Here is a 71,837-nt window from a genome sequence, read left to right as displayed (position 1 = left end):
GAGAGTCAGCTCAGGCCTGAGGTAGAGCTCTGTGACTCTGTGACCTCACCTCCCTCCAGAACTGCAATTTTCATTTCATCTGCAGTAGCAATGACAGTGTTGACTTTGGGGGACAAAATAATTCATGAAACTTTTTCCAGTTTCTAATTGACAAAGATAATTAAGAGTTTCCTGTGAATATCTCCAAAGAGACAGGGTGTTTTGAAGATGCATTAAGTGTTTGTGATTCCTAAAGCCTGACCAGGGTCCCACAGAAGGTGATAAAAACTCTGAGGTGAAATTTGTGTGAACATTAGAGAAGTCTCTATGTCCCACTGGATTCAGGCTTTTCTAACTTCTTCCAACAGAAATCAAATTATTTTTCTTTATTTAGCTTATAACATTTAATGTTTAAGTGTTTGAGTATTTTATTCATGCTAATGTGGTTATGTCAAAACTACCCACTATTATCTCCTTTCCAATTCCTTTCTTATCTCACATCAGTAATCTCTCCAAATCCCATGTGCTTCATTAAGAAAAGAGGAAACAAAGAAGAAAAGAAAGGAAGGAAAGGAGAAAGGAAGGAAAGGAGAAAGGAAGGAAAGCAGAGTCTATACTTAGTGATGCCTATGTGCTAGAGCAGGGGCATATATGAAAGCAACATTAGCCTCTCTCTCTGAAAGACTTAAGTTATCTGGCACTTCCTCTTTCTGAAGCCAGAAATTGCCATCAGTTCTCGAGCTAGGAGTTGGACTTCCTAACACATCCACTCTGCTAGGACTTTGTCTTCTAAATCTTGTGTAGGTTTGTGTGTACTGTTCTAGAGAGTAAATTCACATGTGTAAGTGCCCTGGTTTAGTCTAGACAAGATCTATTTCCTTGAAATCATCTACCACCTCTTACTCATATATTCTTTCTGCCTCAACTTCAATTATGATCTCCAAACCTTGGGAGGAAGAGCTGTCATATAGATGTCCCATTTTTAGATGGACCCTCCAGAGACTCTTATTCTCAGCACCTTGAATGATGGTGGTTTTCTTTGTTAATCACCATAGAGTGCAAAACAAAGCTTCTCTGATGAAAGTTAAGGGATAGACCTACCCCCCAGAATAAAATTAGATGTAAAATGAATCTGAAAGTTCTTATAATAAAAACCCCAGAGCCAGATATTGAGGTGAAAGCTGAAAGATCAGAGAAGCAGAGGAACCAGCCATTAGATTACCTCTATGAAATCCTCAGCCTCAAGAGAGTGAGTTCCTATTTCCTCATGCCTTATAGACCTTTTCTGCCCAGATATCACTTCCTGGGATTAAGGGCTTGTGTGCTTCCCAGTACTGGGATTAAAGGTGTGTGCTAGCACTGCTTGACTCTGTTTCCAGTGTGGTTTTGAACTCACAGAGATCCAGAAGCATCTCTGCCTCCCAAGTTGTAGGATGAGGTGTATGTACCACCACTGGCTGACCTCTAAATCTAATCTAGTGGCTGGCTCTGTCCTTTGATCCCCAGGTAAGCTTTATTGGGGTATACAATATATCACCACAAATAAGAGTTTAGAGAGCATTTTATTGCTCTGTCAACTTAGCTGAATATTAGTATTGTGTTCTTCCCCAGGATCTCTATACTCTCTAGACTCACATTCTTGTGCATAATGATGGTGACAGGCAAGTGTGCCATCTTGTGAAGTGGGCCTTCAATTCAGTCATGAATCAGTTTATTACACAATGATGTTAATGACATTATTACACCGGACTTGTTGGTATTGCTCTCATGGTTCATATTTACATAATTATTTTATTACCTCTAGAAGTGTGAAAACCATCCAGTATAGGTGTAGTTTCCACCCTTATTTCTCCATGTACTATGACTCAAGTATATTGCATCATTATTGACAGGATCTATCCATCTAGAGACAATATACCCCTACATATTACAGGCTAATGACATTGTTCTTGGTTATCCTCAATATACTTCTGATTTTCAACACCTGACCTGTACAATTTTAGAGTACTTGGAAGAGTTACATAGTGACTCAAATCTGAGGAAAATACCTAAAGATGTGGGAGCACAAGGGAAAACATGATGTCACAATTAGCATTGGAGATCATTAAAAAACTTAGTAAAATATAGTACAAATTAATTTTAACATTAATAGCATGAAAATATTCTTAGAAAATGAAAAATGTTGACCTTGTGAAACAACTATTTTTTAATTCTATGAAATTTTCTTTACTTTTGAAATTTAAACATAATTACATCATTTCCACTTCTTATTCCTAAGTCTAACACTTCCCTATAAACCCCATTCAAATTTATGGATTCTGTTCTTTAAATATTATCATTTACCCCAATCATACTCAAGCACACATACATAAATGTCCTCCTTATGTAAATACAACCTGCTTAGTCCATAGTGTTACACATATATATATATATATATATATATATATATATATATATATATATACAATTTTAGTGCTAATGATTTGGTATTTGATGACCAATTGGGAGGCTTTTCCCTGGGTAAGACTATTTCTCCAAATCTCAGCATTCCTTAGTTGTCTATAGTTCTCTGTCTATGGGTAAGGCCTCATGAGATTCAGCCCTTCCATGTTAGTATGTCTCTCAATATCTTGTTATTTTTCAGGTATTGTTTAGGAAGCCACATTGATGAGACTTCATGGGTTTAACCTCTCTGACATTTGTAGGACATGAATACTCACAGTTAACTTCCTATTCCTCTGGCTCTTGCAATCTGTTCAACCTCTCTTTCACTGTGATACCTGAGCCTTTAGTGCATTTGTGTTTAGATATATCAGATGAGGCTGAGCACCTCAAGGTCATTTGTTCTCAGCAATTTGGTCTGCTGTAGCTCGCTGTAATGGTTGCCATCTGTTGCAAGCCACATTTCTTTGGCAGGGGATGAGACCAGTACTTATCTCTGGTTTAAGGATAAATATTTGCAATGTGATTAGGTATCCTGCTGGTTTAGCAAAGTGAAAGTAGGGGATTCTTCTCTAAAATTCAAAGTTCACTAGTTCTGTGTAGTTGGCTTGGTTTTCTAGCCCTAGTCATTTTTCCTTTCCTTAAGGAGAAACATTTCCAATGTTTTTATGTAGTCATTATAGGAATATATAAATATAAATATATGTATGTACAGACACATATACATATGCAATAATTTTTTTCTATCAATTACTTCGAGAAAGTTGTCTTGCTTTTAAGAAAATGTAAACAAAGAGATAATTATATTAAGGGTATGAAGCTAGTCATAAAAAAATGAGAGAATTATATTAAGTGAATAGAGTCATACAAAAAAAGTTTTAGGCCTGTTATTGTGTCTCATGCTTTTTCCAAGCACTAAAGAGACAAGACAGGTAGATCTCTAAGTTGTGGATCATTTTGGTCTACGTAGTGAGTCCCAGGACAGGCAGCACTATGAATAGAGACTCTGTTCCCCCCAAAGTAAACAATCAATCCAACAAATAAATAAATAGAAAGGAAAGAAATAATACACACAAGAAAAAAAAAGAACAAGAAGGAAAAGCAGTTACACAAATTCTCTTGTTTATGGTTCTTAGATCTTATATAATTACATAAAATTACAGATGGATATACACTGAATAAAGACATGAGAAAATCTGTCAAGGGGAGAAAGGGGGATAAACAGAATGAACAAGAAAATGGAAGCTGAAGAGCATGAGGAAAATATGCTCACTGTGATATATTGTATGAAAATCTCCATTGTGTCACTGTTTCGTGGCCAATGAACATTCACAGTGAAAATCAATGCAAGATGAAATCATAGTTGATCCTTCATCTCAGCAATCCTGTCATGAGGGCTGTTCTTGCCTTGACTAATTTTCTTGCTGTGACAACAACTTGTGTCTTTTATCCTCCATCACTTTTCTCTATGTTTAAAATGTCACCGCTGAGTCTGGAGATGTGGCTCAGTTGGGGGACTGCTACCCTAGCATACAGGAAGCCCTGCATTTGCATTCTCACACCTCATAAACAGGTGTGTAGTGGCACATTCTTGTAGTCCTATAGCAGTCAGAAGATAGAGGCAAGATATCCAGGGTCATCCTCTGCTACATAGCAAGCTTCAGCTCCAAGGTTGTGTGGCTTGTTTGGTGTCCCATTCCCTCCACTGGAAGCCTTACATGGTTACAGAAGTTGGATGGTCCATGCTCCATTATCCCCTATTACTAGGGGTCTTCTAGCATCTTCCTGGTAGATTGCAGGGAGTTACAATTGTACTAGGTTTCCACTTTGCCCCTGAAATGCCCACCAATCCAAATGTTTCTCCCAATATTCCTGTGATTATTTTTTTATCTCCAAGTTCTTTATAATGAAGGTTTTTTTTAAGACAAGGAATAAAAAAATTGAGTGTTAAAATCATTCTTTTGTCACTCTGTCTCTCTCCCTCCACTCCCACGAGGTGTGCACCCCTCGACCTCTCTTTCTTTCTCTTTTTCTCCCTTTGTCGAATCTTCTCTTCATCTCTCTATCATAAAAAACCATTTGTGTAAAAAAAATCATTCTTTTGTCAGCTTTAAAATATGAAACATACTTGTATTACATATGATTATGCTGCTCTTTCAGAACATCTGATCTTAATCAGGTTTCAATGGACATGTGTGAGGCCTGTTATTCTCTTTGAAAAATCGCATTATGGGTAATTTTCTATGAGGGCTATGGACTCAGAGTGTGAAGAACAATGGTCTTTACTTCATAATAAGATCACTAGAGTCTTAAGGTACAAATGCTAGATTGTTTAAGTGTTGATTTGCAAGGCCCAGTTTATGTCTGTAATGGTAGGCATGCTGATTGAGTGCTGATAATAAATTATAAACCCCAACATATGACCCTTCCTCCCTTCTGAGTAACAAGGATGATACAGTCGTCTTACAAGTTTCTAGCTCTTATCTTTCCATGAGTCATTCAGAGTTATCATTTTTACAACAAATACCATGCCCAGAATATTTAATAAGTACTATTGGTTGGAGGACCTGGGGACATAGCTTAATGGCTAAGAGCAGACACTACTCTTGGAGAGGAACAATCTTAAATTCCTAGCACCTGCTCTAGGCACAACTGCCTGTATTTCCAGGTGCTCTGCTAGCCATCTGACCTCCTGGATACACACACACACACACACACACACAGAGAGAGAGAGAGAGAGAGAGAGAGAGAGAGAGAGAGAGAGAGAGAGAGAGAGAGAGAGAGAGAGAGAGAGAGAGAAGCACACACAAAGTATTAATTAAAATAAAAAGAAAATTATTTTTGACAAAAGTGGAATTATCTCTCCATTTCATATGTAGTGGATCTTGCTTGCAAGTTTAGATGTTAGGAGTTTTCTACTCTAAACTTCTAGCTTGGGTAGAGGGTTAACTTGCTGAGTTTGAGTACAGGTAGAAAAAACAAGACTAGTGTGAGCTATCTAGCATAGCAGGGTCTAGAGTTTTTATTTTTATCTGGACCTAAACTAGCTCAGGGAACCTTGGAAAGTGAGTCATCAGATTGTATTTCTTACGAACCTATAAGAATACCTTCGTTTTAGAGTCTGGTGTTGTAAAACTGGTATTGATTGGTACCAAAAATATTTACCTCCGTTTATATGTATAGTCACAATAATCACAAGAAAATAGTAGTTCTCACCCTGCAAGAATAACAGGTTCTGTTGTGTTTGGTTTAGAAAGTTTTAGGTGTAGACCTTCTTAAATCCTTGCTTCACAGAATCTACATTTGTGTGATAGGATGTTAGATTACAAACCATGTTTTTTGTCTGGAATGGATGCACTTGAAGTAACTCTACAGAAGGATGGATTCATTTTACCACTAATATGCAGCTGCTGAAAGAATTTCAGTAGCTTCTGTTACATGCTGGGCAACGCAAAGTTTAAAACGAACCTTTCTAGTCATCTTGAAGATCATTGCCCACTGCATTTGGAAAGTAATTGATGGCACTCAAGGTGGACCAGGTTACATCCATACTGCACAAATGTCATTTCCAGACCTCTTATATAGTTTGTATTCGGGAAGATTTGATGGCCACACTGGGGAGCAGCAGATACTTCATATCCTAAAATATTCTAAGCCAGACTGATGCATGATCCAGCTATTTATGTCCCAGAAAAAGAGATGTTTTAGTTACATTTCTATTTCCCAAGGCAACTTAAAGAAGGAAGAGTTTATTTGGGGCTTAGGGTTCCAGAAAGTTATGGTCTATGATGGAGGAGTGAAGGCCACAAACAGCAGAGGGCTGGAGCAACAGCTGGTAGTTCACAAATTGATTTGCAAGCAGGAGGCAGAGAGCATAATTTGAATGGCCCAAGTGTTTTGAAATCTCAATGCCAAGCTTGTTCTCAGTGACACCTTTCCAATAAAGCCACACCTCTGAATCTTTCCCAAACAGGTCTAGGAGCTGTGGACCAAGTGCTCACATATGTGAGCTATTCTCATTCACTTTATCACAGAGACTTTTTCCTCCATATCCTCATGTCATCTGTGCAAGACTTCAGGAATCCTTCTCAGAGTGTTACCTAGTTTTTTTCTGGTTAAATTTATCCAGTAATAGGCTCTGGAACACCAGAGTGGGGTCATATTTCCCTGTGAAGATTCTGAAAGCAAAGAGATCTCCACTCACACAGAGGTGGGTATAAAGCCTGGTGGAAGCCAGAACTTATCTCTACATGGTATTAAATAATTGGATGCTGATCTCATCCCTGTGACAGCACAGGTCAGTGGCCCAGGCTGTTCCATAGCATTAGGATTCTTACTGCTTAGGTCCAATTTTCACCATTCTAAAAACCCACATGAAAGAAAAAGGAACAAACAAGCAAAACTTTCATTGCTGATGGTTGTTTATAATCATTTCATAGTATTAGAAAAACTATGAAGTTGGGAATCATTTTCAAACAAATATAAAAACTCATGTTTTAGGAATGTGTGACCAACTAAACGAAAGATTTGAAAATGGCAGAAGAAGCCATGATTTTGTACTCAGAGTCTGCAGTTACATGTTGCTACATCAAGTGTTTGCCTTTGATATGTGGCTTTTACATGGTTGTTGGGGATCTCAGCTACATTTATATTGCTTACACAACAAGCATTTCACTCACCAAATCTCCACCATTGACAGATGAATATTGTAAATTAGATACAAGGAGTTGTCAGTTAAAATTGAGGGAAACAAATGACAGGATATAAGAGTCCACTCGGTTACACTCTTTGTTATCAGTCTTTGGTTCCCAGAATCCAACTCCTGTCTATTCCTCCTTCCTGGACACCCTCTCTTGACACCCTGGAAGAGAATGATCTCATACTACCAGCCTGTACCCATAGGATGCCAACTATTCAGTTAAGTCTTTCCTACTCCTTGATGTGAAATATGTTTTCGAGTGGTGATGTCAACTCCCTCAGCAAATGCTGTCACTGTTGTCTTCTCTAATACAACCCCATAAGTCTTTGGGTGGAAAATCTTGGAGTGTATACAACATACATCTTAGGTGTTGTTGCCAACCTGCTGCCTGTAGGTAGTCTCTCTGTACCTTTGCTCACTTAGTCTCCATCCAGAAGCAAGCATCACAGATATATTATACCTACACAGATGAGTACTTTCTTTCAAATCTCCAGTCTGCAGAGGACCGGACATTGTAGATGTAACCAACTGTCTTATTAAATAAGAAACACAGAGCCGATTCAGAGAAGAAAGCCAAGAGGTCAGAGCTAAGAGCCTCACCCTTCCTGATTCAGGGATCCTCTTCAGTCAAGAGAGCTCTCTGAAAGGGACCTACTTCCTGTGTGTATGTCTTTATATAGTCTAACTGTTCTGCCTTCTCATTGGTTGTAAACCCAAACATGTGACTGCCTCGTCACTGCCTGTATGTACCGCCCTCCAGGTCCTTAAAGGCGTGAGCCACCGCCACCACACACTTGCTATGGCTCTAATAGCTCTGACCCCCAGGCAACTTTATTTATTAACATACAATTAAAATCACATTTCAGTACAAGGAAAATACCACCACAGGACATTCTCAGGGAGAACATATAATTGCTGTTCCCTGAATTGACATCTTTCTTTCATGGGATTCCTCCTGAACAGATTGAATCCACACAATGGAAAGACAACATGGGTAGAAAGAAGGCTGTAGATGAAAAGCACTCTGAGGCCTGGCTATCCCTTCTTGCAGCTCTTTTCAAGGCAGTAAAAATAGGTCTGCTCCCATTGAGGTCTCTTGGATTAAATGTTTTCTGAATATATTTATTTTCCTTATAAAAATCTTATACTCAAACATTAAAGCTCATGAACTACAGAAGCATTTATCATTCAAGTCACCACAGATATTTAAATGTGAAAGACTCAAGGAACAACATGGACCTTGTGATTGCCTTTCTACCTCCCAAGGTGATGGTAAAATTAAAGGCAACCATCATGCACACCCAGCCTTTTTATGGGTTTCTGGAGATTTGAACAGCCAAGCCATTTACAGACCCCATAATTCATTTTAAATCTGCAGCAACTTATTGGTTTCTATATAGAAATGATGATAATATGAACTTGGTGAATCTATGGTCTGCAATGTTCTAAGGAAAGAGGTATATTTATTGACTTGATGCCCTAATATATTATAGACCCAGCCTCTCACCCTCCTTACCAACCACTGTGTCTCATTCTCAATAACAAACACTATAGAGTGTTTGAGATCCTACTAATCTGTGTGTTTATTCTCATGCAGACTTCTTCCAAGATAACTTTTCTTTATATGAATCCACTGAATTCAAATTTATTTAAAATTCATATATTTTTTTGGTATTACATGAAAAACAAGTAAATAATGGCATAGTATTTTCTCTGATTTTAATGGTTTGATTCACTACATTTATTCAAGACTTTCTCAGTCCTGAACATTATGTAATGTATAAAATTATATTAAATTAATCATGCATTACTGAGTATGCTGATCCTTGCCTGCTGTCCTTGCCTTCAGCAGGTGAAGCTAGAATGATCATGAGTTCAATGCTAGCCTTGGATACACAGTGAACTCAAGGCCACCCTTGACTACATATGACTACCTCAGAAAAAAGAAGTACAGGAGATATATTTCAGTGGTTAAGAGCATGTGATGCTCCTCTAGAGGGCCCAAGTTCAGTCCCTAACACCTATGTAACAGGAGGCTCACAAGCACCTGAAACTCCAACTCTGGGCATGTGACAATAACTTCTTGGCTTTGTTGGCACTGCCACACAATGTCCCAACACATATGCACATAAATAAAAACAAAAATAAATCTTTTATTGAAAATAAGTAAAAATAACAAACATGAAATCTTGTATGATTGTCCTTAAATGTTCATGTCTTGGCTCAGGATGGTGAATGTAGCTCTCTCCTCAGGGGCAGTCCTCAGGGAGAGGCTGTGGCTGTGAGGGTGTTGAACTTGCTGCTTGTGTCTGTTTAGGACAAAGACCAAAGAATCACTGTCCCAAACCATGAAGACCAAACGTATAACAGCAATGGCAAAGAACAAGACGAAATTTTAAAAAAATATGCATTTTTTCAGTATGTGTAAGGACCAGCTTCTTTAATCCATGTTAGTAGTTATATTTTATCTGCCCCTTAGTTCAGTTAATCCAACAGAAATATAGATATTTACCAAGAATTGCAGGATCCGATAACAGAAGCCAAAGATACCCCCACACCTTGGGCATCTCTTTCTGAACTGCTTACACCAACAGAACCTGTGACAAAGCTACATGGCCTTGAAGCCACTCGGGAGGCACAAGGTGTTAATAGAAACCCTCTGGCTAATCATGAAGATATAAAACAACTTGACATTCAGCATCACCCAGGAAATCCTCGCATCCAAAAGCTGACATTGTCTGAGGGATCCCTCTGATGAACAGAACTAAGTTTTTGGCAAAGGCCAGTTGATTGAGGACCAGGTCTGTGAGTCTCACCTTTTGGCTAGTGAGAAAAGTGAAGCTATAAAGACAGGGAAGTAGGAAGTTCCCATGATGCCTGCAGCAGTATAGATAAAGAAGATAATCCCCACTTCTAAGCTGAAGTCACTGATCACTTCCATATCAGGGAGATACAGTTTTTAAGTTGAGACAGAAGAAAATTTTTTTTAAGTTACTTTCTTCAACCCTGTAATTTATACTGCTCAATCTTAGATATATTTCTCCTGTTTCTGTAACATATATTTTCTATTCTTATTTTTTTAATATTTATTTTATGTCTATGGGTATTTGCCTGCATGCATATCTGTTTGCTATTTACTGTTAGTTCCTGCAAAGCGCAGAAGTCATCAGATCCCCTTGGACAGTTATGAGCTACTATGTAGGTTCTGACAACCAAATCCATGTTCTTCGCAAGAACTAGACACTTAGGCATCTCTCCAACCTCTTCTTTTCTTGTTTTGAATGATTTTTAAATTAAATACATGTGTGTAAAGTGGATATTAAATAAGATCTGAGAGTGGAATCTATTTAAGTAATAACTTTAGGTTCTCTTTGACAATATAAGTCACTATAGATACAAAATTAAATGAAAATGTTCATCTCTCCCAATAAACAAATTTACCCTGAAGATAAACCTTAAATGAAAAAGGTTTCAGAAAAACAAGAAACATAGTATGGTATGATTTTTATGATGATAAAGAGATAAAAACATAAATAAATATGAAGGGATGGCCCAAAACACAACAAGCTGCAAATGAGGATTTGTGAGTTCATAGTTTTGATAAAAATATTCAGAACTACAAACTTAATAGCATAGAGGAATATAGACCAATGTAGACAGAAAGCAGCAAACATTTTTGCATTTCTTTTATAGTTTTGATGTTCAGATTATCATACATTACATTTATAGACATATTTTACATAGCACTTTCATATTTGAGTCACTTTATAAAATATAACATATACATAATTATCAATAGTTCAGCAGAATCCAAATTCAGGTACAAAATTAAAAAATAGTACATAAGATTTACTGAATAATAATATTTTACTCAAGTCATTAAAGTAACTTTATGTTAAATTTAATTGTATTTATAATATGGAGAATGTGTCTTCTGTGCTTTACAGAATATTCTTGAATATTTGGGCTTAAATGAAACTCTTTCCTCAATGTACCAATATGCTCTAACTTCAGTTATGTACTGTTATGGGGTTACTTTAAAGTTGAGGCACATATTTCCACTAAACATATGTATGTGGGGTGTGTGTGTGTGTGTGTACATATTATATTTGTATTACTATAATAATTTTTATAGTGTATTTATAGATAAAATACCCATAAAAAGCTATTATTGTTAATATTTCATATTGAGAAGCAAATTCATTATATAACTGGATACTTGGGATTAATCAATAAAAACAATCAAATTTAATTAAGATTGCCTAATTTCAAATTTATTCATAAGAATCAGCAGTTCTGAGCATGGTGTGTTTCACTAAAATCATCTGTGTATAGCAACCGTATCTTGACTAATTATCATCTCAGTCACCCAAGTTGTGCTCTTAACATGCAATTTCTCACTTCCATGCCTGACTAAGGACCTATGAATTGTTATTTGACAGCTTCTGAAGGACAGCCAGTTTTCCTCAAGGTTGTGGCCCCTGAGAAGTTGACCATACTCTATTGGATGGCAAACACCCAGGTGTATATGTGCTGCACAAATTGGATCTGATGGTTTTTGTTTTTTTAACAGGACACACAGTTGGGATAAGGAAGTAGGAGTGGATCTGTGAGGAGTTAGAGATGGAGCAATGGAGGATTGTTCCCCTGGCTCCACATCCTTGCCAGCATGAGCTGTGATAGTTGTTATTGATCTTAGCCATTCTGACAGAAGTAAGATGGAATCTCAAAGTAGTTTTGTTTTGCATTTCACTGATGACTAATGATGTTGAACATGTTTTTAGTGTTCCTTGGCCTCTGAGATTCCTCTCTTGCAAACTCTGTATTTATACACACACACACACACACACACACACACACACACACACACACACACACACACACAAATATATATATATATATTTATATACCATTTTAATTGGATTCTTTGGTTTGTTGATGTCTAGTTGCTTGAGTTCTTTATATATTTTGGATATTAGCCCTCTATCTGATGTGGAGTTGATGAAAATTGTTTTCCATTCTGGAGGCTGCTGTTTTGTCCTATTGACCATGTCCTTTGCCTTATAGTTAGTTTTTGAGTTAATGAGATCCCATTGGTTAATTGTCAGTCTTAGTGCTTGTGAAATCTGTGTTCTGTTTCAGGAAATGGTCTCCACTGCTGATGCATTTAAGGCTATTCCATATATAGCAGGTGCAGTGTCTGGTTTGATGTTGAGCTGTTTGATCCACTTGGCTTGACTTTTGAGCAAGGTAATGAACATGGATCAATGTGTATGCTTCTGGATGCGGACATCCAGTTAAGCCAGAACCATTCAATGAAAATGTTTTTCTTTATTTCAAGTGTGTAGTTCTGGGTTATTTATCAAAAACAATATTTTAAAAATTCTTCTTTCATACATTACATCTTGAGGGCAATTTTCCTCCTCTCTACTCCTCCATGTTTTCTTCCCCCACCATTCATATATATATGTATATTCTTACATTTCATGGGCTGTCCAGATCAGTATGTACTGGATGCTCTGAGTATCTGTCTGATCTGAAAAATTACTGTCATCAAGGTATTTGCTGTTTTCTTCTTTCACTGCTGCTGACTGTACACTTAATGATCTCACTTTGCAAAACTGAAGCTATGGCAGTTGTGGATCATTTCCCATACAAGACCCGGACATCTATGAAGTCAAATATAAATTTAAATTAAAAATGGGTTGTGCCAACCCACATCTGACAGAGGACTGATATCCAGAATATATAAGGAACTCAAGAAATTAGACATCAAAATGCCCAACAGTCCAATTAAGAAATGGGCTATAGAACTAAACAGAGAATTCTCAACAGAGGAAACTCAAATGGCCGAAAGACATTTAAGGAATTGCTCATCATCCCTAATCATCAGGGAAATGCAAATCAAAACAACTCTGAGATACCACCTTACGCCTGTCAGAATGGCTAAGATCAAAAACACTGAAGACACCTTATGCTGGAGAGGATGTGGAGCTAGGGGAACTCTCCTCCACTGCTGGTGGGAATGCAAGCTTGTACAACCACTTTGGAAATCAATATGGCGCTTTCTTAGAAAATTGGGAATCAATCTCCCCCAAGATCCAGCTATACCACTCTTGGGCATATACCCAAGAAATGCTCAACCACACCATAAGAGCACTTGTTCAGCTATGTTCATATCAGCATTGTTTGTAATAGCCAGAACATGGAAACAACCCAGATGCCCTTCAACTGAAGAATGGATAAACAAAATGTGGTACATATACACAATGGAATACTACTCAGCAGAAAAAAACAATGGCATCATGAGGTTTGCAGACAAATGGATGGATCTAGAAAAAATCATCCTGAGTGAGGTAACCCAGACTCAGAAAGACAAACATGGTATGTACTCACTCATAGCAGGATACTAGACATGAAACAAGGATGAATTGTCTGCTACTCACATCACCAGGGAGGCTACCCGGAAAACAGGACCCCAAGAAAGACACAGGGATCGCCCAATGACAGAGAAATGGAATGAGATCTACATGAACAGCCTGGACATGAGTGGGGGTAATGAAAGGCGAGGGTCGAGGGAAAGAGAGCTTGGGGGAGCGGGAGATCCCAGCTGGATCAACAACAGAGAGGGAGAACAAGGAATAGGAGACCATGGTAAATGAAGACCACATGAGAACAGGAAGAAGCAAAGTGCTAGAGAGGCCCACAGAAATCCACAAAGATACCCACACAACAGAGTGCTGGCAATGGTCGAGAGACAGTCCGAACTGACCTACTCTGGTGATGGGATGGCCAAACACCCTAATTGTTGTGCTAGAAACCTCATCCAACTACTGAGGGATCTGGATGCAGAGATCCATGACTAGGCCCTGGGTGGATCTCTGGGAGTCCAATCAACGAGAATGAGGAGGGTTTATATGAGTGAGAATTGTTGAGACCAAGGTTGGATAAAGCACAGGGACAAATAGCCAAATGAATGGAAACACATGAACTATGAACCAATGGCTGAGGGGTCCACACTGGATCAGGCCCTCCGAATGGGTGAGACAGTTGATTGGCTTGATCTGTTTGGGAGGCATCCAGGCAGTGGGACCAGATCTTGTGCTCATTGCATGAGTTGGCTGTTTGAAACCTGGGGCCTATGCAGGATTGTTTGGCTCGGCCTGGGAGGAGGGGACTAGACCTACCTGGACTGAGTCTACCAGGTTGACCTCAGTCTGTGGGGAAGGCTTTGCCCTGGAGGAGATGGGAATGGGGGGGGGGGGCGTTGGGGGGAAGGTGAGGGGGACGGGAGGGGGGGAGAACAAGGGAATCCGTGGCTGATATGTAGAACTGAATTGTATTGCAAAATAAATTAAAATAAATTTAAAAAAAAAACTGAAAAAAAAAAAAATTTGTCCAGTAAATGTTATGTACTGCTCTAAATCATCGTCAGTGAAGGGAGAGCTCAATTGAGGAAATGAACCACATGAATGAGGGTGGAAGTACAATTTCTGTGGAATGTGCTCATAGCCTGGAGAACATGGAAGCACCAATGCTGTGTCCTTGGCCATCATGGGAAGTACAGGCAGAATTCCCTTCTCTTCAGAGCAGATTAGTGTTTTATATCAGTTAGCTTTTGAAGTTAATGATCCATGCTAACAACAATTTTAAAGTAGAACAGGTGAAGTTACTCTTCCAGAGAGACTTTATTTTTTTCATTTTTCTTTATTAAGAAATTTTCTACTCACTCTACATACCACCCACAGATCCCACCTCCTCCCTCCACCCACCCCCAACCCTCCCTCCCAAGCCACCACACATCCCCACATCCCCCAAATCAAGGTCTCCCATGGGAAGTCAGCAGAGCCTGGCACACTGAGCCTAAGCAGGTCCAAGCCCTTCCCCACTGCACCAACGCTATACAAGAGGCCACAACACAGGCACTGGGCTCCCAAAAGCCTGCTCATGCACCAGGGATGGATCCCGATCTCCCTGCCTGGATGCTCCCCAAACAGTTCGAGCCAAACAACCGTCTTCCGTATCCAGAGGGCCCGGTCCAGTCCCATGGGGCTCCACAGCCACCAGTCCACAGTTCATAGACTTCCACTAGTGTGGCCCATGATCTCTGCACATCCTCCCATCATGATATCCATGTCCCCCACATGCAGAATCCCTCCTCTCTCTCACCGATTGGATTTCTGGAGCTCAGCCTGGTGCCTGGCCGTGGATCTCTGTATCTGCCTCCATCAGTCACTGGACAAAGGCTCTATGATTACTGCTAGGTTATTTGCTAGGCTGGTCACCAGAGTAGACCGGTCCAGGCACCCTCTTGACCACTGCCAGCAGATCATGATGGGGTCATCCTTGTGGATTCTTGAGAGCCTCCCCGGCACCCTGCCTCTTCCTATTCCCATGATGTCCTCATATATCATGGTATCTCCCTCCCTGCCCTCCCACCCTGTCCCTGTTCCAGCTGGACCCTCCCATTTACCTATGTTCCCCAGATTGACTTTATAGCACCATAGTTTGCTTAAATGGTCTCTTTAAATTATATAGCCTAGATTTACCTCTGATCATACTGCAGAACGTTCCAACTTTACAAATTTGTCTTTTCTTGTATTTTTGGTTTTTGTGACAGAGTTCCACTATGCCACCTAGGCTGAACTCACATACACAATCTTCCCACTTCTTCCTCCCCAAAACAGGGACAACAAATTCTGTGCTACCTGCTAATCCACTTGTAGTCTCCCATCTGTCATTTGTCTTAAACTATCAACCTAATGCTTACATATGTAAATGTCTCCAGTTATTATTATTGTGTATGCAATTACTACAGTTCAACACTAAACATTTTTATTGGAAAGTTTATCTAATCCTGACTTTTAAAAATGTATTTCTAAACATTTTTTCCAGCACTGTGAGTTATACTTTAGATTTAAGAAACACATTGTCTATTAAGTATACATTCCCTTCAGCAGCCAACACTAGCATGTTTCATTACCATCCCTGAGCCATTATGACCTTTTTCAGCCTCATCACTTGTTCTTACATTCTGACAGCCACCAACACTTGATTTGATGGTCCAGGTGCAATCTGCAATGGTTAACTTTTGTACTGTTACAATGTTGATTTAAAAAGTCTCATCCTCAGAGAAGCTCACCCGAAGGACTATACTCCACATAAACCCCACAGTTTAATTCTCTCTGTTAATGTGATATTCTCCATTAAAACAGTGAGTGGTGATTGTCTCAACACTCCCATCATACAGCTTGGTTTACCTGTGTCCCAGACTATGTGACAACCTGCATTGGGAAGAAACTTTGTAGACAATCAGTGTCTTCTGCAAAGGCTGGTATTGACAGTGTGTTCACAGAATAGAAACTGAGTAGAAGACATGGATAGAGGGATGCAGACAGCACAGTTTTTAGAGTTCTCTGACTACACAAGCACGGCGTGTTGTCTGGTAAAAACTAGTGCAACAGAGCCTGAAGAAGGAAGCATAGTGTCTGATGAGCAGAAAGGGGCAGAATGTGGGAAAGCATGCAGACATGGCTACACCAATGTTAGACAGCCACCTAGTGGTTCCTTCAAGGGCAGACAGATAAACTGTAAAGACAATAGATGTTACATAGAAGAGCACAAAGCTGCTTACTAGGGTGAGAATGCTTTGGGTGGCTCTGGTCTCAGGGGATAACCTAGGAGACAGGGATCTGTGGATGTGTTGGACCCTCTGCTTGTGTTTGAGCAGGATAAACACCATGTAGTCACTGGACCACATCATCAGTCCCAAAAAGATGATATCGTTGGATGCTATTAGGATTACAATAAGAGTGCTGGTTAGTCTCTCAGAATTTATAATAACACAATATCCAAAATCTTGTATCCCAGTAATATTTCTTCCACCCCTTATGTCAGTTGTATATACAGGAATGAAAATATATAACAACAGCTGGAGGGCCCAGCACAGGCCCAGGAATGGACCAATAATCCCAGGGGCTCTGAGCTTGAACTGTGCACACCTGGAATTACTAGGGCTGATGGTGATGGCCTGAAAGACACTCAGCAGGGATGTGGAGCTAAGGGATACTCCTCTGGCAACTCTGTGAAAATATAAGGCAAGTTTACAGGGAACATAATTTAGATAGTAAGTCTGACTAAAAGCAGCAATGGTCTGTGGGATTCCTCTGCAGAGAACAATGACGTTGGCCCAGGTTAGGTGTTTGACAATCAGGTCTGTGGGCTTCTCCCTGATTCCAGAGAAGACGGCAATGATAAAACAACAAAGCAAGGCTGAGTTCCCCAGCATTCCCAGTGCAGTCTGAGACAGGAAGATGATCCCTACAACCATGTCTCTGGAGTTCATTCTGTCATGGTCCTGGGTCAGTGCAAAACATGTCCAGAGCACACCTGTTAAATGTCTTCATTTTTCTTACCATGCCAAACAATGTACTGCATACACAATATTACCTTACATTCATAACTAATGTTAAAATGTGTCTTTCTAGTAAGTAGTTTGCTAGGTCTCAGTGAATTGCTATTGTTTGAATTGCAGATAATTGATTGGGACATTGTAGTAAAAATTAAATTTTATTATGCCATTAATAGGTCTTAGCATTTTCCACGAACTTTACAGTTAATTGCTGGTTTAATATCCACAGTGCACTGGTGAGATGATCTAATGATCAAACTACATTCAGATGAATGTCCTGGTTTCAGAAACATTCCAGGTTACCATGCTCCCAGCAACTAGTAAAAGGCTGAAGAAAGGAGACTGTCTGACTCCAGAGAAAATAGTAACCCCTAACTAAGATGCTATTGACAACTGATAGCTACTAGGAAAGGTGGAGTCAGCTTCCTTTAAAAATGTGGCCCCTAGTAGGTTGACAATGACATAGTAGATGATCACACACCCACTACCACATGGGCACCACAAGCTATGCTTTATGTGTTAAGAAATTTAAAAAGCAAAAAGATGGGTGGGTAAAGAAACATGGTGTAACTGTGAGGACTGAGGGAAGTGTGAAAATGATCAAAATGCATATAAATTTCTCCCAGATAAAAAATAAGAATGAATAATAGAGAATAATAAAAACAATACAATTTGAGAATAAAAAATAGAGAGTAATAAAATTAAAAGAAAATAGTGACCATCAGCTGTCAGGAATGATAACACTTGAGTTCTCCTTTTTCAAACACACACGTAATTGCATTTACATTTGTGTGCATGTACATATATGTGCTTAAGTTGGCTTGCTTTTAAGTGTTTTCAACATTACTTTTTAACCTTTTAATTTGAAATATATTATTTAGAATATAACTGTATTGCACTTAAACATGCAATGTTTAAAAAGTTTAAACATAAAAAAACTTATCAATATATTTACAACAGAATGCAATGAAGTGGTTTATTCAATAGGAGGATCACTAATGAGATTCTTCACCTTTTTTGCATTGAAATTAAAGCACAATCAAGACTGTATGGAACTGTTGAACAATAGGAGCAGGCCTTCTGAATTGTGGGGCATTAAATTTAACTAATATAATTGTAAGTGTTACAGAAATTGACAGATCCTAATGTACTGTCAGCTGGTGATGCAATGAATACCTAACACATAGCACAGTAATAATTCACATATCTATTTGATTCAAAAGCAATATCTGGACTGAGAATAGCGACACATGTCTTTAATCCCAGTCCCTAGTAAGCTGAGGCCAGAGGATCTCTATGAGTTTGAGGCTAACCTGCTCTATAGAACAAGTTTCAGGACATCAACGACTACATAAATAGACTCTGTCTCAAAAATCAAACAAACAGAAAGTAAATTCAGGAGGACATGAACATCCATTTCGGGGGGGAAGTGGACATATCAGAGGCGTCGGACCTGAGTGACATGAGGTTGCAATTATTCACTTAGTCAAATGCCCATGGACTTGAAATTTGGATATTGAGACATTAATTTATGACTTGCTCATTTTTTCACATTCCAGATAACAAAGCCCTCTAAGAAGGATATTAAATTCTCACTATGCCACTGTACACAGGCATTTCCAATAAAGAAAAATATCTGCATGCATACAAAGCTCAGTGGAAAGCAGAATCTGAGGTGTAAATATGCAGAGGATATCAAACAACTCTCAAATTGCTCTTGTGACTCTCTAAATTCTGGCCGAGTTTTACCAACCCACTGCACTAGCCTAAGATTACAAAATTAAAAGTAGAACAGATAAATCTGAGAAAAAGTACTAAACTGTTTTAGTCACCAGGAACCCTCCTTACTGGGAGCAGACACGAGGCCACTGTCTTGGAAAAGAGCAACAAATGGGAATCCAGGATAGTCTCTCACCTGCAGCCTCCATCAAATCATGTTGGGTTCAGTTCAGATCTCTGGCTGATTCTTCCTACTATGAAAATTCAACCTTTATAGGAGCCTTTTCCTGAAAGAGAAAGATCATTTTGGAAGTCTGAACTCACTCACCTTCCAGAGACTGCCCTGTCCTTTGAAGACTGGGTGCCTGAAGAAAATCAACTCACCTGTGCTGATAGGATGCATCTGTGAAGCTGGCTGCTGGATGGCGACTCAATCGCCAATGGGACCTACAATCCTCATATAACTACAAAGTTGACAGCAACCCCCAAGATAAAGGCTGAATATTTGCAGCGCTCATACCCAAGAGGATGACAGGATGATGTCACAGTAAGGAACCATGACAGTTCTACTGAGGGACTTTACATCACCTTTGAAAAAAAATAAGCAAGAGAAACTTTTAACTGAATAATGAGCACCACAGAAGTGCAGGGTAGAAGTATAAAGTCTATTTTCTCTCTTGCGGTGTCAAATGCTAAGAGTCCCAGTAGCAGAAACAGGCAGTGATTATAATCTTGGGAGCAGGGAACAAAGGCAAAGTGTGAAGTTACTAGTACACTGTACTTTGAGGATGCATCATTATGAAAATGTCTCTTACATTTGAAGAGGCTGGAAGTTTTCCTGGACCTCACAGGCAGAGTTAATGTACATTGAGGTCATTTAAGACTTAATACTGCTGTTAAACTATATGCTTATCCTGTGTGATTAACTTGCATTTAAGAGAATAACGCAACAACCAACCTTAATTGCTTTGAATTTCCCATGTAATCGGTTTTTACAACCTAAGCTAATGCATAGCTTTACTCCTAAAATGTATAATCTTCTATGCCCTGACACAAGAGTAATGCTGGTGCGTATGTATGTTGTAGTAATAAATGATTAAAACAGCTAGTTTGAACTCAACCTCATGAAATAAATGTACACAATAAATGTGGGAAGTGATACAAATATAGGTTGATATATCTATGTCCAGTGATGTTATAGCACTGTTTCTTATCTGAGTTGGTTGAGAGCAGTTTGTATCAGTGTCTTAATCCCTTGTAAAAATTCTTTTAAACATTTCTGTAAAGTATCCCTCATTACTTACTCCACGTGAAGCTTCCATTCTGTTCAATAAATACAGAGCCAAAGTGAGGCACACACAGAGACAGAAAGTGTCAAGGCAGATAGATCCACAAGTCATCATTCAGTTAGGCACTGATTCAGGCTGATAAAACAGAGAATGATGGAAGGCAACAGGAGGGAGAAGTAAATAATTTATAACTGGGCTTGTTCTTGGTTAAATCCCAAGGGAAAGAGCTTCTTGATGTTTTTCCACAATGTGACAGAGTCACATTGTGAGTACTTTGGGGCTGCCAGTAATGCATTAAAACCAGTGCACTCTACATATTTATAGTCTGTCTGCATGAAATCTACCTTCCTCCTCAGCACCCCACCTCAAGTGGAACACAGAGTCTTCCCCTCCTAACTTTCCTACCTCTACTCATTGTTTAAATCCAGCCTCCAAGTTCAGAACAAGATGGTTTTACAGCATAGTATTCTACTGGGTTTTCAAAGAAGAGTTAATCCCAGTACTCCTCAAATTACACCACAAAACAGAAACAGAAGGGACATTGCCAATTCATTTCATAAGTCCACCGTTATCCTGATACAAGGACCATGGAGAGACCCAACAAAGACAGAGAATTACAGTCCAATTTCCCTTGTGAGCATAGATGCAAAAATTCTCAATCTAATACTTGTAAACAGAATCTAAGAACACATCAAACAATCATTCATCATGTTCTAGCAGGCTGCATTCTGGGGGTACAGCGACAGTTCAGCATATATAAATCAATAAATGTAATCTGCCATTGAAACAAACTGAAATAAAAAGACAACACGATCATTTCTTAGATGTAGAAAAGGCTTTTGACAAGCATCAAATCTCCCTGCATGACATAGGACATAGGTCCTAAAAAATTTATGGATATTAGGGACATATATCAACATAATAAAGACAATTTAAATCAAACCCATAGCCAACATTAACTTAAATGGAGAGAAACTCAAAGCAGTTCCACTAAAATCAAGAACAATACAAGGTTGTCCACTTCCTCCATACCTATTCAATATAGCACTTGAAGTCTTAGCTGGATCTAGGGGATACAAATTGGAATGGAAGAAGGCACAGTATGTTTATTTGCATATAGTATTGTAGTATACATAAGGGATCCTAAAAATTCCACTAGAAAACATCTACATGTAATAAACACTTTCAGCAAAGTCTCTGATACAAAATTAACCAAGAAAATTAATAGCCATTTTATATATAAATAACAAATGGAGTGAGAGAGAAATCAGTGGAACATTACCCATGACAATAGCCTGAAATAATATAAAATATCTGGGTTATATCTAAACAAGCAAGTGAAAAACTTGTATGATTAAAACCTTCAACTGATTGAAGAAGATATCAGAAGACTGAAAGATCACTCATGTTCATGGATCTGTGGGAATAATGTAGTATCCTACCTAAAGCAGTCTACAGATTCAATGCAATCTGTCTCAAAATTCCAAAGCATGCCTTCACAGATCTTGAATGGACAATTCATAGTTTCATATGGAAAAAAAAAACTGAGCATAGCAAAAACAGTCCTAACAAATAAAAGAACTACTAGAAGTATCACCATTCCTGATTTTAAGTTGTACCACAGAGCTATAGTAATAAAAATGGGATGGTATAGGTACTAGGAGAGACACACTGATCAATAGGTGTTGCTGGCTCTGCAGCTGGGGTCCCACTGTCCTGATCCCAGGGGCAAGGGGTGTGCAGACGCAGAACCAATGACAGGCTCTGGGAGATATGCAAGCAATCTCCTCTATTAAACAAAGAGCTGAAGTATTTATGTGTGTGTTGTTTGGTGGGCTTTGCTTCCAGCTGCCGTGGCATTTCTTGGTTTGGCCCTGGGTCTTATGTTGGCAGTTGTCATCTTGGGGGTCCAGTTTCAGGCTCCTCTGGGTCAGGATGCTACTGCACATGTCACAGTTCTTTTTTTGCTTAAGGCATGGCCCAGTGCTTTCAGCCTTATCTGCCTTAAATAGAATCAAATTCAAGTCCTAGATGTAAATCCACACTCCCATAGTTACAAGATGTTTGATAAAGAAGTCAGAAATACACATTGCAAAAGCTAGCACCTTCAACAAATGTACTGGTCAATCTGTATATCTGCATGTAGAAGAATCCAAATAGATGCATTCTCATTACCTTGCAAAAAGGCAACTCTAAATAGATCAAAGACCTCAATATAATCCAGATCCATTGAACCTGATAGAAAAGAAAGTGGGTGTAGCCTTGAACTAATTGGCACAGGAAAAAACCTTCTGGGAAAAAAAAAAGCAGTGTTAACAAAGGCACTAAAGATCAACAATTAATAAATGGGATTCCATGAAACTGGGAAGCTTCTGCATGGAAAAAGACACTGTCATTTGTATATAGTGACAGGCTACAGAATGGGAAAATAATTTTACTAACTACACATATGACAAAGGATGATCTATGAGAAGTGTTTCTCTTTAGACAGTCAGGAATTTTTCTTAATAAAGACTCTGAATTTGGATTTTGATCATGTTTACTATCCTGAAGTTGACTTAGATAAGAAAAATTTATTAAAAACACAAAATGTTTCTGAATGTTCATGTGGCAACCTGCATCAAATTATGAGCTAGCTCTTATGAAACTCCACAACAAATAGACACCCATGCATGTGTGCACAGTCAGGACTACAAAAGATGTGGAGATAACAAGTATGATGAACTCTCACAGAAGAAAAAAAACACAATAAAAATACACAAAATATGCCAGGAGACATATGAAGAAGAACAATATCTAATGAATGATAGTTACTTGGAAAGTGTTCAGTGTCCCTATTGAAATTGTGTCTAGGATGATCACGAAACACTCAAGTCTACAGTGGAAATGTTAAGAATGAAGGCCGTGGGTCAAATAACTCATCAGTGCAGTGCAATGAGAGGAAACTCTCAGGACACCATGTTTCCAAAGCAGTCTTAAATTGTGTAATATACCCTTGCAGATGCAGAGAGCAGTAGCTGTGAATCAGCAACAGGCTGTACTGTGAATCCCCGGGAGGACTTTGTTGCTCTGCACATTCATCGGACATGCAGGACAGCTAGGTGGACAATCAAGAACAGGAGCAATATTGGCAGTTAACCCTAGGAACTAAATAAGTTTAAACAGAGTGGGGAGACGAGATGGGACCTTAGGAACTACCAGATACTTACAGTCTCCCCTTCCCAATACTCTGACGCTGTAGAATACCCTAGGGAATGGCTGCAGAAGAGAGTAGAAACTATTCTATGAAGTGGTGCATTGAAAGTTCAAAAAGTCTAATAGAACTGTTCCAAATGCGATTTTTATACCTTCTTTTAGAAGTGTGTATTTATGTGAAAGTGATCATGTGTGGAGTCCAGGAAACTAGGAAGGTGAATTAGAAGGTCTGGGGAAATGGTAGGGAGAGTAAAACAATACATGTGTTTTGAAAGGAAAAGAAGGAATAATGGAAATTGGACAGTGTGAGATGGGAGGAGGATATAGAAAAGGGGAAAGAGGAGGGGCTGGGCCAATCAAAAGAGTAAGTATGAAATAGTCTTAAGGAAACTTCATATTTTGTAAACTAATTAATCATAGTGAAAAATCAAAATAAAATCAATAAAAAGTGAAAGAAAAAAGGCTGAAAATACAAAATTGGGGCATGCTTGTGAATGAATGAGAGATCTCATGCACTGACAATGTCTGTGAATGTCATTACAAATGTTGGAAAATGGTTTACATCTGCTTAATTGTAGAAAATATAACCTTACAGGCTAGCAATCACACTTTTATTTTTCCAACATTCTAAACAATATTTATTCTGAGAGAATATACATTGTATAATTACAATTAAATTTTTGTTATGGAATTTGTATATATAAGCGCAGACATATAATTATACACACACACACACACACACACACACACACACACACACACACACAAAACCTCTCAGAAAAAAAAAACTTCTTTGCAAAAGAAGTTCAAATCATTACAAAAACACACCACTGATCAAAGTTCAGAAAAACACATAATTATGTGGTGCCAAGCCTCAGTTGATCCATCGACAATACAATTACACTCAAGGCTCCGAGGATATGGTTGTAGAGGAGGCAGAAATACCCTAAGAGCCAGAGAAACAGATAGCTTATGTGAGATTATGTCTCCTAGATACATCAGGGAAGCTATACCACTGAAGTCTCAACTTGGCTACCTAAACAAACCAAAGCAAGTAGACCAACAGACATGCTAGCATGTTAGAACTGTCACTAAGCACCAATAACCTCACTTTTTTAAAATTTTATAATTTGATTTAATTTTATATATCAGCCACGGATTCCCCTGTCATCCCTCCTCCCACCCCACTGCCCGGCCTCCCCCCAGCCCACCCTTCAATCCCATCTCCTCCAGGGCAAGGACTCCCCTCCTTGAATCACTGAGGGATTCAGCTCAGCCTGGTAGATTCAGTTGAGGCAGGTCCAGTCCCCTCCTCCCTTCACCCAGGCTGAGCAAAGTGTCCCTGCATAGGCCCCAGGTTCCAAACAGCCAGCTCATGCACTAAGGACAGGTCCCAGTCCCACTGCCTGGGTGCTTCCCAAACAGTTCAAGATAATCAACTGTCTCACTTATCCAGAGGGCCTGATCCAGTTAGGGGTTCCTCAGCTATTGGTTCATAGTTCATGTGTTTCCACTAGTTAGGCTACTTGTCCCTGTGCTTTTTCCAGTCTTGGTCTCAACAATTCTTGCTCATACAATCCCTCCTCTTTCTCACCAGTTGGATTCCTGGAGCTCCACCTGGGGCCTGGCAGTGGATCTCTGCATCTGCTTCCATCAGTCATTAGATGAGATTTCTAGCACGACAGTTAGGGTGTTTGGCCATCCTATCACCAGAGTAGGTCAGTAGGGGAAGAGGGAGGACAGGGGAATCCATGGCTGATATGTAAAATTAAATCAAATTATAAAAGAGAAAAAAAGAATAACTAAATAAATAAATTCACTTTTTACATCATCCAGTAACAATTATGGAAACTTTAACATGCAAACCTGAAACACATGAGCAGTGACATACCATGAGCAATGAATTGACTCACATAAAATAGACTTCTAAATACCAATTATAGGCTTGAGAGACTCCCCATAATCCCTGCCTGAGGCAAATGATGGCTGCTGCTGGCCCAAGGAAAGGCATGCAAGGTTGCCATGAACCAGAGTCCAAGCAGCAACCTTGACCAAACTTGCATTGATGGGTCCACAGGATCAAGGAAGTTTGTGGTGATTTTGCTGTGCTGCAGGACCAAACATTGATTTATAGCCTGAAAGACAAAGAGGGCAAGCATCATTTGGCATTATATATTCAACAGAACCATGTGGTCCAGCATCATCTTGAGGTAGTTAAACAACTCTAAGAGGAAGTTCTAAAAACCCAAATTCAGAGCCAAATATGCTACAAAGATCTTGAACAAAAACATCAAGAAAGTGCTCAGGAAATCAAGAGGAGCTATCATTGAGGTTGGAAGACCATGGATTTGATAGAAGACCAATGAGGTTATGTTGTGTACTTTGAAAAATTATGGGGGATGGGCAGGGGGAGAAAAGGGATGAAGACCATTACAGAGTTCTCTGGAGGCAGCAGTTACTATGGAGAGGATGGAGGAATGTAACCAAGAGTGATGAAAGAAACTGTCTCTACTCCAGCATGAGTGACCCATAGGAATCAGAAGCAGTATGATGATGAAACTGCCCAGAAATTGCAAGAAAAACCTTTAGAAATTGCTTGATTTCTGAGTGTAACAGAAACTCACAAGAAAGCCAAAGAGTGAGAAAGTCATCTTTGGACAAAGGAAAATATGGTCTGAATTCAAGCAAAAGCAGCTAAATCAGCACACTCAACGTCAAAAGATAGTGATGAAAACAATGTTCTAAGAATGACAGGCCATCCCAAATAGTACCATCTCCAACAACGGTCCATTATGATGTGGATCACAGACATTTTACAAACCAGCACAGTGCCACTTGTCATTTCTCGAAATCAGAGTCATCTCATAAAGAATTCCATAACAAGTAGTAATTTAAAAATCTTTCTTCAACTTGGTCTTACTGTAACAAATATTGTAGAGTACAGGTTTCTGAAGTATGGCCTGATGATTCTCTGGATTTTCTTGTTGTTTGTTCTTATGCCTACCTTCTCATTTCTGACTTGTTAATTTGGATGTTCTCTCTCTCTGCCTTTTGGTTAGTTTGGATAAGAGTTTGTCTATCTTGTTTATTTTCTCAAAGAACCAACTCTTTATTTCATTGATTCTTTGTACTGTTTTCTTTCTATTTTATTGATTTCAACCTTCAATTTGATTGTCATCCACTCCTCCTGGCTGAATTTGTTTCTTTTTGTTCTGGAGCTTTCAGTTGTGCTGTTAAGTCACCAGTGTAAGATTTCTCCATCTTCTTTATGTAGCCATTTTAGCCATTTAGAGCTATGAAATTTCATCTTAGCACTGCTTTCATAGTGTCCCATAAGTTTGGGTATGTTGTACATTCATTTTCATTGAATTCTAGGAAGTCTTTAATTTCTTTCTTTATTTCTTCCTTGACCCAGTGGTGATTCAGTTGAGTGTTGTTCAGTTTCCATGAGTTTGTAGGCTTTCTGTAGTTTGTGTTGTTGTTGAATTATAACTTTAAGCCATGGTGGTCTGAGGTTATTCCAATTTTTTGTATCTTTTGAGGTTTGCTTTGTGACAGAATATATGGTCAATTTCAGAGATGGTGCCATGGGGTGATTTCAGTTATACTGCCTTCATATATGTATATATTTTAGGACGCTTCTACTGTATTAGGTTTCCATAGTGCCCCTTAAATGGCCCTTAGTTTCACCTGTCTCTTCCTGTTCCTTCCATTGCCCACCTCATTCTTCTCCTTCCCCACTTGACCCTTTTATTCCTGCTCCTCACTTCCATCCATAACTATTCTATTTCCCTTCCCTAATGAGATCTATCTGTACCCCTTAGTCCCTTACTCTATAGCTAACATCTGTGGTTCTACAGATTGTAGCTTGTTATCATTGTCTTAAAAGCTAATATCCACACATAAGTAAATATACACTATATTTTCTTTATTATTCTGGGTTACCTGATTCAAGGTGACTTTTTCTAGTTCCTTCCACTTACCTGCAAACTTCAGGATTTTATTTATTTTTTTAATGGCTAAGTAATACTCTACTGGGTAAGTGTACCAGTTTCTTTACCCATTCTTCTGTTGAGGGACAACTAGCTTTTTTCCAAATCCTGATTATTATTAGTAGAGCAGCAATGAACATGGTTGAACAAGTGTCTTTGTGTTAGGATGAAGGACACTTTGAGTATATGCCCCAAAGTTGTGAGGTAGTTTGAAAGACAATGGCCCATACAGGGAGTGGAACTACTAGGTGTGGCTTTGTAGGAGGAAGTGTGTCACTGTGGGGTCTCTTTTATTCAAAATACTGTCCAGTGTTTTAGACCACTTCCTGTTGCTTGTAAGATGTAGGACTCTCAGCTACTTCTCCAGCACCATGTCTGTCTGCACACCACCATATCCCACCATAATAACAGACTGAACCTCTGAACTCTAAGCAAGCCAACTCAGTTGTTTTCCTTTAGAAAAGTTGCCATGGTCATGGTGTATGGGAGCCCATTTTCAGGTCTGCATAGAGGTTGATTGGATCACAGGCCTGAGCACAGGTTTCTGAGATGGTCTGCACTTGGCTGTGCTGGAGGGATGTCTTTTGCTCCACCCCTTGGCATTTCTATAAATACCCTAGGGCAAAGACAGTCAGGGCCCATTGGAATAGGCTCCAGGCCCTCTCAAGGCTATCCTGTATTTTCTATCTATTTATCTCCACATTTTAAATCCTTCTATCGAATATTTCCTACTACTCTCACTCAAGAGCACTCTGAGGAAATGTGGGGGGGGGAGCCCCCCCCACAATGGTGTCTCTTCATAGCAATAAAAACTCGACAAGTGGTATACCTGTATCTTGGGGCAGATGGATTCACGTTTTCCTGAAGAACTGCCACACTGATTTCCACAGAGGCTGCATAAGTTTGCACTTCCATGAGCAATTGATGAGTGTTCTCTTTACTCTACATTCTCATCAGCATGAGCTAAGAATGCACATCAGAGTCATCAATAAACAGCCAGATTATGCTGCTTTATGTGTACTCACATCTTTCTTCCTTTAAATGGGAAAGGCTCTAGAGTTCTAAGAACCTTAGTAGAATAAGCCCCTTGGGTCACCTGTCTCATTGCAGTATCAATCACATCTGCAAACACAAATTGGTCATGTAAGGTACTTTATTTGCAGAACCTAGGGATTAGCAAATAGTACATTTCAAAGAAGCTAACTTGCTTACCAGTTTGCTCTCTAGACCTCCCAGTTTAAAATAAAATGATTCCATCTCAAGGTCCCAAATGTCTCAATCTATTACTTTATAACCTAAAATTCATATCTCATCACACTCTCAGTTCTACAGTCATGAACTTCACCTTCTAAAGCTCTGGTGCAACTTATTCCAAAGCAGTTTATCTTCACCTGTGACCCTTTAAAACTAGCACACTAATCATGTGTTCCCAAATAAAAATATGGCGATATTTTATTTGTGCTGAAATGTGATTTATTTGTATGTTAATAAATAAAGTTGCCTGGGGGTCAGAGCTAATAGCAAGCAAGCCATTTAGCAGAAGTCTGGCAGTGTAGCACAAGCCTTTAATCCCATCACATGGCAGGCAGAGTCTGTGTGTTCAAGGACATAGGCAGCTTGGTGACATATGCCTTTAATCCAAGTACCAACCGTAGATACCTGGAGGTCTGTATAGACGGGCAGTAATGAAGAAGTCATGTGGTTGGGTTTAGAACCAATGAGAAGGCAGAACAGAAAGTCAATAAAAAAATACAGACACACAGGAAGTAGGTCTCTTTTCTCAGGGGAAGGAGGGCAGCAGCTGGTAAGCTAAAGGCTGTTCACTAGTGCTCTGACCTCTTGGGCTTTTAACTCTTTATTTGGCTCTGTGTTTCTTATTTAATAAGACTGTTTAGAGTTACATCTACAAGGGGAGAAAAATGGAAGGGGCTAAAACAAATTTCCAATCCCCAAAAATTTGAAATCCAGTTTAGCAAACTCAACTAGGTATCAGTGTCTAGGAATATCTGTGGCTAGACCTCTGCAAACTGGCTTATCCTCTGTTCAATCACATTATCACCATCAAAGTTAACAAAGTCTGTAGCTCAGAGCTGTCAGCCTGTTTCTTATGTGCAAAATGTTAAGAGCTCATAAAATCTTTGTCTTGGACAGTTTTTGTCAACTTGACACAAACTAGAGTCACCTGGGAACAGGGAACCTCATATGAGGAATTGGCTCCATCAAATTGTCCTGTGGGCATGTTTATGGTGCATGCATGCTCTTGATTAATGATTGATGTGGGAGGCCACGGTCCACTGTGGGTAGAGCCAACCCTGGACAAGTGGTCCTGGATTGTATAAGAAAGGAGGCTAATTAAGCCACAAGGAGCAAGCCAGTAAGCAGCCTTCCCCCACGGCTTCTGCTTCAGTTCCTGCCTCCAGGTTGCTGCGTGACTTTCTTCTTTGGCTTCCCCTGATGATAGTCTGTAACCTATAGGCCAAATAAACCTTTTCCTCCCTCAAGGTGTTTTTGGTTGTGGTACTGATCACAGCAATGAAAAGCAAGCTAGGACACCCTTCAATCTTATCTGCATTGTCCTTTTAGATAGAAGTTGTTTCTTTATCGGTATAAAACTTTGTAGACTCTTCATTCTCCAGTACATCACAAGAGCTTTACCCAGAGTTTAGGTCCTTAATGGTCCCACACATTTTTGCTGAGATGTCTGAGGAAGCCCTTTAAAGATCCTAAGTGCTCTCTGGTTGTATTAACTGAAGCCTGTGTGACAGACTGTTCTGATTTTTTGATCTTGCTATTAGTAAATGCCGTGCGGCCACATCCTCAGTTACTTCTTCAGAAGATGCTTTCTGACAATGAACCTCTTCATTTCAGTTACTTTTGTGATTAAGATGGGTTGGCAATTTCCCAAATCACATCTTCAGTCTTTTCTCTTCACACTTTATTATATTCCTTTTACTACAATACTTCTGTTTAAAAATGTTCTCAGTTAAATGTCCATATAAAAATTCATACATGAATATATGCAATCACTGTTTTTAATATTTAGAAGGTGGGTCATGAAAAATGACAAATATGGTAAAGGGTGACTGTGGTAAATCCATACTTCCAGCAGTCAATAATAAATGAGCTGTTCATACATATAACACAAATACATGTCAAACTAGTTATGCAGACTAACTGCAGACAAAATACACATAAATACTTGGAAGTTACATTGACATAAACCTCTTGAAGAACTTATGTACAATAAAACCAGTGGTTGCCAAGGGATTGAATGAAGGGCGTGAAGGACACTGAGAAGAATCCTGAAGAAACACATGGTAACTTTGGAGTTCTGCGGTATGTTCAAAATCACTGCTAGAATGGCTTTACAGTATTATACACATATATCAAACTACACAACTATATACAATATACAGAGTTTGCTAACTATACTCCATAAAGTCTATAAAAATAATTCACTTAAAATTCTAGGCCACCCACTTCTACTGACGAATCAAACAAGTAGACATTAATATAGTAATTCTACCATATCACTACAAATATCTTAGGAAGCCATCTTACCCAGTGGTAAACAACGAAGGTCATTTTCATTGTAACCAAGAATTCTGGTTATGTGCAAAAAGTTACATTCTTGGATCATTTTACTCTCTTGGTTACTGCCTATACAGCAAAGACATTTAGCAAAGATCTCAGGAAGGCATAGTAATCCCCCCCCCCAAAAAAAATCTATGCTGAACTAGTGACCTTGGTCCTAAGTGACACAGCACTTTATGCTGAAGAGTTCTATAAATCCTTTGACACTACACAGATTTCATGAGTAGAATATTTAGGAATGTTCTTACAATGAGAATTTCCCCTGTAGTTAATTGAAACTAATCTGTGTAGCTAGAGTTTTCCTGCCTGGCCCACAGTCGGGACAAATCTCTCTCACCTGCCAGTCCCACAGCCGCTCAAACCCGACCAAGTAAACACACAGAGACTTATATTGGTTACAAACTGTATGGCCGTGGCAGGCTTCTTGCTCACTGTTCTTACAGCTTAAATTAATCCATTTCCATTAATCTATACCTTGCCACATGACTCGTGGCTTACTGGCATCTTCACATGCTGTTTGTCATCGTGGTGGCTGGCAGTGTCTCTCTGACTCAGCCTTCCACTTCCCAGCTTTATTCTCCTCCTTGTCCCGCCTACACTTCCTGCCTAGCCAATGGCCAATCAGTGTTTTATTTATTGACTAATCAGCAACACATTTGCCATACAGAACATCCCACAGCAAATCTGTAATTCCATATACTCACATCCACTATTTCTGTACTTTTGTTTAGTGGCACTTTGCGATATACAGCTGGTAGCCTGCATCCCAATCCTGACCACATAGGTCTTCTCAACGGTGCAAGGAGATATAGTGCATGAGTTAGAAATGAGACACATGATCCATTCTGCTCCCAAACACATGGCAGATTATCACAATATACCAGTTTGTGGTCCTTCAAAAAACTCTGAAATCCAGTCAAGTCAGATCCTCCAAATACTTGGAATTATTATCTATGAAGTGTTTTTCAACAATAGAAGGTAACACAGTAACTGGACTCAGAATTGCTCATCAGCAACCTGCTGTCCCATTTAAAATACTAGAGTGTTTATCTCTTTAGCTGGTCAAATACTAACTTTGTTTTCACTATACTCCAACCTCCCCTAAGATTAAAAGTAATGTAAATTCTAAGGCATTTATTATTGGAAGCCAAAGGAATAGGAAGCAAGTACTTGTTCTGGTTGGATGACTTAAAGATGTGGGATGCCCATTATGTTAGAAAGTTCATAAAGAACTGGGATAGTGGCACATGTCTAAACTCTCAGCTACTAAGGAGGCTGAGGAAAGAGAAGTTCAAGACTAGCTTGGACAAAATAAAAATAATGGCTCAAACAAGCAAATAAAAACTATTTCACACTAAAACAACATCCAAGAAGTAAATTATGTCTGCAAGCCAAATACAGAGCATAGCTCAGATCTTGGCTATACACAACTCTGCCAGTCAAATATGACAGATTGGGGAATTATACTCTTATCATGTGCTTCACAATTACTATAGGGACTTTGAAGAGTAAATAAGTCTTTTCTTTCCAGAGGTTGTTGTAGCTGAAGTTTTCCTGGTCCTGTCTGGCCCACGGTCAGGACAAATCTGTCTCACTAGTGTCCCCCAAGTAAACACACAGAGACTTATATTACTTATAAACTGTATGGCCATGGCAGGCTTCTTGCTATCTGTTCTTATATCTTAAAAATTAACCCACTTCTATTAATCTATACCTTGCCACGTGGCTTGTGGCTTACCAGTCGCTCACATCTTGCCACTCATTGCAGCGGCTGGCAGCATCTCCTGACCCAGCCTTCTTTCTCCCAGCATTCTCCTCTCTGCTTGTCCCGCCTACACTATACTTCCTGCCTGGCTACTGGCCAATCAGCGTTTTATTTATTAATCAATCATAGCAACACATTTTTATAGCATACAGAACATCCCACAGCAGGCTGTTGAAGAGACTAAGATGGAAGAGATTAGATAGTTTCAGTCATATGTACTAAGAGACAGTGGCATGTTACTCAAGCTAGTCAAAATGTACAACATAGCTCTTGAAAGCTTCCTACATACTTGCCATTCCTAATGCATCTCCTTGTCATGACCACTCACTATGAGATTCAACATCTGACTGAATACTATTGTGCTACAAGCACCCCTAAAGTTTTCTTGCTGCATGAATCTTTTGGTGCCGATTCAGGTGGGAGCTTAAGCTGTAGGCTTTCCCACACTCACCGCACTCATATGGCCTCTCTCCAGAGTGAACTTTCTGGTGCCGAACAAGGTGGGAGGTTCTGATGAAATCTTTCCCACACTTGCTGCACACGAAAGGCCTTTCCCCAGTATGAACCCTTTGGTGTGCTATAAAATCAGAGCTTCTACTAAAAAACTTCCCACAGTCAATGCACTCAAAAGGCTTTGACTCAGTGTGAATTCTCTGATGTTTAATGAGGGTGTATCTGTGCCCAAAGGATTTCCCACAATCACTGCAATCATAAGGGTTTTCTCCAGTGTGGATACTTTCATGCTGAACAAGTGTCGATTTGTGTCTGAAGACTTTGCCACAGTCATTGCACTTATAAGGCCTCGAGCCACTGTGTACTCTCTGGTGTACTATTAGGTTGGAGTGATGGCTAAAGTATTTCCCGCATTCAGTGCACTTGTAAGGCATTTCTCCAGTGTGGATTCTCTTATGTTGAGTGAGGTTGTCTTTTCGACTGAAGGCTTTTCCGCATTCACTACACTCATAAGGCCTTTCTCCAGTATGGATCCTCTGGTGCTGTATGAGTGTGGCTTTGCGGCTGAAGGCTTTCCCACATTCACTACACTCATAAGGCTTTTCTCCACTATGGATCCTCTGGTGCTGCACAAGGGTATCTTTGCGGTTGAAACCTTTCCCACACTCACCACATGTATAATGCATTTGTCCAACATGGAAGTCCTCTCCATTCTCAGTGCTCCCTGCTCTCTTCTTGCTAAGGGTGACCTTTTGTTGGTGACCAGTCAAACCGTCCTGAGGGTTCCTCTGCTCCACCTTGCATGCAGAGGGCTTCTCTGAAGAGTAGGGCTTTACATGAACTTTGAAATTCTTAAATAATGAGGCTCTACTGTCATTCTTTTGTAAAGAATTCTCGACATTATTATGCTTTAGGTTCTGGCAAAAGTTTTCACTTAACCAGAACTGTCTCTCACATGCTTTGCATGAGTAAGTTACAAGTGCAGGGTATGTTCCTTGGTGTTCCTCCACATCCAAAAGACCATTCAAAATGGGGCCACATAGGTCACAAGGATAAGTTGTCTGAGTGAAGAAGGAACCTGCCTTGGGAATGTTAACATGTGGTACTCCAACAGAAATGCTTGGTTCAGAAGGCTCTGCTTCATCCTTCACTGCACACCAACAACCTGAAGGCAGAAAAAACACTGGCATTTACACTCTGAAATACATGTTGTCTTAGTCAGGGTTACTACTGCTGCCAAAATACCTTGGCCAAAGGCAAGTTGGGGAGGAGTTTATTCAGCTTACTCTTCCACAGCACTGTTCATAATTAAAGGAAATCAGGACAGGAACTCATATGGGGCAGAAACGTGGAGGCAGGCACCGATATAGAAGCCATGAAGGGGTACTGCTTACTGGATTGTTCCCCTATGGTGGTATTTTATTTGTACTGAGATGTGATTTTAATTGTATGTTAATAAATAAAGTTTCCTGGGGGTCAGAGCTATTAGAGCCATAGCAAGAGCGTGGCGGTGGTGGCACACGCCTTTAATCCCAGCACTTGGTAGACAGAGCTAGGTAGATCTCTGTGTGTTTAAGGATAAAGCCAGCATTGGAGATACATGCCTTTAATCTCAATCCCAACCATAGAAAACCTGGAAGTCTCTACAGACAGGCAGTGACGAGGCAGTCATGTGTTTGGGTTTACAACCAATGAGAAGGCAGAACAGAAAGACTATATAAAAACAAACACACAGGAAGTAGGTCTCTTTCAAAGAGCTCTCTTGGCTGAAGAGGATCACTGAAGCAGGAAGGCTAAGGCTCTTAGCTCTGACCTCTTGGCTTTCTTCTCTGAATCAGCTCTGTGTTTCTTATTTAATAAGACGGCTGGTTACATCTACATTCCCCATGGCTTTTTTGGCCTGCTTCCTTACAGAACCCAGGACCACCAGCCCAGGGATGGCACCACCCACAATGGATGATCAAAGAATAGAGAAGGCTATGAGATAAAGATATAAGAATGAGGCTAGTACAGGAGAAAAAGTAGTCTTTATTATTTCCCTAAAAATGACTTCTGGAAAGGCTTGGCTGACTGGTAGTAACAGGTCAGAGTTACACATAAGTGTATGTTCCTGGCCCAGGAATGATTGATTTAAAATGAGTGGCTTATATTCAAAGACTATTAAAGAATTATGTATACATCTGATGAACTTAGTTCAGTCCAATGATCTTCTTTCAGTCCAACACTAGAAAGACTGACGAGGGAGCAATAGAAAACACTTGCATTAGAGACATGGGGAGAAAACCCTGGGTCAGAAACTCGAGCAGAAATAACAGAAAGGGTAAGATGGAGAGGAAAAGACAGGAAGAAGGCATGTCAACTGGCATTGGCATCAAATGCTAGTGGACACAAGACAGGTTTCTGATCCTATCTGATAAACATTTGAAAGTCATGCCCTCCTCTAGTTCTTACTTGAGTTGGTCCAAGCTCCTTCTGCTGCGCTTAGAGTCATCCCCTCTCAGTCAGGTGCCCAGGACTCTCTTGCTTGCCATCCTTCAGGAATCATAAAGGATCTGGAATACAGAAATCACCAGGGAAAGCATAGGTGAATATAAAACACACCCATACAAGACTGGGAGGAAAATACAATAAAATAAAGCCTGTCAAGCAGGGACAGTCCAGTGAGTTCCACAAACAATGACTATGATAACTGAAAGCTTTATTTGCTGATCCAGAAAAATGTTAGATAAAGGTGGCAGAACATGGAGCCCTGAAGTGTGTGCCTGTGAACAAAGTCTTACCACCAAGGAGAAAGCATGCAGGATGTGATCTACTGTGATAACCTTAAGACCTTTGATGCCCAAACATGACCTGGCTAGTCTCCTGACAGTAAGAATTGGGGAGCAAAGAGAATGGAGGAGAAAACTCATTGTATCTAAGGCTTGGCACCCAGAGAACCTATGTGAAGGAATCAGGTAAAACAGTAGTGGCTAAGGCACAGCTGTGGTAAAAAAAGATCAAGTCCTGTAGTTTAAAAAAGGAGAACAGTGCCATCCCAGAAGCCTAGGGTAGCTCCCCTATCCCAGGAGATGGTAAATATAAAGCACAGAATGCATCATAGCACAATAGTACAATGTCTGAACCTCATCAAGAAGCTCCCACTTCAAACAGGAAGGACACCTAAAGTCATTCTCAGGCTATGTCACATGGTCCTGAGCCAAATGGAAAACTGCCCTCAAGTTTTCTGTTTCTCATCTTAAACACCACATAAAACAACACCCATAATAAATCTCAACCTCAGCCAAATCTCTATGTCTCATACCTCACCTATGAGGTCTCTAGCGATCCCTTCCCCAGGATGCTGGACCAGAATATTTTGCAAGCTTTCCTGCTGGTTGCGCTGTGAGACACCTTGGATTTACCATGTCTAAAACCCAATTCTTAATCCTTCTGAAAAAAATGTTCACCACTCTAACTTATCATTTTCAGATGTTTATGAAGTGGGGGAGGGGTAGTGGGGCAGTTCTTCACTCACTGCTTTCACAACCACATTTGATAAGACCAGGAAACTTTGACGGTTTCATCTCCAAACTTACCTCCAGAATTTAATGACTATCCAGAATTTATTTCACGTTCCCCCGACCCTATGCTAGCTGAGTATTACCAGAACATTCTCAGAGTCAGTTGCAATAGCTTCCTGGCCTGAGTCCCTGCTTCAGTCCTTATCATCCCAACCCCACAGCAGACTGTTTTCTGAATGAATACCGGAATGCATATTTAAGTCGTTTTAAGATCACCTCTTTCCATCATTCAAAACGCTCCTTAGTTCTGAAATGAGGATACAATTCATCGAAAGCGTGTGACGCAGGATAGGAATGACTGCTACAATCTCTCCTGCATACAAGGGTCAAAAAGGCACCCACTTTTCGATTGTTTCACGCACTCGCTAAGCCTCTGCTCTGGTGGTGTTTTGTTTTGCCATCACACTGCCCTACATTCCACTGCTGGTCAGAAACCGCAAACCTCCCACTCACACGGGTCCCCTGCCCTGCAGCCACTTGTGGATTTGTGACTAGAAGCTGAGGATGACAGGTAAAGGTCTGAGAACTTAGGACCCACCTGTGCAGGGTTCATGGCCACCGCCCTCACCTGCCTAAGCAGCACCAAAGTAGGGCGAGCAGGGACCGCTGTCACTTGGCCCTGGAGATGGGATCTCCTTACTCCGTCACCGCTCAATATTCCCTCAGGGGCAAGTAAGTCTCCTTTTGTGACTTCTGGCGCCAATCAACTCGAAACTGGCTCCAAAGTTTGGGCCATAATGCTGCCAAGACGCCCGACTTGGGGAAGCTTCCGGAAGTCCCGCCTAAAAGGAAATGCTCCCAACGTGCGCGCTGGATTCTGGGCAATGTAGTTCCCTCAGAGAAATTGACCCTAGGGGCTCTGGCTATGGCATCAGTTAGGACATGAATAGTGTGACTTAGCTGTAAGTTCTGGGAAAGGTCCCAGAAACTCACTGGGAAGAGCGGAACCTCCTTCATCTGAGAAGTCCCAGACCGAGAGAACAACATGTGCAAATATTGAGACAAATTATGTCAGATGTTCCCCTAATGGACACACACATCAAAATCGGTAAGGGTATTTAACTGTCCACTCTTATGTTCTTCATTGTTAAACAAGTAAAATATAAAGCTTTAAGTCAGTTGTCCAGGCTTCAATGGTGAGAACTGTCCCAAGACATAAAGTGGAAGAATGGTTTTTAGAGAGAGGTTTTGTAGGGATATTTGAGCTCCAAAGTTGGCTAACGTGGAGCACTTCCTCGGCTTTCCTCAGAGACAAATTTCAGCTAGGAGGGCCCCAGGAGATGACCAGATTGGGAGGGGAATACCAGAATATTCTAAAAGCAGATAGTCAACAGAGGCACCTCTCTGTATGATATCCAACCAATGAAGTAACACTCTATCTAAATGGTACCCATTAGCCCTCAAGCTGAAATACATGTATTTCCTTTTGGGAATATGCCACCTATTTGAAAAATGAAAACTGTTTTAAGTGTCCCATGTGCCAAGATAAAGAGTTGGCATGGTCTCACTGACAGCCATGTGCAAAGGTATCATCAGGGCATGGAAATGTAGACTTGGAATAAGTGACCTCATTTCACCTACAATTCCAGGAACAACATTAGAATTGAAATTTCAGATGATTCATGGGGGAGAGAGAAGCTTGAACTGTTTAAACAACCAAAACCTGTTTAACCACGACCATGTTGTCTTCACAAGTACATATATATTCTGAGGAAGCCAATGGCATTTGGAAAGTGTTAGGGCATAGAGATAACTCAAGGAGATCTGAAGTCTCAGATGTGCTCAATGCTGAGCACAGGGGTACTTGAACTGTGACCACTGCAGAGCTTTAATCCTAAAATGTAAATCACTGGGTGACAACAGATGGACAGTTATGACTCTGACTCTACCATTATTTGGTGATTCATTTAGATCGCCTTCATATATAGATATGTTTTAGAAAGCTTCCACTGTATTATGTTTTCATACTACCCTTCAAATGTCCCTTAATTTTAGCTTCCTACTTCCCATATTTCCAATCCACAACCTCTCCCCCATCACTATCCTTACTTAATTCTCTCTTTCCAGACCTCCATCCATATCTATTTATTTCCATTTCCTAAAGAGATATGCCTGTTCTTTCTAAGCCCTTACTCTACACCTATTCTTTGTGTTCCTATGGATTGCAGCTTGGTTATCATTGACTTAACAGATAATATCCACATATAAGCAAATACATGCCATGTTTATCTCTCCATCTGGAATACCTTGCTGAGGATGAATTTTTTTTTCTAGTTCTATCCATTTGCCTACAAAATTCATGATGTCATTTAAAAATTGAAGTAGTATTCTATTGTGTAAATGTACCACATTTTCTTCATTAATTCTTCTGTCGAGAGACATCTAGGTTGTTGCCAATTTCTGGCTATTATGAACTGAGCAGCAATGAACGTGGTTTAGCAAGTGTCTCTGTAGTAGGATGAAGCATCTTTTGGGTATATGCCCAAGAGTGGTATAGCTGGAAATATAGGTATATGGATTTCCATCTTCCTGAGGACCCATCACACTACTTTCTGTAGTGGTTGGATGAGATTTTACCTCCCCCAGCAATATATAAGTGTTCCTCTTATTCCACATCCTCACCAGCATGAGCTGTCACTTGTGTTATTAATCTTAGCCATTCTGATGGGTGTGAGATGAAATCTTAAAGTGGTTTTGATTTGCATTTCTTTGATGACTAAGGATGTTGAACATTTCTTTAAAATGTTTCTCAGTCATTTAGGATATTAGCCCTTTATTGAATGTGTAGTTGGTAAAATCTTTTCCTATTCTGTAGGCTGCTGCTTTCTCTGAATGATAGTGTTCTCTGACATGTAGATGCTTCTCAGTTTAATGAGTTTCCATTTATTAATTGTTGGTTTTAGTGCCTGTGATGAATGTTCTGTTCAAATAGTCTTTGTCTGTGCCAATGAGTTCAAAGCTATTCCTCATTTTCTTTATTATCAGGTTCAGTGTATATGCTTTTATGCTGCGGCCTTTGATTCATTTGGAGTTGAGTTTTATGCAGGTTCATGAGTATGGATCTCTTTGGATTCTTCTACATGCAGCTATCCAGTTTGACCAGCGCTATTTATTGAGGATCTCTTTTTTGAGTGTACATTTCTGGCATCTTTATAAAAATTCAGGTGTGCAAAGGTGTGTGACTTTAGGTTTGGGTCTTCAGTTCGATTCCATTGATTAATGTGTTTGTTTTTTTGTGACAATACTATGCTGTTTTTATTACTATAGCTCTGTAGTACAACTTGAAATTAGGGATGGTGATACCTCTAACAGTTGTTTTATTATTCAGGGTTGTTTTAGTAAACCTAGGTTTTTTATTTTTGTTGTTTTTTGTTTATTTCTATATGAAGCTGAGAATATACTTCAAAATATGTGAAGACATATTGTTAGAATTTTGATGAGAATTGCTTTGAATCTCTAGATTGTTTTTGTTAGGGTGGCCATTTTTGCTATGTTACTTCTACCAATCCATGAGCATGGGAGACCTATCTTCTGATATCTTCTTCAGTTTCTTTCTTCAATGAGTTGAAGTTTTTTTTTTTTAATCATACAAGTCTTTCTTTTGCTTGGTTATAGATACCCCAAGATAATTTATATTATTTCAGGCTGTTATCAAAAGTGTTTTTTCCCTGCTTTCTTTCTCAAACCTTTATATAGGAGGACTACTGAATTTGTAAGTTAAGTGTGTATGCAGCTATTTTGCTGAAAATGTCTATTAGCTGTAGGAGTTCGCAGGTAGAATTTTAGGGATTCTTATGTATACTATCATATTATCTTTGAAAAAGATATTTTGACTTCTTCCTTTGTAATTTCTATCCCCTTGATATCCTTCAATTGTCTTATTGTTCTAGGTAAGACTTCAAGCACTACATTAAATAGAAAAAGAGAGAGTGGTCAGCCTTTTCTTGTTCCTGATTTTAATGAAATTACTTTGAGTTTCTTTCTGTTTAAGTTGATGTTGGGTATGCGTTTGCTATAAACTGCCTTTATAATGTTGAGGTATGTCCTTCTATCCTTAATTTGTCAAGGGGTTTTTATCATGAAGGGGCATTAGATTTTTTTCAAAGGCCTTCTCTGCATCTAATTAAATGATCATGTGGTTTTTGTCTTTCTGGCTGTTTATATGGTGGGTTACATTTATTGATTTATGTATGTTGAGCCATGCCTACTTCTCTGGGATGAAGCTTGCTTGACCATTGTGAATGATCATCTTTAATGTGTTCTCAGATTCTGTTTGTGTCTTAATGAGAATTTTTGAATCTATGTATATAAGGGAAATTGGTGTGTAATTCACTTTCTTTGTTGGGGTTTTATGTAGTTTGGGTATCAGTGTAACTGTGGTCTTGTAAAATGAACAGGATGGACAATCGTCCTTCCGCTTTACACTCTTTCGCTCTTCCCCCTCCTCCAATAAACCTCTTGCACTAACTCTTTTGTGTGGTGTGTTCTCATAGCAACATACATTGGCAGGGCCCTCCACAGGTACTAGGGGACTTTCTTTTCTGTTCTAGTCTATTGAGTGTCCCTTAAGTTTCTTGTACCTTGTAGACAAATTCCTCTTTATGTTAGGATTTTTTTCTATGATTTTGTTAAAATATTTTCTCAGCCTTTGAGCTGAGTTTCTTTTCCTTCCTCTATTCCTATTATTCTTAGATTTTTCTTCTTTTCATAGTGTCCCAGATTTCCTGGATGTTTTGTGTCAGGAATTTTTTAGACCTTTCTTTGACTGAGGTATCCACTTCTTTAATGCCTGAGATTCTTTATTCCATCTCTCGTATTTTGTTGGTGAAGCTTACCTCTGTGGCTCCTGTTGACTTCCTATATTTTTCATTTCCAGATTTCCCTCATTTTGGGTATTCATTATTGATTCTATTTTCATTTTCATGTCTTGAATGGTTTTATTCACTTTATTCCACGGTTTGTGTTTTCATTGATTTCTTTAAGGGGTTTATTCATTTCCTCTTTATGGACCTCTCTCATATTCATAAAGGCTGATTTAAACACTTTTATTTGTGCTTCCATTATGTTGGAATATTGAAGGCCTGCTCAGGTAGGGCTGCTGGACTCTAGTGGAGATATATTGTCCTGAATGTTTAATTGTGTTTTTATGCTGGGCTCTAGGCATCTGTGTTTGGGAAAACTGTGATTCTAGGTGGTAATATCTGGTCTTGTCTTGTTGGGTGGGTTGGAAATAAAAAACCTTGGTTTTTATTTCCTCTCCTGTTCCTAGGAGAGTGTGGTGACTGTGTGTTGCCTATAGGAAAATCTTCTGGGTTCCTGATAGGTGTGAGCACTGGGTGTTCTAGGTAAAATATGTTTCTGGGACTTGGGAGCTGACACTTAGGAATGGGGATTATCTTAGGAGGTATGGAAGCATGGGATACCTCTGAGGCACAGTAACGACTCAGAGACAGTGTTCGTGCAAGCTGACCGGTCACTCCAGGCTTCTGTAGTTGCTAAGTTTCTTTTGCTTCCCTAGCTTCTCTTAGCTTCTGCTTTTGCCCTGGTAACCTCAGTCTTTTATTATCATAAGCAAGGGGGAGCAGAAAGAAAAGGGGAAATCACCCAATACCAAATATTGTCATGATCCCAAAGGTTATTCTTAGAAAATCACCAATATATTCTTCATCAACTTTAGTTAAACACAGAAAATATCCCAGGCTTAACACCAAAGCAAGCATAATCTATTTTTATTATTAATGATTATACAATATTCTGAGCACTGGATGCAAAGGCTAGCAACATGCAATTTCGCAAAAAAAGGTAAAAATAAGAACAGTGGGTCAATGTACCAGACAGTCATTTCCTTCTCACACAGCCTACTCCGACCTCAAGACCCCTGCAGCCACCTAAGTTCCTCCTCAGCCCTCTGCAAACACCAAGCTCCATGACTGGTGGGCCACAATGACCTCAGACAAGAAATCTGTCCCTGCAACTCAGCAACTTCTGTCCTTCTATATCCAACAATTCCAAGGAAGACCTGTTCCAATTTTTAGAGCTTCCATGAAAGGAATCTCACCTTTTCTGGCAGCTCTTTTTAATCTAGGAACCCAATAAAGCTTGTAGCAATTACTCCATCAATTGCCACATTGTCTCCACACTCCTTCAGGAGGTATCTGGATTAAAGTTGCCATCTCCCTTTCTTGGTGGAGGCCACTATTTTCCTCCTATTTTAGGTTCCCACACTTTTAGTTTGTCATCCCATCTATATGTTACTCCATCCATAGTCTTCAGCCAATACCCCTTAGGGTCTCAAGTTTTACACAATGCCCTTGGAATATCCTCAGAAACTGAATTATTCATCATGGCCAATTTAAGTCCAGTGTGTTAATACACATCATACCATGTGCTGTAGTTGACCACACATTTGGTACAGGTTATCCAAGCCTGAAAAGCTTCCCCAGGCTTCAGGTTCTTTCCCATGACCTGCATAACTGCCATAACCCCAGCCTGGGTGATCATCTCTGTATAATTTCCTGTGAAATTTACTTCACTCCTTTCCTGTATCACCGAAATCACCATTGATCTAGGAACACAGAACATGAAGATCAGATAGAAGAAAAAGACTAGCATTACAAGAAGTAATTATATGGAGGAGAACATGACATGTGCATGCCATGAAGCATGACCTCGGGACATGTAGGCATTTCTGCCTTGGTACTCTACAGGCATGCTAAGCAGAAGATCCGGAGGGGAACACACAGAGGGTTGATGATCCACAATCTTGCGTCCCTCATCTCCAGTCTATGCTGGCAGCATGTCAAGCATCTTATATGCCATCCCCGGCAGAGTGGCTTGTGTGCAGGGAGTGCCTACAGGAGTTGAGGAGTAGATAAAACAAAATGTGGGGGAAAGGAAGTTAGGAGAGAAAGATCTGTGAGATCCACCAGAGATGACATGGGGGTGGGGGAGGCTGCTGCAGGTGTTCTGTTGCCCAGATGAGGAGAGTGTTGAGGGGTTAGACTTGGAGGAATGGAGGGAGAGGTGAAAATTTGCAGTTAGCCTATCTGCTTCCTTGGCAGGAGTGGTCAGTGTGTTCCCAGGGAATCCCTGCTGGAGTTGGGGGAGGGAAGTTTGCAAGGGAAGATCTGTGTGATGCACTGTAGATGAGTGCAGGAGGGGAAGTTAGGCTGGAGCAGGAATGGAGGGAAAAGTGGAGATCTGTAGTTAGTCTATCTTCTTTCCTGCCTGGAGTAGCCTGTGTGATCACAGGGAGTGGCAGAGTGTGTGTGTTTGTGTGTGTGTGCGTGTGCGTGTGCGTGCGTGTGTGTGTGTGTGTGTGTGTGTGTGTGTGTTCAGTAAGGAACTTCCATACTCATAGTGACAGCACTAATTTACATTTCCACCTACCGTGTATGAAGGTTCTTTCTCTCTGCTTCTTGCATCCTCATCATTGGTTTTATCAATGATAAGTCATTCTGACTGGGGTGAACCAATGATAGTCATTCTGACTGGGGTGAGATAGAATACCAGTATTGCTTGCATTTGCATTTCCCTCATAGCTAAGGATGTTGAACATTTTCCTATACTTATTCCCACTGCACTTTAAGATCTTAAACATACACGAATACACTGTTATATCAAACCCAGCCCCCCATTTCCTCCCTTTCAATTACTCCCTATTAACCCACCACTTTTCCCAATTTCATGTGCTCTTTATTTTCAATTTAATACCCACCTAGTCCATTTAGTACTGACTGTATGTAGACAGTGTGAGACCATCTTCTAGAGTGTGAGTAGTCTCTCCATTTCCCACACTCTCTTCAGTGTGTAACTCTTTGGTGTTGAGTGAGGACAGATTTATCTCTTGGAGATTTTGTGCACTCACTTGTATAATTTTGCACCTATGTGATCACTTTTGAGTCTACTGAGGTGGGATTTGTACCTGAAGAATCTCCTGCATTTACTGCATTCACAAAGGCTTTCATGAGCATGAACTGTTACTCTCTACAGCCCTATTTCTCCCAAAGAAATCACACTTGACACATGACTTTGAAGAGTAGAGCCTACCATAGTAACAGAGGGAGGCGGGTAATTGTGGGCTGGAAAGATGGTTCAGAAGTGAAGGACACATGCATCTTTTAGTGAGGATCAGAGTCCAGTTATCAGGATGCACGTGCACATCTCATAACTAACTCCAACTAGCAGGGGATCCAAATGTCTCTGGCTTCTGGTGAAACTCACACTTGTGCATTCCCATACATATAATCTAAATAATAAAAATCTTAAAAAATCAGAACAAGAAAGGATACTTCCTAGAAATGGCTTAATGAAAGAATCAAGCATGGTTATTTGCGTTTGTCAGAGAAGCAAAAATAATGGAGGGGCAAAACTTCTAATAGGGAAAGTTTCTAGGAGTGACAAGTTTGGCAGCTGTTGGCACAGGGAAGCTGGTGGTGGGTTTCCAAGAAACTTGGCATCCAGTATGACTAAGGGAGCATATTTGGCTTTCTTTAGTTGATCTACAGGTGAAATTTTGGACAGCTGATAGTTATCAACTTCTGATCATTGTGTCTTACAGATCTCTAGTCTACATGTGCTGGCTCTTGGGACCTTGTCTGTCATATCTGATTTGGTTATGTGATACATACATACCTACCTACATACATACATACATGTGTGTTTTGTCAACTGTGTAGCTGCTATGTAGGATTACTATGTTTATCTTTAGGCTGTGTTGCTCTAAAACTCTTAGATAAATTCCTGAACATTTCTACTCCATTTTTTTTTTAACTTTAAAATACAGCACTTAATTTTTTTTTTTGTTTCCAAGCTATGGTATACTAGTAAATAGCAGTGTGTAAAAATAATGCTTAAGGCATACACTGTAAATAGTCAAAAACCAACCAAACTAACTATAGTGCATTGGAGTGTACTGTCATAAATCTATGTATAGATTTTTGTTTTTATGTCACGGTTAATCTTAGTTACCTTAAATGGATTGAAAGATGCTTAGAAAACTGGTAAAGCATCTTTCTGGGGATGTTTTTTAAACATTTATTTCTTTTGTGTGTATGGGTGTATGTATAGGCTATAGGACAATTTGAAGGAGTTGTTTTCCTTTTTTCTTCCACCATGTAGATCTCAGGGAACGAACTCAGGTCATCACCAATTTGGTGGCAAGGAATCTTATTGGCCTTTCTCGGAAGATTTATGACAGGATTTCCAAGGATGATTAGCATCACGTCATTAAAGTAAAGGAGGAAGATGTCCCCTGAATGTTGATGGCACTGCCTTTTAGGGGATTGGATGAACAAAGCCCAGAACCAGACAGCAGATCATTCACATTTACTCACTCATTCATTCATTTGAGACAGTATCTAATTATGTAGTTCTAGCTCTAATGAAACTATGTAGACCAGGCTGGCTTCAAACTCACAGAGATCCATCTGCCTCTGCCTCTAGAGTGCTGGGATTAAAGGCCTGTGCCACCACACCGGTCTTCAATTTTTTAATGGCAGACTAGACTATAGTGATTCTCTTAGTCCTTTAGCCTTAGACTGGGGATGGATAATGCACCCTATTGTTCTGAGTCTTCCAGCTTCTTAAGACTGGGCAGCAGCTGGTTTTCAAGGCTTCCTGGCCATTGTGGAAATATCTAGCCTTTGTATAAAAAATTTTAACTTTACTCTCCTTTTAACTGTATATCCATTTACTATTGGTTCTATTACCCTTGATAACTGTAATACAATATCTAGTCACAGGGTAAGTTCAATAACACCAAGAAAATGTGAAGAAAAAAAAAACAACAACAAAAAATGTAAAATAAAGAAAACCAAAACCCAAACAACAAAAACCAGGATTTTGAGACATATCAAAATTCAGGACTGGGATGTAGCTTAGCTGGTGAGTATTTAGCTAGCATGCATGGAGCCCTGCATTTAATCTCCAGCACCACATTAACTGGGCAGGATGGAGTATGCATGTAATCCCAGGGCTAGAAAGGTGGAGAGGCAGGAGGATAAATTTAAGATCATTCTCAGCTAATGAACTCAAGGCCAACCTAGACTACAGGAGACTGTCACACACAAACAAAACCTACTTGGTAAAAGGCATATATCTATATATGGGCAGTTAATTGCAATTCATTTGTAAGGACTCATAGGGTTTTTTCACATAATCCTTGCTATTTGCATACATGAAAATATCCATTAAAAAGGTTGAATATATCCTTATACCCATTTTATATTTAGAGGAATAGATTAAAAAAGGTATTAGGAGACCTGGTTTTAAGTATGTTATTAAAATAGAAACAATGTACATATAAAATTTTGTTAACATAATTACACCTCAATTAAATTATCATTAAAAAGCAAGAGTAAAATAATCAAAAGTTGTCACTTTCTAATGTTTTACTTACATATTTATGTTCTTCAGGTAATTTTTGACTATTACATCAATATGATGGGTATAAAATGAACATATGTCTCTTCCCAACTCAATATTTGATAATATCATTTTGGCAGTTTGGAATTGCCCATGGTGGGAATGCAATTAAATATTCAAACCAGTATTTGCTTCTTCTGAAAGAGCTAGACTTAAGAGACAGGGAATATGTTACTAATGCATACAATGTTTAAAAAATACAGCACCTTGACTATTACACTGTGAATAAAAGAGAATAAATTGCTATAATGTTTCTCTAGTACTCAAAAACATTTCCCTCCATTTTCCAAGGACTAGTCTACCAAACCACTGAAGTTTGATAATAAAAGTTAGTCTATCAAATTCATTGAAGAATGAATGAAGTCTTAATACATATTGTTAGTATATATTTCTTTATTAATGAAAAGGACATTAACACCAATTTCCATTCAAAAATAGGCAAAATAGGTTTTAAAACTATACAGTTGGCAAATAAACACATAGAAATTCTCAATATCATGAAACATCAAAAAAGCAATTAAGACTATATGTTATTATACACCTATTAAAATGGCTCAAAAGCAAACACATTATCCATACCAAATACTAGCAAGAGTGTGGACAAGTGAGTTCACATGCTGTCTACAGCAGTGGATCTCAAACTGTGGGTAGTGACCCCTTTGGAGTTGTACAACTCTTTCACAGGGGTCACCCTAAGATCATCAGAAAACAAATATTTACATTACAATTCGTAATGGTAGTAAAATTACAATTATGAATAGCAACAAAATAATTTTATGGTTAGTGGTTCCCATAACATGAGGAACTGTATTAAAGAGCTGCAGCATTAGGAAGGTTGAGAACCAACCACTGGTCTACACCAATCTAGATCAGTTTGACAATCTCTTAAAAATGGAAATATTCATACATACTGAATTACTGACTCAAGAGAAATAAAGCATATGCATAATGAGTCATATGCCTTTATCCACTGTAGTCATGTATGTAACAGCTCAAGAAAGGATTCAATTTAAGTAGCTGAATAGATAAAAAGATCAATGGGTATTGTTGTAGTTATAAAAAACACAGTACAGCAGTATAAAGGATAAGGTATAAAAAAGCAGCAATGATAAATCTCAAAATAATGATGTATTGTCAAAAATAGGTAAAAAGCAACTTTTGTTTTCATTCACAAACTGTACTCTTATGAGTCAAATATAAACTACTGAACACTTATAAGTCTGGGAAAAGGGAGAAGATTATAAAAGGTTATGAGGTAAATCACAGACAAGGTTATCATCACAAAGATGAGTATACAACATTTAAAAGAATAAACCATAGAGATGACTGCATTTCATTAATACATCAATAAACTTTTAAAAAGTGACTCAAAATACAAAACTCAGAACTCCTACTTTCTGGAAACCAAAAGACATGTTACCCTCCATTTTGATCCTACTCTGTCCTCATACACAGGTAAGGACAGCCCTTCATTAATGCAAGAAATACTGACAAGCAGTGATAGTTGCCATACCAGACTGCAAATACAGCAGCTGGACTGTGATTACAATAGCTATATTCCTGGACTACAGGATCTCCATCTCATTTTCCTATCTCTATAGCAACAGATTTGAGGTAAACAATCAAGAAAGACCACACTATCCCATAAAACCTTAGATTATGATTTTTTTTGACAATGACCTCAGTTATGTACATACACAGAGTTCTAGGTCCTGTGAACACAGCCCAAAAAAAGACTGCTGGGTGCACTTTTACAAGAGGCACACTTACAAGAGGTAGAGGCTGGCTGCAGACTCTACCATACCCATCGTTTGTATGCCAATGATGCTTCACATCTGGATCTGCTCATCTCATGAGTGATACCACCCTATGGAATAATTGCTACTGGGGCACATTCTTTGTAGACCCTTACAAGCTGCCTCTCCTTCTGTCATGGGCATTATAAGGACATTCTCTGAGAAAAATAGAGCAAATTCATTCCATTTCTACAAGTACAGAAGCTTATGGCAATAGCAGAGCTCTCCTTGAGATGACCAACCACAGAAAGTTTCCAAGTCATACACTACAATAACGGAGATCCTGCAGCTCTTGGACAGCAATAAAAATTTGTTTTTTTTTTTTTCTTTTGCTTCACCTGTAGAGGTATACCAAGTTGAGACATCCACAAAAGCTGTCTATATTTTCCTAGAAAATTCAGTCTGTTTTCCAGCCTTCCCACTAGTAAACTGGACTCTAAGAGTAAAGGTAGCTTTCAGAATAAGGCATCTATCTATGTATAAACCAGAGCAACAAGAAGGCAGTGACCAACCATAACTAGAAGGCTGGAGACATTCACCCAACTGTCATGTGACACTGATTAAAAACTATTTTTTTTTAAATATGCAGGTAATCAAATTGTAGCTACCTTCAGCAGATAATAGGGTAGATCTTCCTGGTAAAAGCTGAGTTGTAGCCATGCTTTAAACAGTTAAAAACAGAAAACAAATTCTCCATAAATACTCCATTCAAGAGTTCCTCCAGGTAAGCAGCACTTTTTGCCTTTCCTTAGCATGATGGGGTGATCACTGCTCACTGGTTATGTGGTAGAGAAAGACGGCTTCTACCACACTCATATATGGCAAGGACCCTGGCCAGCTCACTATGGGCAAAGCAGCTCCTGCACATACCCATGCCTGACCTCCTGAGTAATCTCACACCCCTGGATGTGGGCAGAATTAAGATCAACCTCAGAAGCTTCTCTAGTGTCATAATACTAAAAGAGAGCATTCCCTGTAAGTCTAAGGCTTTTCTCAAGTATGAATTTAGAGGAGCTAAATGATGTCTAAGTCTTGGGTTGAAGGCTTATCCACACTGGCTACTTTTATGAAGTGTCTTACGCACTGTGACATTTTTGGTGATGAATGAGGCTAGAACACTGGCTAAAAGAATTCCCACATGTGTCACATTCATAAGGCCTTTCTCCAGTGTGAACTACCTGATGCTGAATGAGACCAGACTTTTGGCTAAAGGACTTCCCACATTGGCCACACTCATAGGGCCTTGCTCCTGTGTGAATTCTCCGGTGTTGAATAAGGATAGAGCTTTGACTGAAGGATTTCCCACACTCACTACACTTGTAAGGCCTTTCTCCAGTGTGAACTCGCTGATGTTTAATGAGGGTAGCTTTCTGGCTAAAGGATTTCCCACACTGGCTACATTCATAAGGCTTTGCTCCAGTGTGAATTCTCCGGTGTTGGTTAAGAATGGCACTTTGACTAAAGGAATTCCCACACTCACTACACTTGTAAGGCCTTTCTCCAGTGTGAACTCTCTGGTGTTTAACAAGGGTAGCTTTCTGACTAAAGGACTTCCCACACTGACTACACTCATAAGGTCTTGCCCCAGTATGAATTTTCTGGTGGTCAACAAGACTGGAGTTCTGTCTAAATAATTTTCCACATTCACTGCACTCATAAGGCCTTTCTCCGGTATGTATTCTACGGTGATCATTCAGGTGGGAGGTTTGGCTAAAGAATTTCCCACAATCACCGCACTCCCAAGGCCTTTCTCCAGTGTGGACTCTCTGGTGCTGATCAAGCGAGTACTTGCCACGGAAGGTTTTCCCACATTTGCTGCACTCATAAAGCTTTTTCCCAGTGGAGGCTTTTGGCTGGTGCACAGGTGTTTGTTTTTGACTGGAAGTTTTCCCACAGGCTCCTGACTTACGACTTTTATGACTGTGAGCTTCTTTCCTACCCTCTCTGACTTTGCTGGGCTTCGGATTGTTGGGAAAGACCTGGGATTTCAGAAGACTCAGTATGTCTGGGAGGTCCTTCTCAACATCCCAACTGGGGAAGGACTTTGATGATGTATGGAATAGGCATTGTTTCAAGTATGAGGCCTTGTCGGCGGCGGCATTCTTCTTCAAGAGTTTTTCTGTACTAGTATGTTTTTGGTGCTGATTAAATTGTGAATGTGCCTCTATACTCTGGTTCTGCCCAGGCAGATCAGGCAGGAGCAAAATGTTTTGAAGAATTGGGACACACTTTTCACAGAGGTGAGTTTTTAGTGGAGATAGAGTTGTCTCAGATCTCCAAACCTGTGATGCTCGCGTAGAAACTCTCTGCTCTTCATCTTCTGTTCTATGCCCACAACCTGAAAGAGAATAACTGATGAAATGCCTGTTGACTCTGCTCAGAGGAGGAAGCCCCAGCATCCATACAAGTCACAGAATGCTTCTCCTGAAGACAAGGGAGCTAAAGGGGTGGGTTAAGGAACGAGCCACATTGCAACATCGGGTTGCTAGAGAACAGAATTGTGAAGACCTCACTGAATGAAGGCCCCCAAGATGGCATGAACCACAAGGGAAAGATGTCTAACTCTTCAACCCATGGCCTTAAGCTTCTGTAACACAGTGGCTAGACATTCATCATGGAGTAGCCTCCAAGTCCCTAGGGCTTCCCACCCAGATTGTAGCAGAATATCATCTGCTAGTGCTAAGTGTAAGCTCTGCAGAAGGCAGGTTGTGTGCAAGCCTAGGGAACTCACTACAATTGAAAATGAATAGCGTGTGCTCTGATTTATGTGTGAGGTCGTGTTGGAATCCATAGAGGAACAGTACAGTACAGAGGAACTGGAAATGCATGGAGACAAGAACAGGGGTACCCAGGTGCCAAAAATCACAGATAAAATAACAAGTCAGAAAGCTACCATGTCTGGGGAAGGGAATATGAAATGAGGCGTGGTTGGTAGCACTTACACCTAAGCCACAGTGGATACAGGATGTTTTTGATGGTAGCCTGGATGGATGTCTTCCTCTAGCTGTCACTTACCACACCCAGGCCTCCTATGAAGCCAGAGTGACCTCTCCAAAGAACCAGATTCCTCCCTCTTACCCCCAGTGGTGTCATTACATACGACCACATGAAACAAGGTCCATAGGAAAGAAATGACATAACAAATGATCAGCTCTGATAGACTGTCTCACAAGAGATCACCATAGATCCCAGGAAAGGACACACTAATTTTTAAATATCCAAAATGGAGGATCCAGCAAGAACAGTACATGGTTCCAAAACTGCAGCCACTCCAAAGGAAGTCATAAAAAAGCCAGCAAGTCAAGGAGAAGCGCTTGTGATGCCAAGGCTCAGGATTTTAGACACCACGAGAGGCAAGACAAGCAAGATGAGACCCATTAATTAGGATGACTATAGGATGCCCAACTCCCTTACCACAATAAGCAGCAGGTACTAGGGTTACTTAGGGAGTGATCTACTTGGGATAGTAGACATAGCTCAGTGCTACCACACATACCATATATAACCAGAATATGGAGAAATTAACAGCTCTCATGGTCCGGCCATAGAGAGGATCAGTCTGCCTCTAGGGAAAGAGGGCAGAGGGTCTCAGGATGCTAGGGAAACGTAAGAGCCTTACCCAGGGAGTTTATAAGTGCAAAGTTCTGCAGCGTAATATTGAGGTACAGCAGCCTCTGAGTCTTCTCAAGAAGTCTCCATTCTTCACGTGAGAAGCAAATAGCTACATCCTCAAAAGTCACACGGCCCTGCTATAATAGGGAGAGGTTATTCCATAGTCAACTTCACCCCTATGTTGCCAAGAATACCCACTTATTTACCCATGCTCTCTTCTCCTTCCTCCCCACATTCCTACCTCAAAGCAATACCAGGTCCCAGTGCCACTATATCCCACTAGATTCTATTTTTTCCAGTATTGGTGTCATAGCACCAGCAGCAGATACAATGACACCATCTAAACTGACTTGTAGGGCTACATCTGTTCTTGTCAAACAATTTCTCAGGGCCCCCCTGATGGTCCCTCTTAGACATACTCAGATATGAGTTCACCTTTCACCCTTACATCCTCACAATCATCCTGATTGTCATAAGTGGTCCAGGATCCTGCTCCAGAGACCATTTGTTCTTTGCTTCAATCATAGCTACCCAGGATTGCTTGCAGTCTCACACAGCATTCTTCTACTTCTGCAGATCTTCACATTCCCTAGACAATCACAGTCTTACTTTTGTTCTTAATCATTCCTAAGAAGTGCTTCAAAACATCAATGGCTCTCGACCCCATATTCAGTAACTCACAGATGCAGATTTGTGTCCCTAAAATTACCCATCTGCCTGCATGAAATACCGTAGACATATACAGGATCACAACAAAATTTCAGTAAGCCTATAGCATGAAGAATAGTCACCGCTTTTGGAGTCTTAGTTTGGGAACTCTAACAATAAACTATCCACTGGGTGGCTTATAAACAGAAATGTATTTCTCACAGATCTGAAGGCTTTAAGTCTGATGTCAAGGAGCCATTATTGGCAGTTTCTGGTGAAGGTCCTGTTTTATGGTTATAGACCACTGATTTCCATTGGTATTCTCAAATGGTGGAAAAAAGCATTAGCTAGTTTCCTGGCATGCTGTTGCAAGGGCACTCACTACTCCCACATAAAAGGGATCTATCCTCATAATCTAATTACTTCTCAAAGGCCACACAAGTTAGAATTCAACAACAGAATTTTGAGGAGATGAAACCATTCAGTCCTGGCTTTGGGCCACCTTCTACTTAGTATTGCTGGCACTGTGACTGCCTTATTGCCCATGCCTTAGAAACTTTGATCATACTCTTTCTCATGTCCATCTATCTCTACTTCTCTCACAATTGTGTTTCTAATGCTTATCACTTCTACCTAGGTCACCAAGACTCATTCATAGCCCCACCTTTCCTGAGTAGCTATCATTATTCCTATTATGAGAAACAGAACTACTCCTAATTACAATATACATCTATGTGTTTGGGCTAAATACTGACCAGCATTTTTTTAGATGTATCCATCTCAAGCCACCTCCCAAATTCCAGATATAGAAGGCCACCCACCCATATGATGTGTTCCTTCATTGATCTTTGAAATAACTTAGAAGTAGCTAAAAACAATTAAAAAAATATTCTCAATGAAAATGAACCTGCATTTGGAGTTTCCATCCTTCTAGATCTTAAACTCTTAGAGCAGCAGTTCTCAACTTATGGATTATGACCCTAACCCTAACCCTAACCCTGAGGATTATGACCCCTTTGGGAGGTTTAACAACCCTTTTACAGGGGTCGCCTAAGACCATCAGAAAACATATAGTTCTGATCTATGATTCATAACAGTAACAAAATTACACTTAGGAAGTAGCCACGAAAATAATTTTATAGTTGGGAGTCACCACACCATGAGGAACTGTATTCATCGATCACAGCATTAGGAAGGTTGAGAACCACTGTCCTGGAGGCTGTGCCAATATTTGACTACTACCTTCCCCTCTTTAAAAGCTAAGACCCTAAGCAGCACTTATTCCCAAACTAATGTAGACTCCTACCACTTCCTCCATTTTCACCCTGGTCTAGTCACTATTAACACTCACCTGGATTATTAGAGCAGCATCCTCCCTTACTGCCTCCCTCACAACAACTGGGTTTTCCATGACACAGGGACATACATGGAGGCTGACATGGCGAACATTAGGTCAGCTCCCTCCTCTTTGTTTTCCTTTTCTAAGTGTCCCATTGTTCTCATCACTCCAAAGCAGATACCTAGATCTCAATTCATTCTGGCTCTGAATCCTACCCTGCTCCTTTTCATTCCCACAGAAGAAAACACCTGGGGTGAATCTGTGCATGATGTCAGACTCATCTCCAAGCATTTACACATTCCAGTGCCTGAGTCAACCTCATTCTGTTGTCTGTTACCATTAGGAACTACTTCAAAGAACCCCCAATATTGAATGAGGACGCTGTGCTTGGGTTTGTTAAGCATTCTTTGGCCCAGGACAAGGTCATGAGTAGTGACAGTCTGACACACTCTCCTTACCTGCATGAGGGCCATATCCACTTCTTCAGTAATGGAAACCTGTAAAAGAGATATCATGAATGATGGCAGGGATCCAAACCCTTGGGTCTTTCTCTATATTCTCCCAACATGGAGCAAGGTGACCTGGGGGTGCCTTCGTTACATCTGATCCCAAATACTCAGTGCTGAGGGTTACCTGTGGGGCCCTGAACAATGACTCAACTCGCCTGTGCTATATAGAACAGCTTTTTGGAAAACCGAAAGCCCACACTCAAGCCTGTATACTTCTTCCCTACAGAAATTCCTATGTCGTAGGGATAAGGATAAAACTCCCCATCTTACTATTACAGGCTTAAAATATTCCAGACTTCAATATCGGTCCAAGAAATTACACACTCTGGGGCCTTGGCTGTCACACACTGCCCTGTCTTGTCACAGTAGCTTTGCAAATAGGGAACCTAAACACAAACCAGGATTTGGAGAGTAGCGACTTAAGCGGACTCCCTCACTCAGACTTTGTATGATACTTGGTGAGGGCAACGGAGCATCGGATGTCACAGCACTTACCTAAGCCTGGTGCATGAACATGGGCATAGCCATCCAACTAAGGCGCGCGCAGATGGCACGGAGACGGGACCGGGACTTTGGGCAAAGCTGCCGCCGCCAGCGCCCAGTGTGCGATGAATGCTACTTCTAGAACCGCTCCTTCATACTCTTCATCCCCTAACGCTGGACAAAGGGGTCCTGCATATGGTCAACAAAAACGGACCCAAAAACCGCTAAAACGAGCGCCACAGAATGCAGCCGGAAGTCCCGCCCTATCCTACCAGTAAAAAAAAAAAAACCTGAAAATGATACCGTTCTAATTGCTCATTGGTTCAGTGTTCTTCTATCTGTGACAAATGCACTCTGGGTAACGTAGTTCCTCTAGTTGTGCGTCTGCGGCTGGGTAAGCTGTGGACCCTCACCACCTGGAACAAAGGCTAAGCGAGATGCCAGGAAATGTCGTCACAGACGGTAGCAAACAAGCCTCTTTCAGGTATTTGTTTTCTGGTCTGTGTTCTTCGTTTGTAGTCTTGGGCCACCCCAGTGTTTTCCAACCAGGGGGCAAACAGAATACCCAAAAAGGGCTGCAAGTAGGCTACACTGGAGGTCAAAGGGGCTATGGTTGGCTAGGAGGATGATACTCTCTCTGAGGGAGCAAAGAAACTTCTCCACTTCTTACCCAAATTCTGGACAGACATCATGATGGAAGCGCATGCCTAGCCTCCAGAACTAGCTGTAGGCACTTAGCTGCCCTAATCCACTGCTGGAGACTATCTGTAAGTAGTCTCTTCTAAATAGCTAGGTGTGTTACACTTCCATTTCTGCTCTCATATCCTGGAGCCCTCCCTTAGTATTCTAACACCCCTGCCCCATCTTTCATGGCACTTGAATGTCCCTTCCTCTCTGTCCCGTCAGAGGATGCATCACAGATCACATATGGCTCTTTAAACTTCAAATATATATATATATATATATATATATATATATATATATATCGAGAAACTAGAGAGCTAGCCGACTTTCCTGAATATTACAAGGAGCATAGATTACCTCTCTAAAAAAACAGGATCTGTGTGAAACCCACAAGTTCCTCACAACTCCCCCTCTTCTAAGGGTGCAGCCCTTTGCAAACAGACCCAGCCAGCCACCTACAGAAGTGGCCAGTTATAGCCACCAACTGGTCATAAACTAAGGTTAAATGTAACCACAGTCCACAACTGCCAAAATCAAAGATGAAAACAGTTTAAGCAATTCTGAAACTTTTAGCTTGTGAACAAGTTCTGTGTTTTTCTTGTATTTGTGTATTTAGCATCTGTCAATCTCTGGACCGAACAAAGAGCTTAAGTTGTCCCTCATGATGATATACAGCATGTGATTCCAGTACAGGATACTGGAGGCAAGAGAATCATTAGTTTCAGGCCAGCCTGGCTAGATAGCAAAACCCCAAGTCAAACAAAACAACAAAATATCAACAAATACCAACAGCAAAAGCCATCTCAACGGGTTGAAAAGTGTTGACGGGAATATGGCCAGCTTGAGTATGGTGAGCATGGAGAGCATGGCTCTGGCAGGCCTTGCTCCTCTCTCCCACACACTCTGCTTTGCTAAAAACCATTACACTCCTTAAAGCTTGCCCCCAAGGTCTATCATTTATTTGGCCACTTCCATCTCTTGATGAAAGGTCCAGCTATCAAAGTATTTAAGACCAACAATCAGAAGCCCCTTTGGCTCACCTCATTAATATGTCCAGTTAAAATTAAACACCTCATCCTAGCAGGAGGGGTTTCTATTTTTCCTTTGTAAGCTGCCATTTTCTTAGGTGCCATGCCCACCTCCCCTTTACACAGAGGCAGTCCTTTGTCCCCCTAGGGACAAATATCCCTGTCCCCTTTCCCCTTCTCCCTCTTCCTCTATCTCCTGTGTTTGTCTCTTATTTCTAGCCTTCAATCCCCCTGGGGCAAATAAATCTCCTTTGTGCTGAGAACTTGGCCTTGGGGGTCCTGAGTTGATCTTTCAGTGCAAGTGTCCTGTCCAAGTGACTCAGTTGGTCTAAACTTCTTCCAGGCAGCTGGCCTGGATTCTGCTTCTACTCAGCTACTCTGGACTCAATCTTCTTTGCAGCTTGGCTTGTTTACTCCTAGGAAGAAGAAGCCTAGGGAAAATGCTCAGTTTCAAGGATTTTCTGAAACTATTTTGACTTTTCTCAGCTTCCTTCCTGTGTAAGGATGGAATGTTACAATCTCACAGTTAACAGTTACACAACAAAGCTATACATACATTCCTAAACAGTACGAGGCTGCAGAAATCAATGAAGGCACAGTCACTAGACTTGTGATGATTTTTTTGTAATAGGCAGAGTTCACTTGTTTTGCTGTAAATCTCTTCCACTTCCAGTTTATCACACCCAGTATTATATTTCCAATTAGGGATCATACCTGGTAACCATTATATGTAAATTTCTGGACAGGAGGACATGTAACTTCTTACACAGCAGGTGAAAACCTCCCCTTTACAGTGTCAAGCACTACAAATTAGCATACAAGAGCTAAACAAATGCATGCTATCATTAGAAGGACAGAAAAAAATAAACCCTCTTCAGTGGCCCCTGGTTTCACCAAAATGGAAGCATCAAGGCCACAAATTAAGACCACAAAGTCCTATATGCCTAGATCTCAGAAAGAAAACAAGATGAAAGAAATGAGAAATATTTTTGACTCAGCTGTACCTACAAGACAAAGTGAGATCTCCACAAAAGCTGTTGATCCATGCAGAGTTCAATTTTGTCTCCTACTATTGGGAAGAAGAATCCCAAAGACTACAGGTAGACTCAACAGTAAACGTGTTTATTAATGCATAGACTAGACATTGGTAGTCATAAGTTGGTAAATGGAAGACTGGAAAAATTAACCACAGTGTCAGTGTAAGACAACAATTTCCATAAAGAAGGGATGATAATGCTGGAAAACTCCAGCAGACTGAAGACTGGTTCCTCCTGGTAAAACATGACAGATGCATGTTTCAACTACTCAGGAAAAAAACAAAATAAAACAAAACATGTTCCTTGTGAAACCTCAGTAAACCCCCCCCCCCCCCACACTCTATCCCCTACAGACAAAGAGAAGCTTAAACCAGGATTCCTAAGTATAGATAAGAATTGAGATCCCTTTCAAGTTCCCAGGTGGTGATATCAGCTACAGGGACTTAAAAACAGAGTAAGGATATTAGGCCAACTGGTAGGGGCTAATTGGCCATAAAACATCCCAAACTTCTCAAACCCTGGAGACAGCTCGTAAAACTCCTAACACGGTTGCTGAACAAACGAAAGATAAAGATAACATAAAAGACTGAAAAAAGGAAACTGATACTAACCAAGGAGAGGGAGGTGGGTTGTGGGGTATGAATTATGTGGTCTGTGCCTTTAAGAACTAGCCTCACAAAGAAAGGGCAAGCTCCTCCCTGCCTCACTGCTACAAGTAAGTGCATTGTAACAAGCTTCCCTGCTGCAGCCTTAAACAGAATAAACCTTGCTTTTGCATTCTGGTATGGATAGTCCTTGGTGGTCTCTCTGGGGGGTCACGATCTGGGCACAACATTCCTCTTAAGGCTTTGCTCAGGATTCCACCCAGATATTTGCCTTTCCTTAGCATGTTGAGGATACCAATGCACAATGAGCAAACTGATAAAAAAGTAAGATGATTTCTACCACAGAAAATGGCTTGAGTATAACTCAGACAAGAGCCCGAATCACATCAGCATGTATGGAGCAGTTCCTATAAAACTCATCCATTCCTGAACACACAAGGAATACAAACACCCTGGATGTTTGAAAATATAAGGTTCAACTTGAGGCAAGCAGTTCAATTATAAAAGTTAATACTGGGAAAAAAAGAAAAGGAAAAATAAATGAGAACATCCCCTGCAGGTCCATGTCTTCTTGAGCACAGTATGAACTTCCAAGACCTAAAGGATATTAGACCTTGGACTGAAGCTATTTTTGCATGTTATTCTCATGAAGCCTCTCCATGGTGTGAGACTTTTCGGTGGAGAAAGAGGGTAGACTGTTGAGGAAAAGATTTCCCACATTTACCACACTCATATGGCCTCTCTCGTGTGTGAACTACGTGGTGTTGAAAGAGGTGACACTTTTGGACAAAAGACTTACCACACTGGCCACACTTAAAAGGCTTTAATCCAGTATGAAGTTTCTGATGTTGCATAAGACCATTGCTTTCTTGAAAAAATTTCCCACATTCTTTGCACTCAAATGGCTTCTCCCCAGTGTGAGATCTCTGGTGTCGAACAAGCTTAGATTTGTAAATGAATGCTTTCCCACAATCGCTGCACACATGAGGCTTTTCTGCAGTGTGAGTTTTGTGGTGTTTGTTGGAAGTGTCTCTTTGGCTAAAGGATTTCTCATTCTCATCACACCCATAAGGCCTTGCTCCAGTGTGAATCATCTGGTGTTCAAGCAGACTATGGCTGTGTGTGAAGAATTTTCCACATTCATCACATTCATAACGCTTTTCAGCTGCATGAATTCTCTGGTGCCGAACAAGAGTTGATTTGCATCCAAAGGATTTCCCACATTCATCACACTCATAAGGTCTTTCTCCAGTGTGGATTCGGCAGTGTTCAGTAAGGTTGGAAATTTGCCTAAAGGATTTTCCACATTCATCACACACATAGGGCTTTTCTCCTGTGTGAACTCTATAATGTTTAATGAGGGTATCTCTTTGGGTAAATGATTTCCCACATTCACCACACTCATAAGGCTTTTCACCTGTGTGAATTCTGAGGTGGTTATTTAGGTGGGAGGTCTGTCTAAAAGATTTTCCACATTCATTGCACTTGTACGACTTTTCTCTACCAGGGACTCTATTGGGATGAGTAAAAGAGCTTTTATGGCGGTGGACTTTCCTACATTTAGTAGACTCAGAAAGTCTTTTTCTAGCATTGGCTCTTGGGTAGTGATCCTGAGTGTGTTTAAGGCTGGAGGCTTTTCTGTGTTGACTCTGCTTGGAATATCCTATTCTAGTCTGAAAGCCCTTTCCACATTCAGTGATTAGGTTTGGTTGCTCACAAATGGGAATGGTCTGTGGAGGGATAATGTCCAATGCATCTGGGAAGTTCTTTCTAACTTCTGCAGAGGGAAAGGGCTTTTGTGACCCACGAATTCTGCAATTCTTCACCAGTAAGGCTGTATGTGAGTGTCTTTTCAAGGTATTTTCTGAGTTGCGATGATTCTGTTCCTGGGGAAGGTTTGATTTCTGCCTAAGTTGATGAACCAGGTGCAACATGCCTTTCAAGAGTGGCAAATATATATCACATGGATGAGACTCCTGGTTAGCTGGACTTGCTTTTGGGGTCCTGACCAGTGACAATCCTTCTACAACAACCTGATCAAAAGGTAGCTTTCCATTCTCCATTCCTTGCCAGCAATCTGAAAACAGAGAAATTAATTATTATGAAACATATTTATTATGATGGTGTATTATTTGTGTTTTAAAATAATTTTCTGTAAAATTATTTATATACTTTATTACTTTTTATTTTATTTTTCTGATAAGTTCTCACATATCTCAAGCTCACCTCAAACACATCATGAAGTTATTGTTTACCTTGAATTTCTGATCCTCCAACATATATGCTTGTAAAGCTAGACATGTAGCTTTTAAAACTAAGCTGCACCCACAGCCCAATAGGTAACGTGAGTTTTTTGTTTTGTTTTAATTTTTATGTTTTATTTTTTTTCTTGGTGCCAGGAATTACCCCAGGGCAACATTTCTCAACCTGAGGGTTGCAACCCCTTTGCGGGCTGTATTTTTGATAGCCTGTGTATAAGATGTTTATATTACAATTCATAATAGTAGAAAAATTATAATTTTGAAGTAGCAATGAAATACTTTTATGGTTGGGAGTCATCACAACAGGAGTAACTGTATTAAAGGGTCACAGTATTAGGAACGTTGAGGACCACTGTCCTAGGGCTTTACACATCTTAGGTTAAGTACTCAACCACTGAGCAGTATAGCAACAACTTGATTTTTAGATATCTTCAAAACTTTGCCAAAAGCAAGGCATGATGGCATGTGGTTATTATCCTAGCTATCTTGGAGATTGAGGCAGAACTGTTTTAGCTCAGGCATTCAGGCTTAGCCTGGGCAACACAGCGTGACTGGTGAGTGGGATCTTCTTTATTGCTGCTGGCTGGGGAGAGACTAGAGTCTTCCTCTAAGCAAGGCAATTCTTAAGCAATAACAAAAGGCTTCAGGGGGCCTATAGCATTTATATGCAAATGAACCAATCAACAGCTCATGCTCCCTGCCACATTTTCTGTCTCTTGGACAATTCAAGATGGAATGAATATTCCTTTGTCTAATCATCCTGAGTTCAGGGAGCAGACAAGTAAGGCCAACTGCCCCACAAACCTGCTGTCATTATTTAAACTGCTCAACCCTACAACACTGTTTGCCACGTTCTGCTTTTCATGGAGAAACTCTATTGGTGGTTGTGATTAATTGTTTTTCCTTTCTTGCTTCTGCCTCCTGAACACCAGGTACTTCTCATGGAAACACCAACCGTCTTATATCAGTGTCCCCAACCTCTCTGTGCTATTATTACTCAGTCACTTCTCTAGCTAAAATCCTGCAGGTACATTTTAAAACAAGAAAAGGAAAGTCTTGTGATTCACATAGCAAGACATGAGGCCTTGGTGTATTGATGTGAGGAAGAGGGAGCTACATGTGAGGTAAGGAAGGGGCTGTCAGGGAGTGTTAGGTTAATATCACAAAACATGGAAGCCTCATGAGACAAAGGACACAAGGTTGAATTATATCACAAACATTAGAGGCAACTTATTCCTCAGTCAACAGCAATCAGTAAGACCTTATTGTTTGGGGTCTTCATTACAGGAATTCTGTATAGAAGGTTAAGGATATCTCAGATGTGTTCAAGGAATATTTAAGCATTTATGGATACTTCACAGTGAATGCATATGAGTACTGGAAAATGCCTAACAGGAGGTGGTACAGAGCAACAGGTAACAAGTCTCCCTGTCTCCCTGGGCAACTCATCAAGGTCAATTGTCCTCTGGGATTGCACTGCACTAAAAAGCATCCAGGGATATCTCCATGTCCCTTGTCATGAATCTGCATGGAACCTGCATGAAGCAAGTCCTAAAAGAAATACAAGACAGAGCAGATGAGCCTCCAACAGTGGCCCAAGAGACTCGGCTTATTACATGACCAGGATGGAAAATAACATACTCGAAGGAGATTTTTGGCAACATCTCATAGTCCTATGTAAATACTGATCATGACAATGCCTGTTATTTCTCACTCTGGCAGTCAATGGGGAGCTATCATTTAGGAAGAGGTGCAGAAATTAGGAAATGAAGCCCAACATATCTAGACTACAGAAACCATAAAAGGAAGCAGATGAACAAGAATCTTACTTTACTGATACAAGGTACCTGATGCCCAGACTCTTCTGGCACTGTTTGGAACAGTGCATACGGCTAATCCCTCCATATATGAGAAGATAATAGAGAAGTTAACAGAACCCAAAATCTTGCTCTGGAAATAGCAAAGCTATCTGTACTGGAAGAAAATGGATATTGGCAAGTACATGGATGGGCTGGGTATGGGGCCTTACCCAATGAAGTTATAAGTGCAAAGTTCTCTAGCATCACACGAAGGTACAGCTGCCTCTGAGCCTCATCGAGGAGCCTCCACTCTTCCTTGGAGAAGAAGATGGCCACATCCTCAAAAGTCACAAAGTCCTGCCACAATGGGAACAGACCTTTCCATTATCAGTTCTCTTAGGATCCCAAGTTCATCATCATCCTCCCCCCAAGTCATTCTTTCCCTGAATGCCCTTTGCTGATATCGAACGATAATTGGTGACACTAATGTCCACTCTCATGATACTCCCATTCATCACTATGTCCTCCAACTGTGGGAAATACAACATGGGATAACACTTCAACTCTGGTCATGGTATATACAGCCCACAGCCAGTTTCCAAGGGTTTTCAAAGTTGTACCTTTCTGATACAAAAAGTTTGGAGCTTATCTACTATTCTGTAGTTCTCAAGGCTATCCCTATGGATCCACACCCCCTCCATCCATGTATCACTTCACTCTTTATCATATTTCTCAGAAGCTCTCCTTCCCACCTCTACCTCCACCTTGATCCCTTTCCATAGACCTCGTTCTGTTTCTCTCACATTACTCAGAACATGATATCCAGAGAATCAGACCACAGACTCTCCAAATGCCTCTCCTCCAAAAAATTAGGCCAAGCCTCTGTGCAGACTGCTCATGGGTGGGTTTGTTCTGTCTCCCTGGGGCACAGTTAAACAGCTCTACTGTGCCATGGCCTCACAACCCTGCAAGATAAACTTAGGATCCAACTGAGGACCTGGCTCCTTGGTACTTAGGTGGTGTGGAATTTCCTGCCAGCCCCTCCAGAATTTGTAAGCCAGAGGTCCCCTTATTTCAGAGGATTTCTATGCAGGCTTGTCCCCATAATGCTACGCAGAGTAGATGGCTCTTCTGCTCCTTTACCTTGAACTATAGCTTCATGACATCCTTCCCTATGTCTTAAAGGGAAGCTTCTCTTTCCCTTTAAGGCCCAACTAATGCTGCCCCTGGTGTGAGCTGCTGTCCTGTCTGATACTCTCCCACCTCACAGCCCTACTGTGGACCCATGACTCCAAGGTCCCCTCCCCAGGAGTTCTGAAGGATGACTGGTCTCAGCTTCCTTCTCCACAGACCTGCAATCCCTAACCTGCACTCTGTTATAACACAGATGGGCCTTGGCAGCTTGATACAGGATCCCTCTGATGGTCCACACTACCAGAGGCAGCCCCAGTTCTGTTCTCAAGCCCCCTGGATTAGTCTATTTTCATTAACATAACAACACATATAAGGCAAGCTTCTTTATAAAGAAAAGAACTATGGTTTGGTTTGTGGCTCTGGAGGTGCAAGGTCTCTTTGGTGACAACCTTCTTGTTGCAGAGTTCTGATGCATGAAAGAAACATATGATAAGAGGCAAGAAGAAAGGAGGGCATGTGTGTGTGATCTCTTTTATAAAGACACCAGGATTCAGCCATGGGTGAGAAGAACAACCTTAATGAGTTAATTTTACCCTACTCACTCCTCAAAGATTCTATCTCTAAACACCTCAGGCAGGTAAGTTTTTGCCCTATTAATACCTGACACTGAGTATTATATTTCAATACATGAAGTCATGGGGTTGGGCACGCAACCACGCAGAAACCACCGCAGACTCTGCTTGACTGTTTCACATCTCAACCTTGGCCACTCAGGAAAACCCGCTAATCTCAAACACATATCACTTTCTTCAACTCTTTGGAACCTGATGTACCCTCTTCACTTGCTGCCTTCCTCTTCTCCTGACCCCATTCAATGGCCTGACATAGTGCCCTTCCTTCTACACGAGGCCCTGTGACTCTCTCAATTAACACCTATGTCTCTGAATGTATGACCTGCCTGAACCTCCTCAAACACACTAAGGGTAACTACAGAATTCCACTACATCTAAAGCAAGCTGGATAAACATTAGTCTTAGCTTTAGCGCCTCGGTTTCTCCTAGTACTTCTCACTGACTTATCCCCTAGAGTTTTGACAACTTGCTACATCTCACACCCTCCCCAAGGCCACTTCTGAACCTGTGATTCTCACAATGACTACCCAGGCACCCAAACCTAACCCACCAGTGATCCCTGCCCTCTTTCCCAAGTGTACTAATATGACTACCTAAACTACAAAAACTCCTCCTAATGGTTACCCAAATTACACCCTAGCACAAACACTTCTAACACTGCCTTCTGAATGACTCCATCCTGAATTTGAATCCACTCTCGACATGGTCCTAGGCTGTGTAGTTAACCACGCATTTGGCATGCCCAAATTAGGTGTTTTGAAACATCTCGGATTCTAAGCATATCCCCAAACCAAACTCCAATGTTAACTGCATCTACCACCAACTTCACACCAGTGTTGGCGGTGCCTCTGAGCTTCTAGTTACTAAACATGACCACCACGCTTTTACACACAAAATTAGCTCCCAGTTTTCTCTCTCACCTTCATCAGCAGTAAACCTGACATTCCTTATCTAAACAACACAAAACCTGGAGCCCAACAGCAACCACCTCTGTGACTACAGTAGCTTTTTCCTTGATTATCTCATCCTTCTGTAGCACCAGGAAGTGTAACCTGGGTCAAAGAATCTCCCAGTTCTTCTGGGATTCTGAAGAGGGCATCTGAGAAAGCCACTGCAGGTCTGACAACTATGCCCTAGCTTTTGGGTCCCAAGAGAAATAAAAGAAAAACTATTCTGCCCCACCTTCGCCCATTGATTTATCCAGTATGTAACAGCAGGGTAGTCTTCCCTTTACATGAATTATCTTGAAGAGACATTAAGAAATGTCTTGTTCACCCCAGTCAGAACATCAACAGACCAAGGTAATGGCACTAGCCAAATCTGGCTTGGTGAAACTGTGAGACTACTTAGTGTTTTTCAGCCTTTCTAATGCTGCCACCCTTTAATACAGTTCCTCATGCTGTGGTGATCCCCCAACCATAAAATGATTTTTGTTCTTCGTTACAACTTTATAACTGTAATTTGCTACTGTTATAAATCATCACACAAATATCTGTGTTTTCCTATGGTCTTGGGTGACCTCTGTGAAAGGGTCGTTCCACCCCCATCATGGGTTGCTAACCACAGGTTGAGAACCACTGCTCTAGCACTCCACAAGACCAAGGACAGATGTGGTGAGCTTGGTTCAGCAGTGGTGAGGAATTAATGGTGATCCTCTCCCTGTCTTCTACAAATAAAAGGAATGTTAAGAGTCCCAATAGCCTTACCACTGCCATGGTGTCTCTCTATCACTGTACTGTTTTGCTCATTTCACTGTCACGACTAAGGGACCAATGTATTTTGTAGGTCACCATACCAATCTCTGCTCCATAAAGGCCAATAACCGTAATACACCCAAAAGAAGTTATGTAAGAGGTAACACCTTCACACCTCATTTGCCCTGGTTCCCAGCAGATAAGAACCAGTCCATATAGCCCCTAAGTCAAGAGTAGGGCTCCTGTACTTAAGAGTCTGTTCAGGTCAGCAGGCCAAACTTGGACACAGATTCCAGAACACAATCCCCAAGACAAAGAATAGGACTAGCTCCAATGAGGCTGTAGAATGGTCATAAGAATTTCTGAGCAAAGGTAGGTTGTGAGAAGCCACTATCCACGGTCGGGGATCCAAGTGCATATCACATGCCTCCTCACTTTTCTGCTTTCCCTGCTCAGCCAGTAAGCCAGGTGACCTGGAAAGAACTTCATGAAGGACATCTCTTAGTCCTCCAATTCCCAGTGTTCGTTCTTACTATAAGAAATTGCACACGGCTCCAACTTTTCCTGGGTTTCACCTTGCCCTTTTCCAAACAGTTCTACCTCTGGATACAAGGAGTAGACACTTCAAAAAAGCTGAAACCTGACTGATTCATTCAGCTCACAACACTGGCTACCAGCCTCCTGCCGTGAAAGCTCCCAGCTCAGCACTCTCCCACAGCTCTGACTCTGGATTTGGAAATGGGGGCCCATCTGTGTGTCCTGCACTGTTTTGAACCCAGGGATTTCTACTCGGTAGCTGTCCCTGCACTAGGCTTTAAGGTGGAGCAAAGCCCAAAGGACTCAGCACGTACCTGAGCCAGGTCGCTCTGGGTGGCCACCGCCATCGGATTCCGAAGGTGCAGATTCCGAAGGTGCAGCGGGAACCGCGAAACCAGCGCAGCTCCTCAGTCCAGCCAGAAGGGAGAGGTGGCAACACTCGCACCGCTGAAGCCCCAAACCCTCACAGCTTGCAGTGCGGGAACACGGCGCTCAACACAGCCTTCGGAACTACTGTTAAGCCAGTAGTGAAGCCAAGTTCCGTAGTGACGGGACTGACCCAGTGACGTTGGCCTATGATCATTCATTGGCCTTGGCGAACTGCATTCTGGGCAACGTAGTTTTCAGAGCTAACAGGCTTGTGCTATTGGTAACCAAGGCAACTCCTGCCAAAGTAACTGATTACCTCATGAGAGAAAGAACCAGGTTTTACTAGTCTGTCCTCCCTCCCGCCCTCCCTTCTTTTCTTCCTCTATCCATCTCTTCCTCCTTTACATTCATTCTTTCCCTCCTTACTATCTTCTTTTTGTTGATCAGTAAAATTTTACATATTTATGGAGTACAGTGTGACATTTCAATACATGTAAAACTTGTATTAGTTAGAATTTCTATTGTGATAAAACACCCTGACCAAAATAAATATATAAATAAAATAATAGAAAGCAACTTGGGGAGGAAAAAACTTATTTAATTTTTTACTTCCAGGTAGAAGTCCATCACTGAAGGAAGTCATGGCAGGAACTCAAGTCTGGCAGGAACCTGGAGGCAGGGAACGGAGCAGGGGCCATGCAGGAGTGTTGCTTACTGCCTTGATCCACATGACTTGCTCAGCTTGCTTTCTTACTGCATCCAGGACCATGTATGTGTACCCATGTGTACAAGAGTGGCACTGCCCACAAGGAGCTGCGCCCTCCCACACCAATCATTAGTCAAGTAAATGCCCACAGGCTTGTCTACAGACCAATCTTATGCAGGATTTTTTTTTTCAATTAAGGTTCCCTCTTCCCAAATGATTGTAGATTGTGTTAAACTGACACGAAACTAGCCAGCACAAGACTGATTCTAAGAAACCAGAGTAATCAGTCTTACTATTTCTTTACTGTTTTATTTATACATTTTCTTTAGAGACTAGGTTTCAGTTATTGCAGGCTGGACTGAAACTTGCTGCATGACTAAGGATGTCCTTTATCCTCTTGCCTCCATGTCATGAGTGCTGAGGTTATAATTTTGTATCACCATGCCCAGTTTGTGCAGTGGGATTGAACTCAGCGCTTTGGACATAGTAGGCAAACACTCTATCAACTGAGCCACATCCTCAACCCTCATTTATTCAGTTTTCATTGAAAACCCCAAGTCCTCTTATCATTTGTTCCCCAGTCTGTTTCTCTTTCCTTCTAGTATCCTTCCTTCCCACATTCCCTTTCTGCTTTTATGTATACACATATGTACATATACATACAATGATGCCTGTATCCATGTAGTACCTACCATAGACATTTGCTTCTCATGACTCTCCCCTTTTTACATGCTTGCCCAAATATAGAAATACTCATGGACTTAGTGGAGGTGAACGGAAGGCAGAGCATCTATAGCCTTACTGGAGCTGGTCCTGTTCTTTGATTTTGGCATTATTACTTTCTGAACTAGGTAGAGTCTTCTTTGCTGTTGAGCATCAAAGTCTTAAACGTCATTTTTTTTTGTTCCCGAATTGGCTTCTCCTGCACAAAGCTGTTGCATCTGCTTCATGTTCACTTGCTTCAAATGGGCATAGTTTTTCACAGAGCTTTCCACACAAGGTGAATTCCTCACACAAGTGAGAGAACTGTAGCTTTTTCTAGCCCTTGACTGGAGTTCCATCATGTTCTCTATCATTGCAGTGGGTTCCATCTGAGACACTGGAATAAAGGCCCAAGTTCTACAGCAGCTCTAATTACAACACTCAGGACATGGAGGCAAGGGGACCTGGAAGTTCAAGGTCTTCCTCAGTAGCATAGCAAATTTGAGCTATTATGAGGCAGTGGTAGCACACACCTTTAATCCTAGCATTCCAGAGGCAGAGATCTACCTGGATCTCTGTGTGTTCAAGGATACAGCCAAGCATGGTGACTCACGACTTTAATCCCAGAGAGTGATGGCAGAAAGCAGAAAGGTATATAAGGCATGAAGACCAGAAACTAGAAGCTTTTGGCTGGTTAAGCTTTTAGGCTTTGAGCAGCACAGTTTAGCTGAGAGCCATTCAGATGAGGACTCAGAGGCATCCAGTCTGAGGAAACAGGATCAGCTGAGGAACTGGCAAGGTGAGGTAGCTCTGGCTTGTTCTGTCTCTCTGATCTTCCAGTTTTACCCCAATACCTGGCTCCTGAGTTTGTTTTTATTAATAAGACATTTTAAGATTCATGCTACATCTGGCGCCCAGCGTTCGTGGTATGAATTTATGAAAAAGCTGCTTGCCTGTGGGCTTGCGGGCTCCAGCTCAGCCCCGAGCTACTCTCAGCCAGTTGTGGTGGCACACGCCGGTAGGATTTGCTGAAGGAGGCAGGCGCAGGAGGATCCTGAGTTTGAGGCCAGCCTAGGAGGCTTGCTAAGGAGAAGCTTCGGCAGGGGCCCAGCCACAAATGGTGGCAGTGGGACCATGGAGGCAGCAGCTGCTGCCTGAGTTGCTGGCTGCTTCTCATCGTTGGTGACTGTGGTGATGCTACTACCTGGGATGAAGGGTTTACTGTTGCTTGTTCAGAGAAGAATTGCCAGGACCATCCTGTTACAAGAAAACATCGGCAAAGGTCAGTCTGGAAAAGTTTGGCAAGACAAATACTGGGAAGAAATTGCTGGGAAGATTTTATCTTCTAGGGAAGAATATTCATGGTTCCGAGAGACAGACATTTATCAGACTGAGATTGCTCCAAACCACAGAGGAAAAAAAAAAAAAAAACTACAGGGAACTATGACCACGCCTAATAGCAACTTTGAAATCTTCAAAAGGATGACGGGACCCCATAAAGACGATTCCACATGGACTGTGATAAAGCCATTAAGCTGATTAACACCACCAAAAGATCAACTTTGGACTACAAACTACTTAGGACAATTTGGAGATGGCTAGCTGAGATGATCTAGCCTGACAGACTACTTGAACAAGGACTTGAAACAAGCCCTGCACTTTCTCATTATGCAGCGACTGGACAAATGATACAGGACTTGAAAATTAACCCAAAAATTTTCTTTTCAGGATTCCCTAAAGATTCCTTCACCCTAGAAAGCAGGGTGTAATTTTAAGAAAATGACACCTACATTCCCAAGTTGTGGGATGGGAGGTTTTGGTTGTTTAATGAGTTATGGATATTGTTATTGTTTATGCTTGTTGGTTACACGTTGTTAATTGTTAATGGTCAGGAAAAAAGCTGAACAAAGAGATTAGATTCAGGTTTTGTTTAAAAAAAGGAAAAAGAAAGAAGAGAATATAGATATGAGGTAGGTAGATCATTGGCTCTACTCTGAGAAAAAAGATAAAGAAATAATAGGATAAATGGGTAGATCACCGAATCTACTCCAAAAAAAAAGAGGAAGATATAAAAATGACAAAAGTTAGATTATTGAATCTATTATGAATAGAAAAAAGAGAATATGGATATGATAAGATAAAGATAAGATTTAAAAAGGGCAATTTTTTTTTTCGAGACAAGGTTTCCCTGTGTAGCTTTGCGCCTTTCCTGGAACTCGCTTGGTAGCCCAGGCTGGCCTCGAACTCACAGAGATCTGCCTGGCTCTGCCTCCCGAGTGCTGGGATTAAAGGCGTGCGCCACCACCGCCCGGCTTAAAAAAAGGTCAATTTTTAAATCTACGTTTAAAAAGGAACTACTTGTTTTAAATAGGATAAGTAATGAAATTTTTTTTTGTCTGAGTTTATCAAATGTTACTGGACTGCACATTGTTAATATATATAATGGAGTTTTTTATCTGAATCTGTCAAATGTTAATGGTCTCGACATCGTTAATGTAATTCTTGAGTGTATATATTGTATATACTTATTGGATAGTTTTTCTTGTATTAGTTATAAGCCTTTTTTAATTTTAGTCAAAAAAGGGGAAATGTGGTGGTATTGTGCATCCAAAATATTGTGCACCCTAATAAACTTATCTGGGGTCAAAGAACAGAACAGCTACTAGATACAGAGGCTGGAAAATGATGGCACCCATGCCTTTAATCCTAGCATTCCAGAAGCAGAAATCCCTCTAGATC

The 71,837-nt window shown here is 40.6% G+C and overlaps 4 protein-coding genes across 9 annotated transcripts; all 4 read right to left on the bottom strand.

The window, feature by feature from the left end:
• Positions 1-16,214: 16,214 nt before the first annotated feature.
• LOC128095214 (vomeronasal type-1 receptor 4-like) lies at positions 16,215-24,853 on the bottom strand. The gene has a single exon (XM_052714007.1). It carries the CDS (start codon positions 17,463-17,465, stop codon positions 16,527-16,529), a length of 939 nt encoding a protein of 312 aa, XP_052569967.1. The 5' UTR covers positions 17,466-24,853; the 3' UTR covers positions 16,215-16,526.
• A 4,008-nt stretch (positions 24,854-28,861) lies between these two features.
• Znf134 (zinc finger protein 134) lies at positions 28,862-53,053 on the bottom strand. 3 transcript variants are annotated; one of them, XM_052761731.1, is made up of 3 exons: positions 52,939-53,053; positions 35,990-36,090; positions 28,862-34,703 (listed from the first exon to the last, which is right to left on the bottom strand). In XM_052761731.1, the coding sequence occupies exons 2-3, from the start codon at positions 36,027-36,029 to the stop codon at positions 33,460-33,462; spliced, it is 1,284 nt and encodes a 427-aa protein (XP_052617691.1). In that variant the 5' UTR covers positions 36,030-36,090; positions 52,939-53,053; the 3' UTR covers positions 28,862-33,459. The 3 variants fall into 3 exon arrangements, with proteins under 3 accessions (XP_052617691.1, XP_052617690.1, XP_052617689.1); XM_052761730.1 differs by lacking the exon at positions 52,939-53,053 and adding an exon at positions 37,667-37,888; XM_052761729.1 differs by lacking the exon at positions 52,939-53,053 and adding an exon at positions 37,637-37,887.
• On the bottom strand, positions 47,897-56,860 carry LOC128124915 (zinc finger protein interacting with ribonucleoprotein K-like). Of its 2 annotated transcripts, none has more exons than XM_052761728.1 (4): positions 55,923-56,860; positions 55,377-55,415; positions 52,939-53,065; positions 47,897-51,657 (listed from the first exon to the last, which is right to left on the bottom strand). In XM_052761728.1, exons 2-4 carry the CDS (start codon positions 55,389-55,391, stop codon positions 50,396-50,398), a joined length of 1,404 nt encoding a protein of 467 aa, XP_052617688.1. In that variant the 5' UTR covers positions 55,392-55,415; positions 55,923-56,860; the 3' UTR covers positions 47,897-50,395. The 2 variants fall into 2 exon arrangements, with proteins under 2 accessions (XP_052617688.1, XP_052617687.1); XM_052761727.1 differs by having other exon boundaries at positions 52,939-53,068; positions 55,923-56,859.
• On the bottom strand, positions 55,423-67,936 carry LOC128124914 (zinc finger protein 501-like). Of its 3 annotated transcripts, XM_052761724.1 has the most exons (4): positions 67,636-67,935; positions 63,555-63,681; positions 60,064-61,341; positions 55,423-56,099 (listed from the first exon to the last, which is right to left on the bottom strand). In XM_052761724.1, exons 1-4 carry the CDS (start codon positions 67,666-67,668, stop codon positions 55,960-55,962), a joined length of 1,578 nt encoding a protein of 525 aa, XP_052617684.1. In that variant the 5' UTR covers positions 67,669-67,935; the 3' UTR covers positions 55,423-55,959. The 3 variants fall into 3 exon arrangements, with proteins under 3 accessions (XP_052617684.1, XP_052617683.1, XP_052617685.1); XM_052761723.1 differs by lacking the exon at positions 55,423-56,099 and having other exon boundaries at positions 58,724-61,341; positions 67,636-67,933; XM_052761725.1 differs by lacking the exons at positions 55,423-56,099; positions 63,555-63,681 and having other exon boundaries at positions 58,724-61,341; positions 67,636-67,936.
• Positions 67,937-71,837: the final 3,901 nt, after the last annotated feature.

Source organism: Peromyscus californicus, unplaced genomic scaffold (assembly GCF_007827085.1).
Source record: "Peromyscus californicus insignis strain IS unplaced genomic scaffold, ASM782708v3 Scaffold_4__1_contigs__length_199733344, whole genome shotgun sequence".
Classification (NCBI taxonomy): Eukaryota; Metazoa; Chordata; class Mammalia; order Rodentia; family Cricetidae; genus Peromyscus; species Peromyscus californicus.
The sequence above is the reverse complement of the archived record's forward strand: the minus strand, read 5'-3'. Positions and strand labels throughout refer to the sequence as shown.

Bases quoted from the DNA above. Each gene is read 5' to 3' on its own strand.
- LOC128095214 (XM_052714007.1), bottom strand. From the start codon at position 17,465: ATGAACTCCAGAGACATGGTTGTAGGGATCATCTTCCTGTCTCAGACT.
- Znf134 (XM_052761731.1), bottom strand. From the start codon at position 36,029: ATGACTCTAAGCGCAGCAGAAGGAGCTTGGACCAACTCAA. The intron at 34,704-35,989 runs GTAAGAACTAGA...TTCTGCCTTCAG, and splicing joins AGGAGCTTGGACCAACTCAA to GTTGTTGGTGTGCAGTGAAG.
- LOC128124915 (XM_052761727.1), bottom strand. The intron at 51,658-52,938 runs GTAAGGCTCTTA...ATTCTCTTTCAG, and splicing joins TGCACTTATAAACTCCCTGG to GTTGTGGGCATAGAACAGAA.
- LOC128124914 (XM_052761723.1), bottom strand. From the start codon at position 67,668: ATGGCGGTGGCCACCCAGAGCGACCTGGCTCAG. The intron at 63,682-67,635 runs GTACGTGCTGAG...CCATTGTGGCAG, and splicing joins CCCAGAGCGACCTGGCTCAG to GACTTTGTGACTTTTGAGGA. The intron at 61,342-63,554 runs GTAAGGCCCCAT...CTCTGTTTTCAG, and splicing joins TGCACTTATAACTTCATTGG to ATTGCTGGCAAGGAATGGAG.